The sequence below is a fragment of the Pinus tabuliformis genome, chromosome 4_2 (genome assembly GCF_031772625.1).
Source record: "Pinus tabuliformis cultivar Carrire ecotype Pingquan chromosome 4_2, CPIR1, whole genome shotgun sequence".
In the NCBI taxonomy this organism is placed as follows: Eukaryota; Viridiplantae; Streptophyta; class Pinopsida; order Pinales; family Pinaceae; genus Pinus; species Pinus tabuliformis.
In genome coordinates this window covers 534,632,108-534,704,196 of record NC_142304.1, presented here as the reverse complement: position 1 = coordinate 534,704,196, position 72,089 = coordinate 534,632,108, and the positions used below count along the sequence as shown (strand labels likewise).

General features: G+C 38.1%; 2 protein-coding genes and 1 pseudogene across 2 annotated transcripts; 1 reads left to right on the top strand and 2 right to left on the bottom strand.

The window, feature by feature from the left end:
• Positions 1-38,308: 38,308 nt before the first annotated feature.
• LOC149170404 (disease resistance protein RUN1-like) lies at positions 38,309-39,998 on the bottom strand. The gene is made up of 3 exons (XM_089425563.1): positions 39,266-39,998; positions 38,768-38,821; positions 38,309-38,493 (listed from the first exon to the last, which is right to left on the bottom strand). The coding sequence occupies exons 1-3, from the start codon at positions 39,996-39,998 to the stop codon at positions 38,309-38,311; spliced, it is 972 nt and encodes a 323-aa protein (XP_089281689.1).
• Positions 39,999-40,644: 646 nt separating this feature from the next.
• On the top strand, positions 40,645-41,448 carry LOC149170403 (putative GPI-anchored protein At3g06035 pseudogene; annotated as a pseudogene).
• Positions 41,449-53,445: 11,997 nt separating this feature from the next.
• On the bottom strand, positions 53,446-54,658 carry LOC149170402 (F-box/kelch-repeat protein At3g27150-like). Its single transcript, XM_089427297.1, has one exon. The coding sequence runs from the start codon at positions 54,225-54,227 to the stop codon at positions 53,745-53,747; it is 483 nt and encodes a 160-aa protein (XP_089283423.1). The 5' UTR covers positions 54,228-54,658; the 3' UTR covers positions 53,446-53,744.
• Positions 54,659-72,089: the final 17,431 nt, after the last annotated feature.

Here is a 72,089-nt window from a genome sequence, read left to right as displayed (position 1 = left end):
TCTTGGCGGTTGGGGGGAGGAGGGAGCCAGCCTGCGGGCTAGCCCCCTCCCATGTGAACACAACCTTGAAGACTGGCGGCTATGGTTAATGGTTAACCAAAAACCATGACACTTACCATAACTGTTGGCATTTATACCACCATGTAACCACTACCATTTAAACCACGAGCTAATGGCTTACCATAACCGCGCCATTAAATGTGCTTAATGCGCTAATCCAACTTAGTGATTAATTAAAATGCGCTTATCCACTAATTAAACTGTAGTTTAGTTTGGCAGAAAAATTGGCGAAGCCCCTAAATTAGGCGGTAACTCCAGTTTTAGTGGAGTTAACTGGAGTTCCTCCAGTTTTAGTGGAGTTTTACTAGGAGAAATTGTTTTTGCCATAACTTTTGCAAAATTCGACCAAATTGGGATCAGGAAAAGGCATTCCTAGATGATTTTGATGTTATGAGCACATTGAAGTAGGTTTTAGGAGCATTAGAGCATTGTAAACAATAATTTTTCCATTTTTAACTGATACGGAGGCCCAAGCCATGGAAGCTAGACCAAGAAGATGTAGCCCAAGAGGAGTGTTCATTTTGATGGTTTGTTGTACATTTTTTTTGCTACTGTTCAGCACTTGATTTATAGGTTATTTTTCTCATGAATTTGACATAAAACTTGATAAAAATTTACCTGTTCATTCACAAACACCATAAAGGAAACCTATGCACATGAAGCAAATGATAAGCAATTGTTTTTAATTCTGAAGTTGAAATAAGCACATCAAAACCAAAATTCAACAATAGATCACCTCCCATGACCCCATCCCATAGCAGTGTCTTGCATCTCAAAATTGCGTAGTGTTTTCCAAGCTGTCCAATATGTCTTGCATTTAGAAACTATGTAGATGGGCCTCCGAAGGCCTCATCCTGGCAGCAGTCACTTCCATTTGAAACTGCACAGATCTACCTCTCAGTGACTATAGGAAAATATGACATGCTATATCACTCTCAAGGAGTTGAGTAGAAGGACCAAGAAACCAAGTGATGAAAAAATATCGGGACCGCATGAAAATTTCGTCAGATGCATAATGAACTCAAGGGTAAGTATGGTAAGTAAAGTACATCTCTTAGTGTAGCTTGAAGTACTGCTTATCATTGTTATATCATTCTGTCTTCAATAACATGCATGTTTTCAAGCACTAAAATTCATTCCATGTGTTCCCTCTACGTGTCTTGCTTCCTTTTCACTTGTTGGACCAATTGTCATCTTTTGGCATGTTGATTTCTATATCATGCTTGCGATCTTGTTTTGGCAATTTTGAAGGTTTGGCTTTCTGTGCATGAGTTGTTTTCGCTATGTGAACATCTGTTTGCTTAGGCTATCCTGACCCAAGTTCAGAGTTAGTTGTGCCAACCAACAAATCCCTACACTACTGACCCTTTCAGCAACAACCCCCATAGTGCAGGCTGCAGTCTCACCCGAAGCAGTATGGGGGGATGAAAGAACCAAGTTTCTGCATCCAGAGACTAGCGTGATGTCTTCCAGCGCCTCAGATCTACCTTCGTGCAGATCGATACACTCTTAGGGAACACCACAAAACTTTTTCAAAATGGCCTTCAAACCTTCGCGAAGGTCTACGATCAGTCTTTGTGGACCTTTAACAATCAATCTTACTTATGTGCAGCAGAGAGCAGTTCTAAAGTAGGGTTCGTGGAGATTTACTTAAGTCATTAGTAAACATCAAAGAATTCATCAGAGTCTTCACGAAATTACTTGAACATGCATTACCTACATCATTAATAGTTATTCAACATAATCGTGCAACATTCAATCAATATTTCATAAAACACATCATTCATCGACAACATATAGCATTAACAGAGATAACATAAATACACAAGAATTCTTCGAAAATTTCCTTTATTGATCTTGAATTCAAGGTTACATACTCAAAACTACCTTGCACACACAACTGCAGGGGTCCGCGCACTCGGCTATGGACTCTACCTAGGCCTCTGCACACTCAGCTGTAGAGCCTCTCTTCTATCTTACCCACTTCTCCTCGCTATCACTTCCCTTCCATCCTCAATTACTATCCAAAACTTGCCTTACTCTCTAAGACACACCTATTTATATCCTTTTTCATACAATGCCATGGTCTGCGAACCATGGGTGGATCTCAAAACCGACTCAAACTTTACATAAATTAAGGGGCTAAACCCCTTTGACTCCTACTCATCTACGCGCTCTGTATCCACAAATCATGGATACTTTACATTATTTACAAAAACTGATCAAAACTTGGTTTATCTTAACCCCAAAATTGAGCCAAAGGACCCCATCCCAACAGGTCCCCAACACAAAGATCCTGACTCACCCTCAAGTCACTTGGCTGGCACTATGATCTTACTGCGAAGATCCCCAAGCTCCACCTACATATATACTATGTGGAAGTCAGCCTTGAATGTCACCTAGGTTGACAGCTGCATGAACAAGGTTGGGGACAACCTTGGATGCTGATTGATGGCCATGCGAGGACTCATTTCCATAAGAACTCAAAATATCTTTGTCTCTGTATTCCACGAGGCATCCTTTGTAAACCATAAGGAAGTGAATTGTGCTGCTTCTAGCAATCCTTCCTCGAGTGAAGGAAATTGTCTATCCTCTGGAAATTCCCATGCAATGAGCACAATTGACAGTAATAACCAAGCGTAGTGAAATGGCTTGGATTCGTCCCACGCCTCGTGGAAGTTCGCTAAGAACTCCTAGCACAAGTACCTGGCCCAATTGAATTGTACGCCTTTCATGCACTGCATAGCAAGGGAAACCACTGGCACCAAAACTTCATCTGCGCATAATTTTCTCATCGCCTTCCCTACCAAGATCTGGGCAGCCAATTGTCCTGTCGGGTCTATTATCGACATGAGGGAATACCCTCACTACTTTTTGAGGAGGCCGCAATCCCTCTTCATCATCTCTGCAAGATCTTTTTCCCTTGTCTTTCCTCCAAACTCCTTAGCCGGGTTCGGGCCTTCGTAGGGAAGGTGCGAGATTCTATGAATTAGCATGTATGTAATTGCCCTAGGCCCTCCTAGCCATAAATATCCATCATGCACCAATGTGAGAGGCTAGTGCACACATATCGTATCAATCGGGGTGCGGTGGTAATGTGGTAACCATAGAAAATTGAGCAACCCTGATTTCTCGAGACCACGAACCCATTCCTCCATTTCCAGTGTTGTAACACATGTTTCTTCATAATAAACCCTCCTCATATATTTGTTCATTGCCAAGTGTGGGAACTTAGCGTGATTTGTGAGGTCCCAATCCTCCATTTTTAACAATGGGACCCTTGCGAGCCAAGGGCCTTCAAAAGGGACCTGCTCAGGTAGTAGGGGTGTGGATATTGTAAATTTCTCAGCATCCGGGTCCTTTGTGACCTTTGCTTTTCCCTTCCATGGAGGGATATACTTGGGTAGCCTTGTTATGGGTTCTGCTCCTTTAGCATCAATATCCTCTATCCCTTGGGCTCCTTCCACCTCTAGGTCCACTACTTTTGTTGGCTACTTATCTTTCTTCTACGTCTGTGTCACAGTATGCTTCCTTGGGGATGCGCATACCTACATCAGATTTTTCTGCTTTTCCTTTTTTGTAGGTTGCTTCTCTTTCATGATAGGTTGTTATCTTTTACCATGGTTTGTTTCAGCCTGGGCAACCTCGGTGCTGTTGGCACCGTAGGCGTAGCTTCTACACTTGATACTTATGGTCCTGGAGCGTCAAACACAACTACTTCCGAAGTCAGGGCTTCAGCAGGGTTGGTGGTAGTCATTCTCTCCATAAACAACTTGTGGGCTTTAGGAGAAATGTTTGTGTGTGACAGGAATTCTTCCCAAAACGCTCGGCTCATAGGTGATAGACAGCGAAATTCAGTAACAATTCTGAGAGCACAAAGTGTTCTCTGTTGGATCGACACATGTAATTTATAGGGGGTTTTGAATTCAAATCCGACAGCTCCCCCCAATTTCTGATAATAAATGTTGTTTTGGTGAAATATCTTCAAATGTTTTCGCCTCAAATGCCTCCACCCCGCTCCACTTAACCATCTTCTGGCCGTCAAGTCATGAACAGTGACTTCAACGGTCACTTTCCTATTGTTCTGCATACACCTTCCTCCATGGCGCATATTCCTACGCGCAGTTTTATGGGTTTCATCTTTGTCATTCTCCGCACGGCCTGCCCACTGCGTTGTCCTCCAAACTGAGCAGTGTAGTTTATAGTGTCGCGCTCCCTTGCAACTACTCGTAGCACTAAGACTATCCTGTTTTTATATAGTCACTATGCATGATACCCTGTATACAACTTCAATCTGCTCCCATTCACTCTTCCTGAGAAAGCCTCCCCATTCAGCTTTGTGAGATGAACTGCGCCTCCATCTATAATTTCTTTGATAATATATGGACCTAGCCAATGCATCTGGAATTTACCCGTAAAATTAGTGAATTTACAATCATATAACAAGACAAGATTGTTTACCTTGAAAGTGTGAAGCTTGATATTGCAATCATGCCATGATTTTTAACGTTCCTTCTGTACTTGTTGATAAAATCCTACCAAAAATTGATCCTCTTCGAGCTCCATCAGTTGCACGAGTCATTCCTCCAAGGCCTCGTGATCCACCATACCTGTGAGGGTTGCTATGTGCAGACTAGGCACAATATACTCCATCAGCATTATAGCTTCAACCTCATAGACTAATTGGAACGGTGTTTTCCTTATTGGCTTCTTACAAGTAGTCTTATAATCCCATATAATTGTAGGTACGTGCACATCCCAGTCATTCAACTACGTGTTGAGGATCTTTGTCAGAGCATTCTCCAAAATATTATTAAAGGCTTCAGCAGTTCCATTGGCCTGCAGGTGATATGGTGTACTCTTCTGATGGTAGAACTAGAATTCTTCAATCAACATGCTGATTGTTTCATTCAGAAAGTGAATATCTCTGTCACTCATCAACACTTTCAGGCAGCCAAATCTGGTTAAGACATACTCAAACAAAAACTATGCTGTCGTAGCCCCTATACAATCCTTAATCAGCTATGCTTCCACCCATCTAGTGAGATATTTCGTAGCGGTGATGATATAGCGGGCACCTGTTTTCTTTCCCGAGGGCTGAATTGGCCCAACGAAATCAATCGCCCATTTCTCAAATGGCTGCAAATATACTTGAGGATGTGATGGAAACTCATCCCTTTGCAATGGTCTGCCACTTCTCTAACATGCATCGCATCCTTTACAATACACCTTGGAATCCTTGTGCAAGGTAGGCCACCATAGACCTGCAAAAATCTTCTGCGCAGTTGCCTTGCCTGCATAATGACCTCCCGCAGTTCCCCCATGAGCTTCATCAAGAATATTAACCCGCTCAAAATATGTCACATATCTTCGCAATATTTCATCTGCACCCATCTTATACAAATGTCCCACAATAACTGAAAAACCTATCGTGCACACTACTAATTCCTTCTTTTTTTGACTGGTATATCCCTCTAGTGCCATCCCCGTAGTCAATAAGTGAATAATATCAGCAAAATTATTATCCTCTACATGCATCGTAAAGAGTTGTGCATCTAGCAACCCTTCCTCCGGATTATTGGGCTCCTCGTCTATCTCGATCCTTGACATATGGTTAGGTCCTGCATTTAACCTCCCTGGCTTCACAATGACTTCAAAGTCATACTCCTGGAATAATAGCAACCATTTGCAAGTCTTCCCCCCCCCAAAATAGGCTTATTGACCAGGTATTTCAAAGCAGAATGATCTATGTACATCTTGAAATGCCCTCCTAAATATAATGCCTGAATTTCTGCAACACGTACACCATGCCCAATCCTTCACGCTCAGTCATTGAATAATTCTTCTCAGCCTTCGATAATTTCCTACTGGCAAAGTCTATAGGATGGTCCATTTCTCCTTCACTGGCCTGCATTAACACTGCACCCAACTCAATGCAAGAGGCATCCACATGTACGTGAAACTCCTTTTCCCAATTAGGGAATACCAAGATCGGTGCAATGACCATCTTTTCTTTCAATACCTCTAGTTTGCATTGACATTCGTCATCCCATCCGAATGTTGCATACTTCTTCAGCATTTTCTCCATGGGTGTAGCAATTTGAGCATAAGCTTTGATCAATTTTCTATAATATCCTGTATGTCCCAACGTCGCGCATAACTACTTAACATTCTGTGGGGCCTCCAAATTCACAGTTACTGCAATCTTGGAAGTGTCCACTATCAAGCCTTGCTTGCACACCACGTGACCTAGCAAGATCCCAAAGGGAACACAGAATATGCATTTCTTCAAGTTCAGCGTGATCTGGTATCTGCAACATGTATCCAACATCAAGCACAGGCTTGCTACATGGCGCTTTACTAATCCAAACATCATCCAGTCATCAAAGTATACTTATAAGAACTTATGAATGAAATATTTGAACGTCGTGATGACTACATGAGAAAATATCGCAGGCACATTCTTAAGCCCAAACAACATCACATTGTATTGAAAACAACCCCACTCTGTTGCGAAGGTCGTTTTTCTCCTATTCTCAAACACGATCTTAATCTGATGATACCCAGAGAACCTATCATTGAAGGAATAGGCCTCCTTCCCTCCCACATTTTCTAACACTTCATCTGTAAATGGTGTTAGGAATGGGTCATGGACACATGCATCATTAAGATTCCGTAGATCTACGCAAATTATTATTTCACCCTTTTGTTTCTTCTCCTCAACCACTATCGGGCTCACCCAATCGGATTCTTCAACCGGTTCTATGATGCCTACCTCCAGTATCTTGTCCTGCTCTAGGCGAAACTTTTCCTTGTATTTAGGATTAAGGCGATACGGCCTCTGTCTAATAGGCTTCGCATCCGGCTTCAGAGTGATCTTCATAACACCCAAATCACCAACTATGCCCTTCAAATCCAAGAACTTAGTATGGAAGATATCTTGGTATTCATGGAGTAACTCAGCAACTTTATCCACGGTAGCATCATCCCAATAATCTCCAATTTTTGCGAGCTTTGGTTCTCTTTCAGTACCAATGTTTACATGCTTTGTCTGGTGGTGTCTAGGTTATCTATTTGTGTGCCCTCGATTTCGCGATGCCCTTCTTCCTCTGGAATATTAATGTTTCTCGGATATTCATCTTCCTCTTCAGAGGTCACATTATATGATTTCAATGCATGGCGCCATTGGGTGCTCTAATCTGGTTGGGTCCATTCCCTGGGTTCTATTGTCATTCTAAAGATGAACACCTTAATCTCTTGTAGAGCTTCATCAATGCTTGTGAAGCCATCTTCAAAGATGAAGGTCAATAAGAATCCTTTCGTGGTGCCATGGCGAAGCTCTTTTCCATATACCAGTTCATGGGAACTGTATCCAAAGTATGGCAAAATATGTGTACCCACTCCGGTTATGGTTTTGTCCCACATGCTTTAGTCCATTTTCCTAAGTGATCACACGGATCATCCCTTCTATTATATTTCTCATTCAATCTAATGCCAGGACGCCCAAACCATAACCTCATCATTCTTTTGTAATCTCGTCATCCAGCGAAACTATCCTTATGTGTACCCCACTATCGTGCAGGTGTAGCGCGCAGTGCCAACTCTAACGCTTGGAAGCGGTGATACTTAGGGACTTCATGCTCAAGTTCATCCAAAAACATATCTACATCAGTTAAACCATCATAATAGGGTAGTTTCTTTACCTTCGATGAAACACAGTGCAGCGACTTCGTCATCATATTGCATTGCAGTATAGATACTTCATGCAAGCGATTCTACCAATGCTCTAACTCTTCGTTTGAATCAGAGGTGCGGGAACTCTCTAGGTCCCATGCAATCCATCCATCTATCGTTGGATTGATCCAATTCTAGTCTCGCGTTGTTATTTTGTAGATTTGGTCTAGTTCATCATCACTTTCCTCATAATCGCAAACTGGTTTAGTATAGCATGCCCCTTCTATAGGGTCCAACGGTACTACAACCCAAAGCGATTTCCTTTCAAACGACATTGTCCTCTTCTTCAAATTAATGACCCCATTCATATCAATGGCCCAATCAATTCCCAGGAGCATAGGGTATGGATTACTGTCATTGACGATCTCTATAACCTCAAAGTCGGTCATCGCGCTCGCACCTTCTATATCAACTATTACTCCATATACTCATCCCATCAGGATGATTTTCTACTTGTTCACCATTCTGAGTTGAATCAGAGACCACTACAGCGCAAGTCTCCCTATTCTTTCCCATGTTTGTTTTGGAAAAAAGTTCGCATCGAACCCTAGATCCAAAATGACCCGATCCATTTCATAATCACCTATTTGCGCGGTGAGCCTCATCTCACGCCCTATTCGTGCCTTATATTTTCCAATTTTTCTAACCACCTGATTTCCATCAGGGACCTTCTCCTTGCTGGCGCATTTTTTTATTAACTCCTGCAAGCCTTCCATAGCTTTTCTATCGCACAAAATTTTTATGCATGTCTCCAAAAACGTAGCGAGCAAAAAGGGATCAACCTCTGCAAGTGCGCTGGTTTCTTGCACCTGGCCCTGACTTCCTAAGGCGGAGGCCTCAGCGAAGCTCTTCTTGACTTCCATAAATGTTTCCTTAGCACGATTTAGATCAAAGCCAACTTCCTTCTCTGGGGCCTTTCGGACCCATCCTTCTTCAAGTTGTTTACCTTTATCATCTCCAATCGTTATTCCACTTCTTAGCACTATGTTCATGCTTTGATCCTCCTCGTAGGGCTCATCTCTCATCATCTATAACTTCTGTGTAGGCTACTGAGGCTACGCTTTCTTCTCCTGCATCTTAGCTATCAACACTGAACATTCTTCTATAGTATGGCCAAACTGGCTAAAATAATGACCTGACGGGCATGTCTGATTCTGACATTCTCGTGCGTAGTGCCCTAGTTGTCCGCAGTTGTAGCAGATAATCTCACCACGGCCTCTACCAGGTCCTCCTCCTCTTCGGCCCCATCCACAACCCTGGTAACCTCCGCGCGCTCCTTCAGCACCTTGCTCTAGAGGCCAAGTTTCTGCTTGCATCTGGTATGTAGGTGTTCTCTCCATCATCATCTCATAGCTGAGACAATGGTGCTCATCGTGGCCCACTAATTTCCAAAAGTTACAGAACAACTACTAGGGTTTTTGGACGAAATTTTGAAGTAAATGATAGTTATTCGTCGCATGTTGTCTATTAACTTGACAAATAGTGCAGCCCCCTTGCTCGGCCCTGCTGGGGCTTTTGGATTTAGGGGAATTGGTCCCCCCCTATAATATAACTCGTGTACATGGGATAGTGGTCTTTAGCGTGCCCCTGGATTTTTCACTTCAAATACCAAACTTCCGCATGTACTTCTGGTTTAGTCTCCTTGTCTTTCTTCGAACTCTACAATTCTAGGTGTAGGCTCTGTAACTGAGAGTGGATATGTTGTACCCCGAAGGTCGCATCCTGAATAGGTGATGCATGCAACCTCATCATGATTTCCAAGGCTTTCACCTGTGTTCCTATCTTCTGTTGTGATATAGCAATTCTCGGGTGGGGCAAAAGTGAAGCTATAAACCATTAGTGATGTTGGTTATCTGTGAGCTGCATGTTAGCTTCTCGAATGTGACACTTCAACCTTTGATCCAATTCCCAAGGCATCTCATCGACCCTCATCATGTTTTCCTTGAATCCAATTACCTTACTATGAGTCAGACTTAGGGTTACTAAACTCCTTGTTTAAAGTCGCCTTAGTCTCTGCTAGCAATGCAAGAGGATTATCATAACAATACTTAATATACCAAGTTAGTGCGCAATCCTGTAAAGTGGTAACCAACTATGCCTTTTTTATATTTTCATCAGTAATCTGTTGCACTGTCCAAATAGCATTGACAACAGACTAGAACTGCTCTATATCTTCATTCCCTATGCCCTTGAGAATCGGTAGTTTCATCGTGTTCTCCATGTTGAATGGTGGTGGTGGAGGAGGAGGTGTGGGCGAAGGTGTATGCGGTGGAGGTCGAGGTGGAGGCGGAGTGGATGGATGATGTGTTCATGGAAAGCCCTATGTTATCAGCTGGACAACACTTCGTTGTGAAGCCTGCACCGCTCCTTCATCGTCACTCAAGGGAGGTCCGATTAACGGACTATATTCTGGACCTAATCTCTCTCGATATCTAAAGAGTCTTCCACTTTGCATAGCTCTGAACATCAAGGCAATGGAATCACCTATTTTTCACATAATAGCATTTTAATCCAAGTATTCAATGATCTTAAATACTTACCTCGTGGTCCTTTTAAATATCGTTGCTCTGCTTCGCTATAGTTGATTGAGGTATTGACTACAAATTCTATAACAAATCCTCCCATAAATTGATCAAGCAAATGATCAACAATTCACGCGATCTTATTTTCAGAGGCTTCTAATCGTTGCACTAGTTCTGAAATCCACACTATAGGAATATCGATATTCCACCTTCCTTGATTGTCTGTTAATTTAGCTAACCACTCATACAGTTCAATGGGAAAAGTGAAGAAGTATATATTGTGTATCTCCGTATACAGATACCTGTTAAAACACTCTTCTTTTGACAGGCGCAGATTCCTGTTTTCTTGCATCGTGAACTTGTGAATCTTCTGATCCAACCACTTTTCAATTTATTTGTTGGTCGGGTTCCAATGATGTGACATCACACATCTCTTTCAATCAGATTCTGGTCCCAGCAACGGAACCATTTGTTGGCATAGGGGGTCCTGACCCACATTTAGAGTTAGTTGCACCAACCAACAAATCCCTACACTATTGGCCCTTTTGGAAACACCACACGTAGTGCAGGATACAGTCTCACCTAAAGCAGCATGGGGGGATGCAAGAACCAAGTTTCTGCATCTAAAGACTAGTGAGATGTCTTTGAGTGCCTCAAATATGCCTTCACGTAGATCGATACACTCTTAGGGCACACTGCTGCAACTCTATCAAAATGGCCTTCAGACCTTCACGAAGGTCTATGATCAGTCTTTGCAGACCTTTAACAGTCAATCTATCTATTTATGTGCATCAGAGAGTAGTCCTAAATTAAGGTTCGCGCAGATTTACTTAAGTCATTAGTAAACATCAAAGTCTTCGTGAAATTACTTAAACATGCATTATGTACATCATTAACAGTTATTCAACAGAATCACGCAACATTCAATCAATATTTCATAAAGCACATCATTCATCGACAACATATAGCATTAACAGAGATAACACAAATACACAAGAATTCTTTGGAAACTATCTTTAATGATCTTCAATTCAGGGTTACAGACTCAAAACTACCCTACGCGCACATCTGCAGGGGTCCGTGCACTCAGTTGTGGACTCTACCTAGGCCGCTACGCACTTAGCTGTGGAGCCTCTCTTCTATCTTACCCACTTCTCCTCGCTATCACTTCCTTTCCATCCTCAATTACTATCCAAAACTTGCCTTAGACTCTCTAAGACACACCTATTTATAGCCTTTTTCATACAATTCCATGGTCCACAAACCATGGGTGGATCTCAAAATCGACTCAAAATTTATATAAAATAAGGGGCTAAACCCCTTTGACTCTTACTCATCTACACTCTCCGCAACCACAAATCATGGAGACTCTACATTATTTACAAAAACTGAGCAAAACTTGGGTTATCTTAACCCCAAAACTGACCCAGGGGACCCCATCCCAACAACATCGGTCATACTCACACACAAAGTTGTAAGCACTGTCGCACAAGTGTCATCACAGACGTTTGAAGATCTATCTCAAGTGTCACTCTTAACCTTTAGATAGTCCCACTGAGCACATCTTTGTCTTGTTGATTTGAGGTATCTTGTCATCAAGTCGTGCTAAGTGTGTGATCACAGGGTCATGTATGCACAAGTTCACTTGCACCCACACTTAACCATTTTTCCTAAAAATATGTCAACCAGACAACCCTCCTTCAACCGGACCCTGAGTGAGCTAAACTGCATAGTCTTAGCTCTCAGTGACCCTACTCTGCTGCCCAGAATTGTGCAGAGCTTGAGGTTGTCCTCCGTGGCATCTTGCACTACATAATCCTGGAAGTGAGTAAGTTGATTGTCTCCCAAATTACACAGAAGTTGTCCCCAAGTCTGATCCAATATGTGTTTCTCTCAATATCACTCATCAAGCCTCCCTCTTGTCTTCCAGAAACTCGAACTGCATTGTGACCTCGGGTTGCACTACTCTCCAAAACTACGCAAACATGCCCAGCTATCTACCCGGCACTGCCTCTAGAAACTGCACAAACATGCCTAGCTGCCTACCTGGAACTGCCTCTAGAAACTGCGTAGACATGTTAGTTAGGCCTCTGCTACCTGGCATTGTACTATTCCAAGGAATTGCGCAGATCTCACTAGAAGGCCTCCTTGTTGGCTTTTGTTCCCTGCCTCTGAAAATTGTGAAGTTTTAACCAAAACTATCCCTGTTGCCCCACTCTGTACTAATCGCAGAAACTGCACAATTGTGTCAGGAAGGCCCATGTTGCTTGTCCTGTATTGTCCCTCAAAACTACGTAGTTGTGACCAGTAGCTTCCTACAACCCGATCCTGCCCTGCTCTGGAAAAATGCACAGAATTCCCTGTTGCCCAGTTTGTCCTCCTTAGAGAAACTGTGTAGATTACCAACTAGACCCCGGATGACCTACCTAGTCCTTGTCCTAAAAATTACACATAATTTTCCAGCAGTTCCTGTGGATACCCTCTCTTGTCTTCCTCCTAGGAATTACGCAGTCCTGCCCAGCTAGGTTCCACCTTGCAGCTATCACTACTATCCTGGATTGTGCAAATCTACCTCCCAGTAAACTCTGCGTAGTTTTTCCTTATAGTCCTCTAGAGCCTCTCATCCCAACCTGAGTTGTGCTATGCGCAATTTCAGTGTCTTGTCCTCCCTCCTGATCACCTGAAACTCGAGAATAATGCATCATGCTAGACTAAGAGGTTTTGGATTTGATGTCATCCCATCATGAGTGAATTGCAGGAACAAGTACATTGATGGATCATGGTGCAATGATGAACGGGATGAAGAAGGAGCGCATGATAGAAGACTTTCTCACAGTTGAACGTACACACGAAGCACATAAAACAGAAAGCGAAAGAAACACATGCATGGAACCATCTTATGAAGAACAAGACCATTGAAGACCCTGCAGCACCAAGCTATGTGGAGATGAAGACAAAGTACATTCGAGGACACATCCATCACTTAATAGCACAACAACTTGACATGGACACCACAGTCAGCCAGTACATGTCAATAGTGTCATGTCGAGTTGTGTTATGAGTTGTCTCGGCCACCTCACTACTGTGAGTCGTAACTATTGTAATCCAATATAATGTAAAGTGAAATTCCAAGTGTCATTAGTGGAATTCAAACTGTCATATGTAATGTAAAGAGTTATATGTAATGAACTTCAAGAGTCATGAGGTTAGGCCAAGAGTCAAAGGCGAATGTCAAGGGTCACCCCATCCTTTACTATATATAGAACCTCATAACTCATAGAACAGGCTTTTGGGAGCCAAGATTTTGCTAAGCATTCCTTAGAGAGGACTTGGAGAGTATTGTGATGAGCCTTGGCTTCTCCATAGTGCAGAGCAAGTACAACTCTTTGGAGGGGTAGGCGGTGTTGACTGTAATGTTCCACTATTGGGGCCAGTGGTTGTCAATGTTGTATGTATGGATGGAAATTTCAGTTTATATAATATAACAAATCCAACACGTCTTCATGCATATGTTTTTATTGTAGTTCGACTATTTTGGTTACTTTAGCAATGTATGTTGTTTAACTTACGCATTTGTGTATGAACTATTTCATATACAATTGTATGAATCTTGTTGAAGTCTTGTTGTTGGTTTAATCCATCACTTTAGATTGTCAACTATTCTTCTTTCTAGCTTGTGATGTCATTCAACTCATGTGTTCCTTCAAGTTGCGTACTGTTACAGGCTTCTAAGGGGTTGTTGATGGTGCTAGACCTACCAACATTCAGGGGATCACCCCGGTATGAAGTCCCAACTAGACCTCACACCATTTGGTGTGGGAGTCCCATCCGGTATGATGGCCCAGTTGCAATTGTCTTAAGGATTTTCCTCAACTCTTGCTTGTCAACATAGGAGAGTGGTTCACTTTGTCTTCGAGAAGTTAGGTTCGCGTGCTTGGTGAGTGTAAGTGTGCTTGTGTCAATGGTTCTTTCACTGTGAGGGGAAGAAGATGAAGGCGATTTCCAGGTTGAAAGGGATCAGTCCCAACTTGGCTAGGAACACACAACACAAAAGGACATACATAGCTTCCGGCGGAACAATCCACTCGGATGTAGCAGTCACAACATACAAGGTAAGATAACACGTACATCACTCATGGAACAGTCCAAACGAGTGCAACGGTTGTTACAACAAGGTTCATGTGAAAGGTCTGTCTGATGTCAAGCAGAGCAGTCGACAGGAATAGGACAGCATTAACAGCATATACAACACATTTTCATTAATAGATTATGCATTACAACAAATGAATTAGTTCAGTTGTAGATCACAGGTTAAAGCAACATGCATTACAAGTGTTAAAGATCAGTCTTACAACAAATACAATACTTGTGTGAAAATGTGTTGGCCTATTAACAGGCTTCTGAATTAAGAGAAAGTTCCAAGACACATTGTTACACCATACATCACTAACCCCATCAGTGAGGCATTGGAGCCACAACTTACTCCTCAAAGAAAAGATTACAGACTCTCTTGGCTATGTGGGAGGAGCTGAGGTGAAAAGTCCTTTACATGTACAGATGAGGGGGTATTTATAGCCAAGGGTGAAACTGACCCTTGTGGCTATTTGACTACCCTCATGACCGTTTTACTTCCATGACTCTTTGACTTACCTGACTCTTTGTTCAACAAGTGGGTCTCTTGGACTTCCACTTTACATCACATTGATTGACAACAAGCCCATAATGGAGATGTAGGCGACATGACTCATGACGTGATTCGACATGACTTGACATGACAATGCTGGTACATTCATGCTGCTGCTGGAGTACATGTCGAGCTATAGTGTTGTTGGATGATGGATGTCTTCATGGTGTATCATAGCTTCACCTCCTCATGGAAAAGTGTGCGAAGTCTTAAATGGTCCTTGTTTCACTTGATGAAGCTTTAGCATGTTGTTCCTTGCTTGCATGTTGGAAGTCTTGATAGGCTCATCTGCTCGCGAAGGTGCATGTTTGTCGCATTCGTCCGCTTCATATGCTTCGTTCGTTTGTCCATCGGTGAACCTGTCATTTTGCATGTGCTCTCTTCATTCATCCCATTCATCATCTTTCCATGTTTGTTGGTGTACCTGTACCTACAATCGCTCATGACGAGACGATATCAAATCCAAAACCTCCTAGTCTACCATGACATATGATCATTCGAATGCAAGTGACCGGGAGAGGCAGCAAGGTTGTGATGCAGGATGATGGCTTTGGGAAACTACTGATGAAAACTATGTAAGAGCCACTGAGAGATCGAGACAGACAATCTGATTTGATAGTGACTATCTGCGAGGTTTGGCTCAGCTGGGAAGAAAAATTTTGCAAATTTTGGGAGGAACAAATCGAGTTGTTGGAAGGCAAGGAAGGCATCCTCTGTGCATTTTTTAGAACGAATGGGAAGCAGGGTTGGATAGCTATATTTGCACAATTTTCTAGAGGAATAGGTCAACATGCATGAAGGGTCAGCAGGCAGGGATTGCACAATTTCTCTAGGGAACTTCCCGGGTCACTGGTATCCAGAACTGCGCAATTCCCAGAGGGAACTACTAGTTAGCTGTTGGGGTCATTGGTAGCCAAAACTGCGTAATTTCCAGAGGGAAATTCCAGTTGGCTATTGGCATCACTGGCAACCATAACTACCCAATTTCCAAAGGAAACTTCTAGTTCGTTGTTGGGGTCACTGGAAGCTAGAACTAATCAATTCCCAGAGGGAACTGGCAGTCTGCTACTGGGGGCTGCTGGAAAGGAAAACTTCACTGAGGCCGAGAGGCCAACCTGCTAATCATCTCTACGCAATTTTTGAGCTAAGCTGACTAATGAGAAGCAGAAGGCCTGCTCATGAACACTGCACAATTTCTGAGATGAACACTTGGTCGACTGTCGGGATGACTGACTGGGAAAACTACCAAGTTTCTGAGGGAGATAGGGAAGAGCACTTGGTGTCTGTCCGGCCTATCTGCGCGATTTCCTCAATCAATTGAGTGGATGAGGTCAGTGGCCTCTGCACAATTTTGTAGGGGAGTCAGTCCCAGGGTGAATGTCGGGTCTGACTGTTTGGGTGACCAGCATGAGAGTTGATAGGATTGCTTGCAGGCAACGCAGCTTGAAAAGACTAGCTTGGTACTTCTGTGTTGTTCTGGTTGACAATCGATCGAGTTGATGGCAGGGTGATGGTCCGATTGTCAGAGGAGAGTCAGGTCATCAGAACCTTCAACAAAAATAGCTAAGTGTGTGAACAATCGAAATATGCATAGGTGATCATACAACACACACTCGCATGACTTAACGACGGAATAACTAAACCATCCAGACACGTATGTTCAGCAAGACTGATCGACGATGTAAGAGACAAGCATGACACTCATGATTTCTTGTTCATTGATCGAGACAACTCTTGCGCAACAATGAATGTGACTCCATGTGTGAGTGCAATAGATTCTTTCACAGCGAATACAACAAGCACATATGAAGTGAAGACTTTAGGCATAACTAGAACATGGTCACAAGCATGACTTAGACATCAGCATGCAAAGACTTGAATGAAATAAGCAAGCAAGGTGGACGTAAGGACTCATGCGAGCTCACGGAGTGAACCCAAGTGTGTGCAGTCATCAAGTGAAATCTTCAAGGGAGGCTACGAAATTGGTGCAGGCCAAAATTTTGGAGGGTGGTTGTAGCTGCTACAAGAGGGGCACACTTCCTTTTCCCCTTCATGTGTTAGAACCTCCCCATGCATCTCTCTTGAATTTCTACAAGGTCACACACTTACTTCCGTCAAGGATATCTTGCTTACCTATGTGCACTATCGCAATCAATGCATAGCTTTACTACCCATTTCTAGGACTCTTACTCCAAACGGTTTGAGGTCTAGTTGGGGGTTCTTACCGAGGAGATCCCCTGACATGTTGGTGGGTACAGCACCATCAACACGGTGATAAGAAGCAATGAAGACACACTTCGATAAACTTTTTTAGATGATACTTACAAAAAAAATCACAACACCACCAATTGCGACAAAAATAACCAAGAGAAGAAAGAAATTGTTGGCATTATGATACAAGTATTGTCCTTGATGGCAAATCTACAGGTCAACTCAGTTTTGATAAGAGGCTAACAGGAATATTCAAAGGTAATAGGGCAGTGGTACAGAGGATCAGGAAGATGGAACTAAGGTCTATTGATCATAATAAAGAAGTTGAAGGAAGAAGATGATGTAAGAGTAGTTTAAGAGATACACGCAGGTTCACTTAGTCCAAGCAGCATATACACGCAGGTACTCAGAACAGAAATAGCGTATAACGTACACACACACTCCCACAGAAGGCAAAGCGCGTACATGTTGAAAACCATGGTTTTGGTCCGAGGTATTTGGTCCAAGGTATCTTTGGACCATGATATTAACCCTAGGTATTTAGTCTAAGGTATTCGATCCATGGTATTTGATCCAAGGTATTGGTCCTAAGTGGATTCAGTCCATGGTATTGAGAAAGGCCAAAAACTATATAAAGAAGAGAGGATCATAAGGCCATATGTGCAAGTGAATAAGATTCTAAGGAATACTTCTATCTGAAGTATATTTTATGTTGCAGGGTTATGTTTGGGACTAGATCTGAAATATTTATGTGCACCTTGAGTTCAATATTGGATCAAGATCATGAGACCTGAAATGACTTATTCTTGAATGATCTGATATTGGTTGAGGCTAGATCTGATGTTTTGCGTTTGTTTTATTCGTTATCTATCATGATCTGGGTTTTTCTGAAGTCTGGAATTGCAGCAAAGTTCTGAGTCAATATTTGCAGATCTGTACGCAGGTTTGTCTCGGCAAAAGAGCGTATACACGCAAGTTCTGTTCTTTCAAGTAGCGTATAAAAAAGAAAGGATTGATGTTTAGAGATGACTAATCTATTAGTTCAGTATTGTTGATTTATTGTTGTTGCTATTTTACTATTGTCTGTCAATGAAGTCTTCTTAGATCTAAATGTAAATCTAAATGCATAAGGAGGTTGATATTTGATTGATTTTATAAGTGAGAATAAGTGTTTTTATTGCATGCCTGTGTAAAGTTCTGTAAGTTGATAGTAGATGTTCAATACACTGCTGGTTGGTACAGATTGTGATTCAGAGATTTTATGATTCAGAATCTTTAGAGGTATATGTAGGTTAGGCTGAAGGAAGTAGCGTATACATGCAGATTTTCTTCATTGAAGTAGCGTATACAGTTTGACACATGAATTTTTGAGGTTTCAGTTGGTTCTGAATGTTGATACAAGTTTCTGGGTTCAGCACAGTGTTCTGATGACAGTGATCTAATTGTTTCAGATTAACTGCATGTTGGTTGATGAAGGTTGAGTTTCTAAATTTCTGATGGGTTATTAATGACTCAAAGGTCTTCATATGTCTTGATATGTGCCAGGAGCATCCAATCTGAAAATTCATGAAACGTGGTCCCTAGTGGAAGAGTGGAGTTTTATGTAGGCTGGAACCTACGTACTAGTAAACATATTGGCTAGTACAAGAGCTAGGGGGTTGTAGCTCCCTTCCAGTAGAAGCTGGAGAACGAGAGAAGGTTGTAACCTTCTGCAGGTAGAAGCCTGTGTACTGGTATGAGTCTGCACTAGTACAAGATTGTAAACATATTTTCTTATTATTAAAAGAAGACAGAGATGACAGCAGCAGGTGGTTTTCACCCACATTGGGTTTCCACCTTAAATCTTGGTGTTCATGTGTGTTGCTTATGTGTGATGGTTTATTCTGTTATTACTGCACATGGTTACTATTTAATGTTTAATAAAGTATTGATGCACTAATTAAAGATCAACATATGATGAATTAACTAAATCATAAGTTCACTGGATATACGCTGGTTGCCTCAAGAACAGTTGCATGCACACGCGAGTTCCCTTCACTGAAGTAGTGTATATAAATCTGATTATGGAAATGGAAAAATTATTGATTTGTAAATATTGATTCACCCCCCCCTCTTAGTATTATTTCCAACAGAAATCACTTGAAAACAAGTGACAAAACCACACAAAGGCCAAAAATACCAAGAGTAGGATATGAAATAGGTCTAATCAGTCGTTGAAAGCAGCCAAACAGATCTAAAGATGAGAACACAAATCTCAACCAAAGAAAAAAATGATCTTGAATAAAACATTACAAGATAAGAGTGATGGAAGACCCCAAATAAGCTGATGCTGATGGATCAAATCAGATAGATCTCAACAGCTAAGCAACAACAAAAATCATAGATTCAACAAATCTTCAATAGGCCAGAAAAAGATAAGAGGATCGAAGCTTATAACAAGCCAAAAACTTGTCTCAAACAAAGTGAATCCAATTCCATTAAATCAAACACCAGAAGACAGATCTGGGCCAGAACCAATAAGCAGACAAGAAACCAACACAGACCCAAAGGAGAGACAAAAATTTGCAAAGGATAAATTTCAGTTTTCAAGGCTAGAAGTCTAGTCACACGGATTAGCTATGCAGCCAAAGATTGGTCACTCGTATGAAAGCGAAAGCTAGCAACCAGAAAGTTTCATTCGCATGGATGAACCACTCTGCATGCGACTAGAGGAAAAAAATTCAGCTAGCTAACATCAATCGGCCATAAAATCCTCATACAAAGTTTGTTTTAGTGGGTTTTTTTTTTAAAAAAAACCTGAGAGGAATCCAAATATGTGGTCAATTCAATCAAATTAAGTATATAAAATTCCATAATTTTATTTTAAACGAATGATCAGTTATTCTCTCATATAAAATCAAAAAAAAAAAAAAAAAAAAAAATTGTGGATCTAAGATCAGCCCATATATGAAGCAAGTAAAACTAATGGGGATAAAAAAATAATTCAAAAATCCACATAGAAATCAATAGAATACCATAAAAAATCATATCCAAAGCAAAAGAGAAGAGATCTCAAAACAAACAGGGTAAAAGAGATAATCTCTCATTGAAAGCACCATTTTTGTTATCAAGCTATTGAAAATTCACACACGAGGATTATTGCTCGATAACCTTATGGCCCTAGAAAGGTTACCAGATAGTAAAATAAATGGCCAATTCAATTACATATATAAATCCCAATCTAAACTCCCAAGTAGTCAATCATGCATGTAGCCCCTACACTAAGGTTTGAACTCTGACCTGTATCCCTCGTAGATCAGTGAAGGGTGTTTGGTTTAATGTAGAAATTATATGCTCCAGAAAAGAGATCTTACTTCCTACAATAGATCTACTACCTGCACACATGCATCACCAAACAAAGACCACAAATAGCCTTCCACAAAATATCGTTAGCTAAAATAAACATTAACATGTATAATCAACCATAAGCATAGATTTACAGGAAGGAACATGTAATTTCATTAATCGTGAATCAAATGGTATAATTATAGCTTCAACAAATTAGATCATTTCCTCAATCTTGTAGCATATTCTCCTCCCCCTATACAGCAGAGCTCTCACGCTATAGTGTGGATACTAGATCTAACCCCCTTTCCTCTTGGTGATATTATATAGGCTCATTCTATCCTTTGGGAGAATGTATCTAGACACCTAGGGGCTTGAGAAGTTAGGAAACTTCTACAATAATAGACCCCTAGCCAACTCATACACAAGTGAGTCAATTTTATCTCCTTGGGAATGAAAAACTCTAGAAACCTTTTTCACAATTGTGAGTTTTTTCTCAATTATCTCCATTATGAAATAATCATTATCTCATTATTTCAATATTTTGGAAAATTAATTATGATAAATAACTCAATCATGTAATTCCACCCTTTTATCATGGAATAAATCTCACATAAGTAAAGAAAAGGTGAAAAGGGGATGCATTTTATCCAAGCAACTGAGGTAAGTTGATATTGGGTTTCTCTCACTATAATGGAGTGGCAAATAGGGTTACCACAAAATGAAGGGAAAATAATATTCATTCAAGCAAGGATAGGATTTATCCCACCCCTTTCATCTTTCCCTCCCTAGTCAAGTTTTCCCCCTCCCCAATGCATCATGATCTACTGGTTGTTCCCTTTCTTCAACTCTATAATTTTTATTAATAAAATATAACAGTACATCGCATAATAAAGTTTAGTACATAATATAAATGTTAGCAACACAACATTACATGTATTTAACTACATCACAAATTTTATGGAAATGAAAACTAGGTGGCACACCATTCTAGAACTTAATTATATGCTAAGCGAATAAAAGGGAAGTGATGATGAAGTGGTTGACTGATATTAATATGAATTCTGGTTAAATTGATTTTTACCTGAGTATTAAAAGAGAATGGTATAGTGTATTATATCTAGGTTATTTTATTACATACAATACTCATGTTTATGAGTGTTGTAAGGTAATTGGTATAAGTGATGTATGAAATGAAATAATTAAAAGAAGCATGTTAAGCCTAGATCATCATATACATTTACAATCTTCATTTCTATACGCACATGTTATTTGTCTATGAAAGGAATGTTATGGAAGTTATAAATTAAATTTAAAAAGAAAATGGAAGGATATTCAAACTTGTAGCAGCCTCAGAATGTTTTTGAAAGATAGAATGAGGGATTGAACCCTTAATATGGAACTTACATACCCTGTCATACATTAACTTTACATATACCATTTCCTATAGAGAAATAAGATTATATTAAATCTTATTTCTTACTTGAAGATTATACCAAATAATAATTCATGTTACAAAAGAGTCATATGTATAGCTCATTCTTTCACTTTCCATTTTCGTAAATTTGATATCCCTTATCCTAACCATTGTTGAATATTGTTCACATTGTTTATTGAAGGATATATAAGATATTAATGTAATCTATTTTTGTTATGAAAACAATAATAAATGAACAATTGGAATTTGGTGTTATGATGTTTGATGATATATCTAGTGATAACAACAACAAAATTGGATGCAAACAAATTTATTTGAGTTGTTCATTTTATCCATACAATTTTCCTTTTTCATATTCCATTAATGTTTTGTATTATTTATTATGATATAATCCTTGTTTAATACATTTAACAAAGTTTAGTGAACATTGTTTTATTGTATTTATTATTATTCCATTCCAACATAATGATTGAGTTGGTGGATGTTATGTATGAGATTTTTTAGTAAAGGCAAAATGGTAAAACATAACTTGGCAAGACAATAGAAACGGAAAAAAGATATTCTCCATCCACTTGATGCCAACTCTGAAGAATTCAACCAAAGTATACAAATTGGATGTATTGATCTTAGATTCCAACTTGTCTTATCTCTTCCCTTCGCCCAATTACATGACCATTTACAACCACATCCTAGTATCCTGGATATTCTTCAGCCTCCTCCATAGCCCATGTAGGATGGGTGGGATAAAAACCTTGTGAAACCTCCTTTTGGTATTCCATTGACCCAACAATCCTACAAATTCTCTTGTTGCACCTATTTCTGATCATATTATTCCTTCTACTACTTCATTTTCCATATCTCTATTTAAAGTTGATAAACAACCTCCACTTGTATTCCTAGAGGAAAAAAGTAAAAATACCATTGAGGATTGAAATTATAAATCATTTTATTCAACATTTGCACAATAAAAAGGAACTCTAGTTGAAACAAGGGATGAAGGCAAGAGGGAGATCTCTTTCAAAGATATGCATCTTGAGTTAATTTAATTTTAATGTTGCTTACTTGATGGACATTTGAGGCATAATTTTGTATTGTAGGGGTTACAAGGTTGAGATATATATAATTAATGAAATTGTCAGAGAGTATAGTAGGACCCCACTTAATTTTAGTCAATTATCATTTAGTACATTCGTGGTCATTTCCCTTAAAACATTTTCAGTCTTGCATAAAACATTATATTGAATAATTATTAAAGGTAGTTTAACTACTCAACTATTTTCTTCAAAGATAAAAAGGAGGGAAGTCATGAATCAAAGGAGGAAATTTTTTGTGAAGGTATGCACAAGTTAGAAAGTGGGTTTTCATTATTATTCATTTCCTTTCTAACTTTTTATAGATCTAAGGTGTCCTATTGATAGAAGGGATATCTTGAAAGCTTGTAAAGAAAAATTGAGTGACATTTTTCTATATTATTCTTCAAGGTTACTTATTTTCTTTGAATTTTTTTTACATTTTAGAAGTTCTTAATTAGTTCAATATTGATTAGTGTACCTTGTATAGAGTTTGATGATGTTTCAGATATCTTGAAGTCATTTAGAACATATTTTTTGTTTTCTACGTCTCTCTTTCAACACTTAGTTGCATCTATATGACTTTATTTACATCTTTGGCTTCTAAGGATTTTCTTTGGTCTTGATCCTCTAGTGAGTTGCCAAGAAAATTTATGTTGTAGTTTATATTGGTATTTAATAAAAACATGTTATTGATTGTTTTTTAATCTTCTTGATCTAATGAAGCATTTCTAATGAGAATTTCTATTGATGTTTAATTTATTGTATTTCAACATATTTTAAGAAAACATTATTTGTGAATTTATATAACAGTGTTTTATTCATTTATTCTTTAGTGGATGATGTAATTTAAAAGTTATAAAAGTTATATAAATTCGAAATGAGATTTCGGGTTTTGAAATTTAGTTTTTGAGATCTAGTTGTAAAAATATCAGGGCTATAAATCCAGGGTAACATTCTTGATTGTCTTATTTAGCCTGGTGAGATTCAAAATGTTCTTGTGAGAAAAATGAAAATTTCTCCATCAATATTATTTTGGTGACTCTGCTGGGTAATCATATTTTCTGTTTTTTTTTTTGGGTTTTTTCCTTTTCATTACTCTTTTTTTTTTTTTTTTACTGAATCTTCCTAACCCGTAGTAATTTAACATTAGGTTTTGTTTACCTGTTAAAAGAAGTATTACTTTGGGATTATATTATTTTATTTTATTCTTGAAATTGTTGTGTCTCATGAATAGCTCAAACAATATTGCAACATTATTGCTAAAGATATTGAGATCCAAGAGAGAAGAGAAGCCCTTGAAAGGAAAGCTTGCAATCATCATGAGTAGGGTGGCTTATGTTTGCACAATATAATAAGAGATAAGAGATAATTCTCTTCAGTTTGATCATTTTGTTGAAATTAAAATAAGTTTTTTTTCTTTTTTCTTTTTTTTTTAAGTTTTCAAATACTTAACTGATTCTATTATTATTTAGAAATCGAAGTCACAAGTATATCAAAAACTCTTTCTCTTTAAAAAGTCATCGTGACTTCTTCTACTAGTTCAAGCATAGCCTCTACTTCTCAACCTTCATATTCCTCATTAATTGGAAGCATGTACCTTCTCCTTTAAATTTAGCTCCATCTACTAATTCCCTTTCCAAGTTTAAAGATCATATGCTCAAATTATTTTGCAATAGAACTATTTATGTCAATGAGCATTTAGTTTCTTTTTCAAACACATATCATAACATCGGTCCAAATGAAAATGTTACATGCATGAGAGTGTTTGTTAATTCATTGGAAGGAAAAGTTGTAGCTAGCTTTTTTGAACTACCTCCTAAGTTTTTTCCAACTTTGGAAGAACTATGTTATTAGTTTAAATCCAATTATGGAAAACCACAAAGTCCAACTAATTTGTTAATAGAATATAATTATCTTGCTTATATCAAGGGTGAAACAATAAAATCATTTAATATACTTTTCACCAAATTGTACAATCAAATTTCTAAGGTTATGGGACCTCAAATCCAAGCTTTAATAATGCATTATTATAAGGCATTAAATTCTTCCTATAAACATCTATTGGAAGAGAAAAATGATAATATTTTAGATCCATCTATGTAGACATGTTTGGAATATGAAGAAAAGTTGACAAGAACTGGCCTTCCCATAGAAAATTTGAATAAGCAGACTGGCACATTTACATTTTTACAACTTGTACAAGACATGAATAATAAGATTATAGTTTTTTAAAGGAAGAGTGTTGTTTCAACCTCCTCAAAAATTTCCATGCGAGATTCACAAGAAATCATAATCAAAATTTTCTCCCCATAACCATACTTTCTAGAGAATAGTGCAATTTTTGTGAGGGTAACCCTCATGAAAACATAAGTGAGAAAGAATACTATAGAATGTATTTTTGGAAATAATTATGACTCCATGATTCCCACTTTATATTGTGCTCCTAAATATGATATAATGTTAATTGATACATGAAACAAGTCGTATTATAGTAAGGCAAAGATGGTCCTCAAAAAACCAATTTTTCTCAATATTCATCTTCTTGACATGATGATTCTCAAAATGCTTCAAATACAAGTAGTCAAATTTTTATGGGTACTCAACAACTTGAGGTAAACCAAACCTCCTATTATTCATCTCTATCAAAACATAATATATTGAAACAAATGACAACTAATAAAGTTGATGATTCATTATGGTATGGATATTATTCCGAAACAACAAAATCATCTTAAGAAGTTTATGGAAGGTGAAACATCCACTATTTTTAGTTTGAATGAATATATAGATGAAAAAAGATATGTATGTAAATAAATTAGGTGTATATAATTCAAGAAATCCAGTTTAAAATCCTCATTTCTATGTTTCTAAGAAAATCATGAATAAAATTACGCATTTTGTCTCATTGATGGTGGCTCTAGGCCTAATGTAATTTCATATATTATTATGGAAGAACTAGGTATTTCTTGCACCAATGAAAACTGTAAAAGTGTGTTAGCAAATAAAAATCAACAAACATCTGCTTTTGGTGGAATTAAGGATGTAACCTCAGTATTACGTGCACACCTTGAGATTATAACCACCTACAAATATTCAAGTCATAGATATGCCATTGAGAAATTATTTTATCATTTTAGGAAGAGATTTGAAAGCTTTTACTAGTGGTTACATGTCTATGGCTAGAACCCACATGTCTCTCCTAATAGATGGAAGAAATATTATTGTGTTGTATGAAGGATGAATCTCATCATATATTGAAAGTGTGCCTCAAGTGCATGTAATTTATGTAAAATAAGATACCAATGTAGTAGAAAATCTGTATGTAGGTTAACCCAATAATTCAATATAAATCAAAGCAGAATACTATAACCTACTTCTACTATCAATTTGTGGAAGCTTAAATATTGAGTTGAACAATATAAGCAGAAGAAGAAGAATCAATCACACAATAAACATGAAAATACTTTGGGGAAAGCCTCAAATAAAAACCCCACTATCTATATTATCATACAAGGTGGAAATACATAGGAATAATACAAAGCTTTAGCTCTCACAGCGAGCTAGCTCTTAGTACAATCCTCACATATGCTCATAGGAAATCTAGGCTTCTCTCCAGCCTTCCTCTCTGCCCTCCAAGCTCCTATTTCCTTGCACTATTCCTCTAGGATGATTCTCCTTCAACCAAGTGGAAAACTCATTCACCAAGTGGATGATCACCTGATCTCACACATTGTTAGAACTGCGCAATCCTCAAGGAATGATCCCTTGACTACATGCATGAGTTTTCTTTATAAGAAAACACATGCAACTGATAGTACATTGTCCTTGTCTTCAATCTCAAATGGGTCTTTCTCAAAATAAACATGCATGAGTTTCTGATGAGGGAATCTTCAGTTAACTAGAGTACACTAGTTGAGTGCATGCATGCATCAACTGACTATTAACTCTCTATTAGCTCCTCAAATATTTTGGAACTAATTTAACTGAACTTAACTCAGTAAACTGAGTTAACTAATTACAACTCAAATATAACTCAATCTTATCTCCTTACTTTTAGGGATAACTCTTGCATGACTTCAAAAAGACTTCTAACTTGAATTTCTCTAACTAATTAATTCAAAATGAATTAATTAATTATTTCCAAGTAGTTGTTAAGACTAAATTCGATTTCAATTCACAATTTAATTCAAGGACAAATTAAATTGGAATATTATTGTTGCCACATTTCAACACTCCCTCTCAACAAGAAAGGGATTATCTACCACCCCGATCCTATCTCTATGGAACTCGAATTTACACTTTGACAATACCTTTGTCAAAATGTCAACATCTTTCTCCTCTATCGAAATATATTGCAGCAACATGATCCTCTCGACCTGTGAAAAGCCATGGGAAACAAATACTACCTTATGCTTCTCCACACTACCATCAGCAGCTTTCTTTACCTTGTAAAGCCAACGGGAACTCACAACTAATGTGTTCTCCGGTCTCGGAACCACGTCCCAAACATTGTTACGAACTATGGAGTCATACTCCTCCGCCATAACATCAACCCAAATCGGCTATTGCACTACTTCCTCAAAGGAAGATGGCTCAGTCTCAACACATTCCCCAGCAAGGGCCATGTATCCAATGTACATCTCAGGTGACTTCCTCTGTCTGCACTGAGAACATGGTGCTCCCACATTCTCTCTTACATCCTACAACAATTTGTCAGCTTCTCTTGTGTGCTTCCGTCCATCTCTAGAAGACTCTGCTTGAGTGGATGTCTCCACTCCTGGAACCTCTGCCTGTGACTACTCCGCATCAGTTTGAGGCTCCTCCTCCTTAGGAACCAATAGTTCCTCGCCTGTAGTTGGAGATCCCTCTGAAGGGGAAATCACATGGCCTTCTGCTTATCAAACTTGAGATCTCTGCGAACCACTGTCCTCCGACTAGTAGGCAAGTACACCCGATAGTTATGAGGTGTATCAATGTACCCCACAAGTATCCCCAACTATGTTGTTAGCTCAAGCTTCTTCCATCCATCCCTTTTCATATGGCAATATATTGATGAGCCAAAGATCCTGAAGTGACCCACATCTGGTATCTTACCGGAGAAAGCTTCCTCTGGTGTCTTCATCCCAAGTATGTGGTGCGGGCTTCTATTCTGCAAATAGAACGTTGTGTTGCATGCCTCAGCCCACAAATGAAGCGATAGGCCTTGATCATGCAGCATTGCCCGTGCTTCCCCTACAATAGTTCTGTTTTTCCTCTTGGCCACACCATTTTGTTGTGGGTTATGAGTTGTTGTCAACTCTCGTTTAATGCCTATCACTACACAGAAGTCCTTAAACTCTTGAGAGACATATTCTCCACCGTTTTCGCTTCTCAAGGCCTTGATCTTTTTCCCTGACTCTTTCTCGATCAAAGCTTTGAACTCACAAAACTTTGTGAAGGTTTGGTCCTTCTTCTGCATGAAATAAATCCAGCATTTACAGAATAGTCATCAATGAAAATCACAAAATACCTTTGCTTCACTGTGGATGCTATCGAGAATGGTCCACACACATCAGTATGAACTCGCTGTAAGATAGCCTTTGCTCGACTGTCTCACTCATGAAAGGAAGACTTGGTGTACTTTCCCAAGGTAAAACCTTTGCATGTGTCAACTTGCTTAAGTTTACCTTTGGGTAATCCTATAGATATCTGTTGCATTATCTTCAAAGCCCCATGATGCAAATGGCCCAACCACATGTGCCAAAACTCACCAATGTCTTGGCTTTGCACCAATTCTGCTTTCGTACCCAATGTTGCACAATCATCTACCTCTAGTTTATAGAGATTCTTCACCCAAATCCCTATCCTCTTGGTATGACCCGTGGCTATGTGTCTTAGGAACGCCTTTCCTTTACTAAAGACAACATTGTGACCTTTGTCCTCCAACATCATGACCGATACCAAGTTCTTCTTCGGTCCAGGCACATACTTCACATCTGTCAAGGTGATAGGAGCTCCATTCTCCCTCTAAAAAGCAACCGTGCCCATTCCTGAAACAATATACCTTCCATCGTCACCCATCTCTATGCGCATCTTGAGGTCTTTCTCCTCCAAGGCACTGAATAAATTTTTATCACCAGTCATGTGGAATGAGGCTCCACTGTCAAGATACTAGACACAACCCATCATCGATGACACCATGCATGCGATGAGGGTAAAGTCCATTTCGAACTGAGAGGCTAATGCCTCACCTTCCGATCCTTCCAAGGATCCCTTCTTGGACTTCTTCGATGGGCATTTAGTTGCATAATATCCCATCTCATTACAATTAAAGCATCTTACTTTAGACATGTCACCCTTCTTCCCTCCATGAGAAGAATTCGATTTGGAATGGGAAGCCTTTCTTTTCCCTTTCCTTGCCTTACTTGCTAAGGCCAGATTTTTTTCATCATCATCCTTGGATGAAGAACCATCTCGTGTGCTCCTCCTGATCTCCTCCTGCATAAGATCTACCCACAGTCGTTCCCAATCCGGCAGTTTCTCCCTTCCATTCACAAAGTCCTAGTAGCTATTCCAACTCTTTGGAAGGCCAAGGAGAGCGAGGCTCACGATATCATCATCAGCAATAGTTATTCCCACACTACTAAGCTCATCTCTGCAAGTGGTGAGCTTTTTCAGATATGTGGAAATAGTATCACCCTTCTCCATCTTGATTCTTCGAAGCTTATCCTTGAGCACCAATTTCCTTTGGTCGCTACTATTCTGGTAAAGGTCCTTCAATGTCTTCCACATTGAAAATGGAGTATCCTTCCCATGGAGACTCGAGACAATATGGTCTCAAACTCCCTCAAGGATGATCTGTCTCGCCTTCGCCACACACTTCTTCCACTCAACCAACTCTTGTGCATTAGTTGAAGTTGGCTTTGGGATTTCTTGATTAATGAATTCCTTCAAGCCATTTTCTTCTAACACAGCCTTCATTCTATCTTTCCATGCTATGTAATTCGAGCAACCTTCCAAGGCATACTCAAGTCTCAAGCCATAGAATGCCATTGGCCAATCTTGAAGTATGATATGAATTCAATTTGCACCTGCAACCCCAAACTTCAAACTTCGAATTCTCTTCTCAGTATATTGTTCACAGCTTCGATACCATGTAGATAATTTCTACAAATCTCGCTCTAATACCATGTAGAAAATCTATATATAGGTTAACCCGATAATGAAATATAAATCAAAGCAGAATACTATAACCTACTTCTACTATCAATTTGCGAAAGCTTAAAGATCGAGTTGAACAATATAAGAAGAAGAAGAAGAATCAATCGCACAATACACACGAAAATACTTTGGGGAAAGCCTCAGCTAAAAACCCCATTATCTATATTATCATACAAGGTGGAAATACATAGGAATTATATGAAGCCTTAGCCGTCACAGCTAACCAGCTCTCAGTACAACCCTCACAGATGCTCACAGGCAATCTAGGCTTCTTTCCAGCCTTCCTCTCTGCCCTCCAAGCTCCTATTTCCTTGCGTTGTTCCTCTGGGATGATTCTCCTTCAACCAAGTGGAAAACTCATTCACCAAGTGGATGATCACCCGATCTCACACACTATCAAAACTGCGCAATCCTCAAGGAATGATCCCTTTACTGCATGCATGAGTTTTCTTTATAAGAAAAAACATGCAACTGATAGTACATTGTCCTTGTCTTCAATCTCAACTGGGTCTTTCTCAGAATAGACATGCATGAGTTTCTGATGAGGGAATCTTCAGTTAACTGGAGTACACTAGTTGAGTGCATGCATGCATCAACTAACTGTTAACTCTTTATTAGTTCCTCAAACATTTTGGAACTAATTTAACTGGACTTAACTCAGTAAACTGAGTTAACTAATTACAACTCAAATATAGCTCAACCTTATCTTCTTAATTTTAGGGATAACTCTTGCATGACTTCAGAAATACTTCTAACTTGAATTTCTCCAACTAATTAATTCAAAATGAATTAATTAATTATTTCCAAGTAGTTGTTAAGACTAAATTCGATTTTAATTCACAATTTAATTCAAGGACAAATTAAATTTTCTTATTGCCACATTTCAACAATGTATACTCCATATTTTTTGAAGAAGATGATAATCCCATGACACCATCTTTTGATCCTAATGATGTTATATGTCATATGATGGTGCATGTTCTAATGAAGGAAATGGGTTTGGTATGGTAATGGGGTTGGATTAAAAATATATAATTATTCTTATAGGATTGAGTTTGATTCTACTAATATTGTGACAGAGTTTGAGGCCCTTATGCCTAGAATATAAAATTCCTTTATTCTAGGTTGTTATTAGCTTTTTGCATTCGAGGATTCTTAGTTTATTATCAATTTGGTAAAAATAATTTACACCAAATCAAATAAGCTTTTTAAAAAGTACACACAATCAAATTTGGAACTGATATCAAATCTCTTATCTTTTAACATTACTCACATTCACAGGGAGTTGAATTCATTGGCATATAGATTTGTTATTTGTTATTTTTGTAGCTATTCCTATAAGGAAATCACTCCCTAAATTACCTAATATAAATTTTAAGTATTTGTATCATCTTACTTCCCTAACAAAATTTAATCCTAGCAAGTTTTTTTAGATGATGAAAGCATTTGTGATTTCTTATAGAATAAGCACCTGAAAAAAATAGAATTTATTTCTTTGGAAGACAATAGTTTCCCTAAAGGACTAACTCCTTTGGAAAACTCATTCTCATAAAGTGATGAAAGCAATCAAAGAAGAATTATTAAGGATGATTTCAAGAGGAAAATGGGTATTCCTTTGAACATTGGGACTAGGGAAGTTCCAAATATTTTGAAGATTGGAACCTAATGATAAAAACAAGAAAAAAAAAGTTTATGCACTTGTTTCATGAATTTTGAGATGTATTTTCATCATCCTAATCAGATTTTCATGGTTTTTACTAAAGTATTATTCAACACACAATGCCTATCAAAGAGGATATGAGGCTAGTAAGGCAAAGCCAAAGACCATTTAATCATGTGCTCAAGGAAACAATAAGGAAGGAACTTGATAAATTGTTAGTTGCTCATATGCCCTTATCTATCAAATATTAATAATGGGTAGAAAACCTCATTTTAGTACCAAAAAAGAATAGAGACATTATGTGTCGATTTTCATGCCTTGAATAAGTTGAGTGCAAAAGATATTTTTCCACCTCCTAACATGGAATTAATTTTGTAGTAGGAGAGTCTCGAGAGAACAACTCAATTGGTGATCGAACTAATGTGAAATATATGAAAATTGAGAGATCAAAGGTTCAAATCCCCTTGGTTGTGACCTGGTTTATGGAGAGGATGACAGGTCCTAGACCCCCAGAGATTTACTAGTAGTTACGTGTCAAGCGAGTTATAGGATTCCTCTAGGATACAAAAAAATTTATTGTAGCAGGAGAAAGGATCTTAGATGAATTCACTTCTTGATGATTTTTTAGGATACAAATAGATAAGTGTTAAAGAAAATGAAAAATGTAAAACAATGTTAACCACTCTTTGGGGTACCTTTGCCTATGAACTAATTCCTTTTGGCCTAATCAATGCAAGTGCCACATTTTAGAGAGCTATGCAAATAGATTTTGATGATCTTACAAGTAAACTAATTATTATTTAACTATATACTTTAGAATATGAGAAGGTCATTCTAGTTAACTTAGATAGGTTTTCCTTCATTGTAGAAAATTTGGTATGTCATTGAATCCTTTGAAATATATTTTCGATGTTATTGGAGGAAAATTTCTTGGCCATATTATATTTTATTTTGATATCATCATTGATCGAGAAAGAGTTATTTCCATCCAGAATCTCCCAACTTTTAACTTCAAAGAAGGATATCTACTCATTTATGGGTAATAACAATTTCATGAGGAGATTCATATCTTAATTTACTACAATGGTTAAACATATTCATAATTTATTAAAAAAAAAACAAGTGTTTTCCTAGAATGATACTATTGAAAAGGATTTTATAGATATAAAAAATTCATTATGTTCTAGACCTATCTTAGAAAAATATTTTACCAAAGATTTCATTATATATAATAATGCCACTTAAGAAGCTAGTTCTGCATTTTTTCTTCGGAAAGATGGTCTTAGCAATGAACCTCCAATATATTACATGAGCCAGAGCTTATCTGATGATGAATTAAAATATTCTTTTATTGTAAAACATATATTCACTCTTTTCAAACCTATTGAAAATTTTTGACATTTCATTTTGGTTAAGCACATTGAAGTAAACACCCCTTTACTAGTAGTCAAATTTTTAATTTCGCAAATGCATTTATTTGGAAAACTTGCACATTAGCTTTCCAAAATAAAAGAACATAGTTTCATGATTTATATTTCCGATATAATCAGGGGACATGACTTAGAATTGCACTTAGATCAACATCCCAAACCAAATTTCTATTTTAAAAATAATTATGCTACTTTGTCTTCATTATTTTTTATCAAATAAAAAAATATTGATCTAGAAGGTCATCCTTGGTATCACATTATAATTTATTATCTACAATATGAAATATGCCTTGATAATATTGAACATCACAAATGAAAGCATCTTCACCTTGAAGCTTCTAACTCTTTGATTTTAAATACTTCACTCTTACATAGATCTATCAATGGATTGTTACTAAGATGTGTTGATGATGTGGTAGTACAAATTATTTTGGAAATTATTCATAGATTAGAAGAATCTGATAATCATATCGGTCGGAATTTTTTTGCAAAAACCATTGCACATCAAAATTCTAAGGACCGGCTAATATTGGCCTTCTATTTTCTAGGATTCATACAAGTATGTGCAATCTGAATTTCAAATATCAACTAGTAGACAGAAATTTTCTAACATGCTTTTACAACCAATAATACCATACTATCTTTTTTCAAAATTGAGAATAGATTTCATCGGACCTAAGAATCTTCCTTCATCTGTTACCCATGTATTTATTTTAACTACTACTAACTACTTCACTAAGTGGGAAAAAATTATTCCTCTCAAGCATGCTAAAAATGAGTAGGTTATCCCTTTCTTGGAATCTAATATCTTTTCTAAATTCACTTTACTAGAATTAATTTATAATAACATACCAACATTTATGTCTAGTAAGTTAACTCAATTTTTATAACAATTATGGAGTGAAAAAAATTACTTCATCGACTTAATACCCTCTAGGGAATGGACAAGATGAGTCCAAAAATAAGAATTTTAAAAATTTTAAAGAAAATAATTAACGATAAGCCTTAATAGTCGCATTCTTTGTTAATATTTGCCTTATGATAGACCATATTACCACAAAAACAAACATAGGTCTAACTCCTTTTCCGTTAGTCTATGGAAAGGAAGTTATCATGCCTACTAAGCTTGAGCTCATCTCTTTATGATTATTTTTACAACTAGAAGAGTTAAATTAAACAGTAATTCATCAAAGAGTTCATGCCCTCTTATCTCTAGAAGAGTACAAAAGTTTTTCTTTGAAAAATATGAAGCGTAAATAGCAAACTGTTAAAAATACTTTGATAAAAAGTCAAAAACATTTCTATTTAAAGTCGGTCAAAGGGAATTTGTTAGGTCCCTATACTACTAGTGTAACCTCTCATTGTTATTAGTGCAAACCCCTTATTATATTTTTGTGCCCATGTAATCCCCATATTGTTATTATTGTGCCCCATAGAAGCCCACTATTGTTATTATTGTGCCCTTACATTATTATTTTTATGTCGACTCTGATTATATTTTGACCCCTTAGACTCCTATATATAGAAAGGAGGTCTTGTCATTTGTATCATCCAAGAATTGTTCATTTGTGTAATGTAAAGGAGGTTCCCCCCTCAAAGAGGCTAATTTCTAAGTCCTTGATCTATCTTATCTATCTTTTTGTGAGATGGTTTCATAACATTTGGTATCAGAGCTTTGGATTCTAGGGTTTCGCTGACGTTTTAGAAGCTAAAACAAAAATCCCATTTGTGACTAAATCTTGCTGAACGTCGGTTCTGAATTTCAGATCTTGTCTCTCTATATTTTCGAAGATCTGATCTGGGGAAGTTAGGGTTTTTGCAAGATCCAGAATTCCATCTCAAATAGGTCATCGTGGAATTTTCGCTATAATTGTTTTTCTACAAGGTTTCAGACTTTGAAATTAAAACCCATTTGATCCAAAAACTTGTTGAAGCTCAGACCCAAATTTCAGATCTTGTTTCTCTATATTTTTGGAGATACAGTCCACGCAATCTACGGTTTCTGCAGGCTCCCGGCTTACATCCCAAACAGGTGACCTTGGAAAAATCATCATAACTTCCTCTCTAAGTATCAGATTGAAATTTCGTTAGGAATTATAGAAAGAGTGCAGACTTTACTTCGATGTATATCATTTTCAGGTCTTAAGGTCGAAACAGTGACACGTGGAACTTCGTACAAGTTTGCTCTACTGAAAAAGGATATAATCAAGTCATCTTGGGAGATTGGGCATAACTCTTTCTTGGAGAATCCAATTTCGATCAGACTTGTGGCATTGGAAGGAGGATACAGAGGGCTACCACAGGTTTCAATTCCAGACCTTGGAGATCTAAACTTTCAGAGATACAACAGATTGAAGATCGAGATCCTAAAATCAAGAAAAAGAATGATTCGAATTAAGAAAATAGAAACACCGAGTAATCAAAATTGGATGGATGATTTGAAGAATGCGATCGAAGCTAAGATAAATAGTTTTATCTATGCCATGGAAGCTGATATTGATGGTATGAAATCATATTGGAAGAAAGGCATGGAATATTTGAAGAAAGACATGGAAGGTTTGAAGGAAGGTGGGACAAAACTACTACAAGAAAGGCCTCCTAATGGCGAAAAGGTAGTAGAGGAAACTCATGATGAGAAAGAAATTAATGTTAATCATGATTTCATAGAATCTAATGTTGGATTGAAGACCCAACATATTCTCAAGATAGAAGGACATATCAAGAAGAAGAAGGTTCAAGCAGTGAAATATCAAGAAGAAAATGATCAACAAACGTCAAAAGAAAAGGATACTCACCATGAACCAACCCCAGAGAAAGAAGAAATGAATCTGACCATATCTTGTAAAGCATTGGCAAGAATTACCACTCCTCAAACTCTCAAGATAGAAGGACATATGAAGAAGAAAAGGGTTCAAGAAGTGAAAGATCACATCGAGCATCAAGAAATGAATCCGACCATATCTTGTAATGTATTGGCAAGAATTACCACTCCTCAAACTCCCAAGATAGAAGGACATATCAAGAAGAAAAAGGTTCAAGCAGTGAAATATCACATCGAGCATCAACAACAAGTTCTCCAACTTTTAAAGGATAACCCCACTTTGGTGTAGAATCGAATGAAACAACAGGCAGATCAACATCGCAGTGAAAGAAGTTTTGATGTAGGCAATTGGGTATTTTTATGAATACAACCATACAAAAAAATGTCTCTCAAGAAAGCTAAGAAGGATAATAAATTATCACCAAAGTATTATGGTCCTTACAAGGTGCTGCAAAATATTGGTACTATGGCATACAAATTGGAGCTTCCTGCATCTTCCCGAGTGCCCCCAGTTTTCCATGTTTCATGCTTAAAGAAGGTTATAGGTGACAAGCTCCCAGTTCAAACAATATTGTCAAAACTTGACGAGGAAGGAAAAATCATATTAGAGCCTGATGCAATCACGGAAACAAGAACCTAATATCTATTAAATCGATCAATTTCAGAGTATCTCATCAAGTGGAAGAACTTACCTGCTGAATATTCCACATGGGAGGACGAAAATTTTATACAGAAGCATCCATAACTACTCAAGCATTAAGGACAACACTTTTTGAAGGAGAGGGGAATGTTAGGTCCCTATGCTACTAGTGTAACCCCTCATTGTTATTAGTGCAACCCCCTTATTATATTTTTGTGCCCATGTAGTCCCCATATTGTTATTATTTTGCCCCATAGAAGCCCACTATTGTTAATGTTGTGCCCTTACATTATTATTGTTATGTTAGCTCTGATTATATTATGACCCCTTAGACCCCTATATATAGAAAGGAGGTATTTTCATTTGTATCATCCAAGAATTGTTTATTCGTGTAATGTAAAGGAGGTTGTCCCCTCGAAGAGGCTGAATTCTAAGGCATTTATCTTTCTTTTCTATCTTTTTGTGAGCTGGTTTCATAACAGAATTTATATGGGATGCTTCTCATGCAGATAACTTTAATCATTCTAAATTCCATAAATTAAGGTTAGGAACTTTCAATGTTACATCAATTATCAATAACAATTCTTATCTTCTTAAGGATGAAGACAACAAATTGTTTTCACACACCACTAGTGGTTTGCATCTAAAACACTATGTGGAATCAAAAATGAGTTAAAAGGATACATATTGAGTATTTATGTACATGTTCTCTTTTAGTTTTATTTCACTTGAGTTTCATTATTTTTTCTTTACCTACTTTTATTTCCAAATATTTTGTCTTTATTTTTTGCCTTAGATTTGAGTTTTAGTACATTTTCATTAGAATTTTGTATATGGATCAATAAAGTTTTATTACTTTATATATCTCATGCAAACTTTATTACTAATTTTACCTGACTATTGATGAACGTGAACAAAAAAATCAAATACAACCACCTATTGTGCTCATAATGTTATTAGTCCCTGCCATCTGGCATTCGGCAGGGACTATAGTAATCGTTCGCGACGGATATAGCATTAGTTCTTAGTCGCTGCCCGGTGTTATTCGGTGGTTATCATAAGGTTTGGAAATGCTGTGTGCGGGGATGTGCCGAGCTAACCTAAGTTTCATTTCCACCTGAGGCTTTGCCATCTTATTTGGCCTCTTCCCGAGGTGGAAGAGGCTCGAGCATAGCTTAAATTGCTTTTACGCCCGGTGCATTATCGCTAACCGTCAGCGGTCTGGTTTTAATGTTAACATTAATTCGATTCGTATTATCTGCAGGGGTATGCTAAGGTTTGGTAAGGTTTCGTGTTCCCTGTTACAAGGTTGTGCATTGGCAGCTGGTGCATGCCATGGTTGCCATCTGTTTACTTTGACACTGCCATCTGTTTACTTTGTAGCACCTCGGTGGCTATATCTACTATGCAGACTCAAAGCTATATGTAGATGCCGAGACAGAAAAGGAAGAACCTATCTCTATGCAGACTATGCGAGATCTACTATGCAGATGCAGACTATGCAAGATCTACTATGCAGACTCAAAGCAGATGCCCAGACAGAGACAAAGATACTGGTTGATGAAGGTGTGAGCACCCAGTGCCGGCCGAACGCAAGAAGAAGCCTTTGGTCCCAGAGGATCCTCCAAGTCGGTGCTGTCTATATCGCGGTCGCTGTCTTCTTCCCACTGTGCTGGTTGTGCTTCTGAAGCCGTCGCTGGAAATTCAAGCCACATATATTGTTAAAATGTTATGAATTTCTCTATTTTTTTATCCTAGTATTGAATTTGAATTTTTGCATTACAAGATACTATTAACTTGAATTTGAATATACTATTAACTTGAATTTGAATTTTTGAGCTCGAGTTAATTACATACATGATCTAGCTGGACAGGTTCAATGGCCACTGTAGGTGCTCTGCGAAGAAAAAAAAGAAGCCAAACTGGTCGAACCTATTATGCGAGAACTGGGCAGTTGCTTTTTCTCGCACCTTCCAAGCTTTTGTTCTCCGGCATGGCGTCCCCAGGAATCTGATTCAATGCCACTGCAAACACATAGGTAAAGCCATGGTTTAGAATTCTGTACGTCTTTTTATTTTATTTTTTTTGGAATGCTAAGTTTGAGCACTGTAATCTGAGGAATTTGAGTGCTTACGAGTGTAGGAGTTTTAAGAGTACTAAAATTCATTTATAAAAACACATTTTAAAGTATGAAAATTCCTGATATCCCTAAAATTTTCACTCTGATCATTAGACTGCTCCTTAAAAAAGCGATTAATTTGCCATGGCAAAGGGCATTGATTGCAAAGGGCATTGATTAAAAGAAGCGGTAATACCAATTGAGTCAGCTTGACTGCTCCTAAAAAAGAGTGATTGATTTGCCCTGGCAAAGGGTTATTGATTGGGAAAGGGCAATGATTAAAAGAAAGGAGTAATACCAGTTAATTCAGCTTAAAAATCAAAAGGGGCGAATGTTGTAAAGATTTCACATACTGAATTTTCTGTGAGTGCTTTGATAATGTCAGTGGGACGCCAAAGGCGACTTCGACGCCCAGGAAAATGCTTGGACTCTTGATCGATTATGTCCTTCCCAATGTCGCGCAGATGATCGTGCATTCTTATCCGGTTCTTGACATCCACCTGAATCAAGCATTTTTGTTCGAGAGTCTCAAACCCTAACCAGCCACTCCACCCGGACGCATCCCATATACGTATAGCTGTATCTTTGCCTTCCCCCGCCAAATAGCAAGCAGCGTCCAGGAACATTGATTTCTCTTCTTCATCAAGTGCTTCAACTGTGATTTTCAGCCTTTCTTTGATATTCCAAGGCAGAATTCTAGAAATCTTGCCCAATATAGCTTCCCATACTTTTCTATCAGCTTTGCCATATAGATGACTCCCAAATGTTTCCAAAGAGAGCGGCAATCCGTCTAAGATCTCTACAAATTTTATGACCAAATCATCAAAACCAAGCTTAGGCCGGGCACTGAGAAACGCATGGCGGCAAAAGAGCTCTATTGCCTGATCTTCGTTGAGTCCTGTAGCTTCATATATCATAGAAATTTGCGCGAGCTCCAGTATTCTCTTATCTCGAGTCGTGACTAACACTCTGCAACTTGGCCCAAGAACTTTGGTAACCATTAAAGCATCTAATTGATCAAAATTATCGACATTGTCCAGAACAATAAGAATGTTCTTCGCTTTATTCAGACGCCTCCTCATGAAGACTTTGCCTTCGTCTATGCTCTGAATTTTACAGTCGAAACGCAGTAGATCCGCCGGTTAAACCATCCTCTGCATGGGTCAGGCTGCAGAGGGCTCAGCATATGGCAAACTGCACTTCCATAAATAATCCTATGCCAGACTGCACCTCCATAAATGGCCATATGGAAGGCCAGCTATATTACACGTCCTAGCATGATTACACGTAGCTCTAGCTATATGGAATGCTACCTATATTACATGTCCTAAGATTATTACACGTAGCTCCATAGCATTACAGGTCCTAGCATGATTACACGTAGACCCATAGCATGTTACAGGTAGATCCATAGCATGATTGCACGCAGCTCCTTGTGGGGCATGATGTCCCCATGTCTATTTTCTATTTCCCTATTTCAAATCCAACATATTATATTTATATCCAGCAAAAAAATTAAAAATTTAATAACATACATGTTTATTAATTGACATCTTTTCATAACAGGCATGGGCATAATTTTACAAATATGAGTGGCTGAATTCAGGAATTTATTGTCGCTGCCAAGAAACATTGTACGCACTGCGCAGGAGTCAGACCAATTGTTAACAGATTTAAAATCTGGGTGTAGGAGGCATTCAGGAATAATTTAATTGCTTTCATATATCGATGGTACTCACTGATTATGAATTAACGGTGTTTATGTTTGTGAACTGCAATTGTGATGGTCTAATGGTCACCATAAAGATCAGGTTCTCCAGTCTATCCACTGCCGAGACAAATAGCATTGTGCATTTTTTGGACCTATGAGCTTCAGTTAGTCAATTCCATTTTCAAGCCAGTGAGATCTAAAGCATTGAATGTGAAGTGACTTCGTGGTTAATGAATGTTGGATGGTGTCTACTATTGTCTATTTTCTATTTTTTGTTGTAGCAGGAACCTAATGCATCTCCAGTGGAATCAAATATTTTAGTCAGTGCAGTATGATTGCATATGAATGTTTATTGACTTTGATATAATCTGAACTGCAGTGGCTGTAAACACTTTAGACAAGAAAGGAAGCTGCCAGTTCTCACAGAAAATGAAAATGCTGCTTGTTTGGCTGAGCAAATTGCAGAACGGTTCAAAGGTCAATCTTGTAATAATGCTACTGGTGAAGATACTGTTCCTGGCAATGAACCTCAATTTTCAAACTATCCGCAGTTACTGGATAACTGCCATCTTAACATATCTAATACCAAGGATGGAGTTATCCTTCATGATTGTGTTCCTGATTCAAATCCGGCAATAGCATACAACAATTACATGGTTGTAACATCTCAATATTTCCAATACGTGAATGATACCAAATTTGTATCAGCAGGTGTAGCTTTAGAAGACAATTGGTTTGTGTTGGTTCTTGCTACAAACACAACTGGTGGCAGTTTCCAAACATACAACGAAAGGACAGCTGGTGAAACAGGTATCTGGTAAAGACTGTGAGTATGGCGCATGTTTCCTCGGCCCCTCTAAAAACAGCAAATGCAAGGCATAAGAAATGCTTATATGCAACTGAGTGTTGGTGGGCATGTTTCTGCCTCTGAAAAAATGTTCTCTCAGAATTATACTTCTCTAATTCTTCATGCTGTTTTGAATCTGGTTCTTGGAAATGTGCCTAGGACATGCTTTTTGTTTCTTGCTTGTGAATAAAATGTGACTGTAACATGCTCTTAATATCCACTTGAAACATATTTTTACTACTGTTTGATCTGAATGACTATGCTGACTGCTTTTTATCAAATACCACCATATTGGCTTAAACATACATTCCTATTAATTTAGATACTAGCGAATCACCTGGCACTTTTTGATACTAAACCAGATTGTTGGTTCACTGGACATTGTGGGATCAGTGAAAACTCCGCCAACAAAGATTTCTGATGAATTCAGGTGACCTATTAAAGTATGGTCCTCTATCTTACCATAACTAATTAACAACCTTAATTACTCATATCTATGTATCTATGCTTACAGCTATCCAACATTCAATATTGCTGTAGGTGATACACCCATTGCAAGATTTGAATTTAAATTGCTTTCCAATATACCACCTCCCTTCAATGTCGTTTAGCTGAGTGAATAAACATGACCAGGCTTATTTACGAGGTTATTGAGCTATTAATACGCGGGATAATATATGTTATATGTTTATGGTTGGATACTGTTTCGATTCAACAGTGCCCATATATTGCTTTAATTTCTTTAATATAAGTTCAATAGACTTGGAAGTATTGCTCCAATTTATTTATGGCTCAATAGACTTGGAACTATTGAAATATTGCTTGCCAATAAACATGAGCTGAAGTTGCAACTGTCTCTCCACATGGATTCAACCCTATCCTCTGCTTAACGTACGATGCACACGAGCTTCTGTACAGTTTGTCAGGTATGCATTAAAGGCCTAATTGACTGAGTCACTTCTCATTCCATTGAAAGAAGCTATTCCCATTTCATTTATAGAAGCTAAGGCAACGTTTAAAAAGTTGTGAAACAGACCTCTGGCCATTAAAACATACATGTTTCAGGTTGCAACAACGTCTTATTTTGCCTACTGTCTGTGTAACCCTAGGCCTTTGTACAACATAGGATGCACACATGCATGTTGTGCACTTTTTCTGTACCTTTACTTAGGCTTCGGAGGGACTCACTATACAGGATTGGCAGAACTAGTAGATCTTTAGCCCTAGACCTTAAATGTTAACTTCATGCAGGGACTCGCTGCCTCGCAGCTTCCCTTGTTTTATTTAGTAATTGTCAATTGATTGAGTTACTTTGTTGAAACTTGATTGTTACAATTCTTCCTAGTTTTCTTTCTTCCCTTACTTCATTCCTTGAGTGTTTTTTATGGCATACATTTAAAATTTTGATCCAAAAAGTTTTTCTTCAACAAAAATGAATAATTAGTAATCTAAAAGACCAATCTATTTACAATTGTGAAACCAAAGATCTTGAGTTCTAGTCTATCGGAAGTAGACTAGCCTAAGGAGTTGCCACTTGTTGACTTGTACATTTCACACTTACTATAACACTCGTAAAGTATTGTAAAGCCTATATCTCTATGTTGAGAAGCGAAACTAAATTGGGTTATGTCCCCTGTGAAAATTTCATCAATTATTTTATATGGCATTCCCAATGAGCATGAAAGTTAGTGGTTTCTTGATTTGATCGATGCATCTCTACTCATGTTCAATACTTTTGTTGTTCATAATGAAAATGATTTTCCATACATAACTATACATAGTATTTATGTTGGCACAAAATTTAATATGGAAGACCAAAGTTTGGTACACTAGGTGCCAACAAATATTTTTTTCTTAGTATAGTTATTCGTCGGCATTTTCACTTCTCAAAGAGAGAGAAGCGTCTCACCCGAGGCGTGTCGAGACCGAAAATAAGATAAGGGATCATTGGACAGGGCCAAAGGATGTCTTAACACTTAAATGAATCTGAGCATAAATATTACATCCATATTTACAGTGATATCCAACATCATTCAATGATTAAAATATAAACATTATATGGGCGAAAACATCGCAAGGTAAATATAGGTGAATAGAATTATACTCTTAAAAATTTTAAAAGGTTTATTAATTTGCATCCATTCAGACACGTAACACCGAATTATTCCCTGTAACACTTGATTATATTATCAACCATCTCATTATTTTACAGTACATCTCTTCGGGAGGACACGAGGTCCTCTGTAACTTATAAATGATAGATCATAAACATAAAACATAAATACAATGTATAAACTACAATTAGCTCAGAACTTCATGCCAGCAACATATTGGCATACACTAGAAATTTTTTGTCTCTGACTTCTTTCCTTTATAATTTTAAAGATTTTCTTCCTTGGTCCCATTCGCTTGATCTGGTCCACTTTGAAAAAATCTCAGTGTTTTGATCCTTATCATTTTTTATCCTTTCAAAATCCAACACGCATGTCCTCCTTTCATGGCTTCCGTAAGTTCCAAGATAACTGCTTCTAACTTATTTTTTTCGCTTCTTCCTTTATGTTCTCAACTTCTGGATGGTTTGATCACTTGTCTTTCCATTTCTGATGATCTTCTCTACGACTATTTTCCAACCAAAACTTAGTCAAAATTTTCCAAAACCATTACCAAAACAAAGGACAGAGCAGGCCTTGACTAGAATCCATTGACTCGTCCTTGAGTCAATCTTCTATCAGTGCATCTGATTCTACTTATGGTTGTGTTTCTTCTTCTATTGTATTTCTTTCCTATTTTGTTGGTTCACCTTCAAATGAAGGACCCAACTGAGGTACCATTTGTAGTGGCCCAACTTTGAAGGTAGCATAAGCATCCATTACAGTTTTCGAGGTATCTAGAATAGCAATAACCTAGGAAATAAACTGGGTGTACCATTCAGCATGGACAAGATTTAATCACAGTTTGCCACTAAGCATAAACTTTGGAATTAATTTGGCACAATTGTATAAAGTGTCTCTAACAAGGTGGACGAAGATCCCGCAACATAGTTTTAGTTACAAGATTCATGAATACTTCAGGATTTAAAGCAGGAAAGAAGAAAGGGTTGGCCAAATAATTATCAACCAAAGAAGATTTTTCATATTTACCTAAGGTATCTTCCATGGGTTCAATAGAAGGATTTAAAAAACCAGGTGAAACTACAGGCTCAGAAAAATAAGCCACAGTAGGAGATTGGAGACTTTAAACAATATAGATAGGGGGACGAAATTGATTTTGGTAATTAGGGGGACTCTATGCAGAAGCCATGGAAGATACTTGGAATGGACACATAGACACAATGAAAATTATTACGATTTCATGCAACCTATATAGAAAACTTCAATAAGATGCATAATGATTAGGCATAATGATTAGATTGTTAGTTAATAAATAAGGTAACTTACCAAAATCAATTTGAATCCAGATAATAATGATGACTAGGATGTGAACACCGGAATGATGATGTTTACATAAAAGACTCAAAAATAGAATCATCATTATGAAAAAGTAGTGGCCAATGATTAAAAGTGGTTTAGTGGGAAATCAAATCAGTCAGGAAAAGTATTATAGGAAATATTAGCATAATGGCTTAAAAGACCTTTATTAATGATTACAGACTAAAAGAAAGGACACCTGAAAAGTGCTCCCATGACCACAATCAGTTGCATCAGGTCACAAATATAACATACTAATGGGGCTGACACAACTATACTGATAGACTAAATATCTCAACAAATTGAAAAATTAACTGACTAACACAATTGACTCGGTCCTAGACCTAATTAATGCATCCTTTCAAAGAGAAAGAATTACTAAAAAATTGTATCATCCATAGTTGAGCTTTAGGCATGCGTCATTCACCAACTAGGAAAAATAACTCCATCAATCTGAGAAATATGTATAGCTTCTGAATCCCTTTAACTCCACAACAAAGAAAGGACCCAACCATTTCATATGGGGATGCTTCAGATATTTATTGTCATAGAGAAATACTCGATATCCAATAGAAAAAGATGTATTCTTGATATGTCGATCATGCCAAGCCTTTTGTCATTCTTTCTCAACAATTTGATGGAAATCTACTAAAAAACACTCTTCATCCAACTCCCATAGTTCTTGTAATAGTTTCCAAATAGATTCATCATCTGACATCTTAGTAGTTGCATAATAAAAATATTTGGAACAAAAAACTTAGTTGGAACTACAACTTCTTGGTCGTACATTAGCTTAAATGGAGTGTATTTATGTAGCAATTTTCATTCATACAGTAAGCCCATAAAGTAGTTGGAACTCGTTCATCCCAATCTTCAATGTTTTCATAGCAGACTTTAGTAAGCCCTTTCTCCCAAATTTTATTAAAGGTTTCAATTATTCCATTCTCCTATGGACGATATGGACTTCTCTTATGACATTGAATCATGAAGTTTCGTAGCAGTGTGTCGATAGTCTCATTAGTGAAATGTGTACCTTAATCACTTGTAAGATTCTTCGGACACCCAAATCTAGTGATAATATTTTCAAAGATAAACCATGTAGTAGTGTTAGCAGTACAATCCTTAATAGTCACAACTTTAGCACAACACGTTAAATAATCGATGGTGATGATAATATAATGAGCATGAGAATGTCATACAAGGGGGTTGATGGGCCCCACAAAATCAATATCCCACTTTTTGAAGGCTTTAAGAGCTCGAACTAGACGCAATGGAAGCTCATCATGTTGAGAGGTTCAACCTACTCATTGAAAATCATCACACTTATTAGCATATTTTGTTGCATCCTTAAACAGATTAGGCCACCAAATTCCATCTTGCAACACATTTCTCATAGTCGTGTTTCCTCCCACATGACCTCCTGTGACACCAAAAAGACATTCCCACAAAACATATTCTTTCACATGATCTAAAACACATTTGTACAAAATGTGATCAAGCCCCATTTTGTATAGTTGGTCCGCAATAAGTTGATAAAATGTAGCATGCACCAACATATGCCTTTTTTGAGTTGTAGTATAGTCAATAGGGCACTTTCCAATTGCTAAAAGCATTGTTATATCCTCTAAATAGTCAGGTATTACTTCAATCTGGAACAAATCTGCATTAGGAAACCAATCATCAACTGAACCTCCCACTTCACCAGACTCCATCTGAGAAACATGATCAGGTCCCACACTAGATCAACCCATTTTTACAATAACCTCAATCTTAAATTCTTGAAATAACAAAATCCATGTGCATATCCTTCCCTTTAAAAAGGGATTATTAACCAAATATTTCAAAGCAGAATAGTTAGCAAAGAATCTAAAAGGGCCCCCAAGAAGATAGTGCTTGAATTTTTGAAGAAAATACACCATAGTGAGAGCCTCCCTCTCAGTAATCGTGTAATGTTTTTCAATAGTTGAGAGTTTTCTACTAGCAAAGTAAATGCGATTATCCAAGTTATATTCTCTTGGATGTGCCAAGATAGCACCCGAGGAAATCCCATATGCGTCTATACGAACATGGAATTCCTTATTCCAATCTGGATACACAAAAATTGGAGCACTCGTGAGCTTTTCCTTTAATTTATCAAATGCAGTATCACATTCGGTCATTCATACAAAATTCTATGATTTCTTCAATAGCCTCTCCAATGGTGCAGTGATCAAAGCATAGTTGCAGATAAATCGGCAATAATAGATTGTATGCCCCAAAGTCAACCACAATTGTTTAACATTGGTTGGTGGTGGCATGTTCAAAATAATTGCAACTTTAGCAAGATCCACACAAACTCCTTATTTATAACAAGGTGGCCAAGTAATGTACCGAAAGGAACAACAAAAATAAATTTCTTTAGATTGAAATAAATTTTCAACCACTGAAAGTGGTCGAGCATTGCCCACAATAAGCTAGAATTTTTTTTAGAAGGATATATCCCTTCCAACCATACATATATACTTCCAGGAATTTATGAATATAATCTCTAAAAGAAACAATAACAATCCTTGAAAATATAGTTGGATCATCCTTGAGACCAAATGGTATAACAAGGTAGGCATATGAACACCATTTGGTGGTAAATGTAGCCTTTCGCTTATCTTCTTCTGCAATATGCACTTGATGATACCCAGAAAATCCATTAGTGAGAGAATATGCTTCATTACCAGTAATATTGTCCAGTACCTCATCAATGAAAGGAGTAGGAAATGGATCATGGACATAAGAATTACTAAGACTACTGTAATCTACACAAACACTGATGTGTTAATTTGGAAGCTTAGTGACAAATTCCAATCATTGGACTCGATTCCTCATTCCGAGAGGACCAAAATTAACCTTTGAATCACTAGATTTGGATAAGGGAAAGTGTATTTTTGAAGTAAAACCCACATTGGCACATTTGTTTAAGTCGACCTAGAGGGAAAATTTTCCACCCTCCAATTCCTACAAATACAAGTCAAGTGAGCCTCATTTGGACATCATCATCAAGCATTTTCTTCTTCTCTCTTCTTTATTTTGGTTCGCACAAGTTTGAAGTTGGTTTGGAGATATTGGTTTGTATATGTCTAAAATTGCAGGGTCTAAAACTTGCATGTGTGTATTAGGGTTTTGGTTTGTAGCTGCACGGTTGTCACAAGAATTTTTTGGTTGTAGACGCACGCATACAAGCCTATTCATGTGACTGAAACGCTTCAGCATCACGCATGAAACTTTCTGTATGCAGTTGATACTTAGGGTTTCTGGTGACAGTTGACCATAGATATGAATAGTTGACTATGGGATTGAATGTTACTTTGATCATAATTATTGCTAGGATCATATCTTGTATATTGTTTGGTTAATTTTGATGGATAGTTTTATATTGGCTCATTGTATTCTCTGCTAAACCTTTTATGACAATATAATAGAAGAAAATTTTGAAAGGATTTTCCCCCTTGTGGGGTTTTTCCCTGGTCATTCACCAATTCAATGTCTCTTTTTGATGTGTTGATTGTCTCCTATTGTTGTTGCATTTATTGTTCTATCTTAAATTATTGTTGATGATTATAAATATTAATTATTATTGAAAGATTACTAATTGAATGATTGAATTGGGCTAAAGTAATTGAAACAACATAGAACAGTGGTATAATTAACATGGTATCAGAGCTAAGGTGAAGGAAAATCCCAAAGGAGACTACAGTTTAAGCAATCATCTTTGGAAAACTAGAAGGAGCCTATCTAATAACATCAAAATGTCTACCTCTTACTTCAAGGAAAATGAGAAGCTAGGTGACTCATCTAACTTTGTTGCGTGGAAGATCAGGTTGGAAATTATAGCTGATGAAAATGATGTATGGGAATACATAAAAGGAAAAGTACATGAGCCTCCAGAGAATGCTTCTTTTGCTGCCAAGAACAAGTACAAGAAATGTGAGTTAAAAGCAAAGAAAATTATAGTTGATGGTTTACAAGATCACTTACTTGCATATTTTGGAAATTTGAAAAAGTATAAGGGTATGTATGATAAGCTAGATGGCATGTGTGAAGTCAACAATTTTAATGAAATTGTCTCTTTGAAATATAAACTCAAAGATATGAAGATGAATAAAGGAGAAAGTGTACAATCCTACATCATGAGGATATCTCATCTTAGAGATCAATTACAGAGAAATGGGGAAATTGTGCCTGATACCGAATTGGTTGTGGTAACCTTAAAGGTCTCCCTCCTATTTGGGAAACCTTCATTACCACTATAATCAATGACAATTTTTTCCCATCATTTGATGAGCTCATTGGAAAACTCACCCAAGAAGAATCTAGGATGATTTCAAGAAGGAGAATTCAAAAACATGGAGAAGAAGAGCCCACTACATTTGTTACTTAAGACAAGAATAAAAAGGGAATAGGAATACCATATGGTTCAAATAGGCCCTCTCCTAAGTCAAAGGATTCTAATAAAAGATCAAGGGATATTGAATGTTACAATTTTCGCAAGAATAGTCATTATGCTCGAGACTGTCTGAGAAATATAGATGCTCCAAGATCTAATCAAAGCTACAACAACAATAGGTACAATGATAGAAGAATAAATGATGATGGAAGGAGTGATGATAGAATAAGAAGTGATGATAGAAGAAGTCAGGATGTTAGAAGAGGGAGATACGATCGAAGAAGAAGAGATACTTTGGATGATCGTGAAGAAAGTCCTCATCCTCAAAACAGGTCAAGGAACTCTAGGTATGAAAGTAACATAGCTAATAGTAAATATGAATACATTATTATTTCATCCCTTTCTAGTTCGTCTCCCCCATATTTGTATAATAGTTGTCTAGTAGATAGTGGGGATTATAGACACCTCTCCAGGTATAAGTAAGTCCTCTCAAATCTAGTTGAGAGGAGACGAGTTTAAATATTATTCTTGGGGACAAAATTTCACATCCAATGAAGGGAATTGGCACTGTTAAATTTTATTTGGAATATGGAGAATTTGTTATTCTTCATGAATTGATGTATGTTCCAAATCTAAAGAAGATCCTGATATCTATTTTTTTATTGGAAGACAAAGGAATGAGAATGGCCTTCATCAATGGAGAGGTCCTCTCTTGGCCAAAGGAATCCTGGATGAGAAATGTATTTACATTGGGATCTAGAGTTGAATGGCTATCGATTCAATGGAAAACCTCTTCTAGCAATGGTCCATGACAATAACCATTAGAGATATGGCACCAAAATCAAGAGAAGTTCAGGGGACCACTCCCCTCTAGCAAGATCAAGATTGATGATAATACCAAACAGAATGAAGTGATTATGAGAGAATATGTTTGGAAGGATGTTATGGCTGAATAATTGATTATGAAAAAAGATGTATGGGATGTTGTTTCGAGACCTAAATGAAACCTTGATGCATGGCTATACAAGATAAAGTGTAATGCCCCACTTAAATCTTATCCTACAAATTTTGTTAATGTGTACATTATCTGAAAATATTGAGAAATTTTGGTCTAATATAAAATTCATGATTTCCATTATTCAAATTCCCCACTTACCTTCTCAAATTGAATATTAGGTAGGATATGGTCTCCTTCCAATATTTCAAAATATATGTATTCATCTCACATTCCCCAATGTACCCTCACATTTACTTGGGAGAAGACATAGTCCTCTCCATCTCACTATCAATATATATATATTCATTTCACATTACCAATGTACCCTCACATTTACTTGGGAGAATACATAGTCCTCTCCATCTCATTATCAATATATAATTCATTTCACATTACCCAATGTACCCTCACATTTACTTGGGAGAAGACATAGTCCTCTCCATCTCATTGTCAATATATATATTCATTTCACATTACTCAATGTACCCTCACATTTACTAAGGAGAAGACATGGTCCTCTCCATGTAATTACATCTCACATTCCCCTTTGTACCCTCACATTTACTTAGGAGAAGACATAGTCCTCTCCATTTAACTATTAATATATATATATTCACCTCAGATTCCCAAATGTACTTTTCAGATTTACTTGGGAGAAGACATGGTCCTTTCCCATTAAATTCCCAATTTTATATTCATGTCACATTTCCAAATGTACTCCCAGCTTACTTAGGAGAAGAGAAGTCAACTGTAAGGATAGATGAGAAGTTAATGACATTAATGAGAGGTGGTTGAGATGGAGAAGGGAAGGAGGGTATAAAAAAGGAAGGGGGAAGGAAGAAAATGGGAGGTTGGGGTCTTGCTTATGATTGTGGGGGTTGGTTGTGATTGTTTAGGCTTGTTGTGTTTTTTGGAGACCTTAGGAACCTGTGGAGGTTTCTTAGGTTGTTGAGAGGAGGGAAGTATTGTTATCTTGGTTTGGATCTTTCATTTGGACACACACACTACATCTGGTTGGACTTGGGCTCGGAGGGCTAGGGAACCTGTGGAGGTTTCCTGGGCTAGGGATTATTTCCTAGTTGGCTAGGAGGTAAATCCAGTTGGGTATGTAAAGAGGAGAGTTCAGCAAGAGCAATAGGACAGAGGTATCTCCTTCAGCCACCGGTACAGGTATTCCTCCATTGACTACTCTTGTAAAAGTAATTATGAAATATTCACCTTAATTTATGTTGATTATAATGTAAATGTTAAAATTTTATTTGTTTAAAAGTTGTGTAAGTAGGTAAGTTAAAGCCTCTTATCACATTTAATTTCAGAAGAAATTAGATCTATTAACAGACCCTAGGGAGGTCTCTTACATATGGTATTAGAGCCTTGGTTCAAAATCTGGACCCAAGGCCCTCTAAACCTACAATTTATACTTTCAACAAGTCTCCACAGCTCATTTCTGGTCATGAATGCCCTGAGAATCAAACATGGGCTAGTCGTAGTGGATTCCACCTGCCTATAGCTAAAGCAGCCCATATGAGAAAGCCCATTTTGTATGCATATAATTTAGTACTTAGCTAGTGGTGAAAATCCTACATGTTTTCAAAAACTAACTCCCTTCATTTCACTCACATTGAAAACAATAAGCATAATTTAGTAACTCTTCACTGAAAGTATCTCAGCGGTCATAAGATATCCAAGCTTCCCTAAATATCCAACTAAAATTCCAATGGCATTACCATCTTTCGGTATCAGCCAAACCAACAATTTGTCCCATCATTTTCTAGCCCTGTCTTGTGCAGCTTGAGACATCTTTATCAAAATCAGGTATAAATATCCGTCTCTTGCTTTCATTATATTGAATATCAAAAAATATTTAACAATAGGCTTAATCAAAAGAGTTGCACCTCAGACCTTACAGGGCCAAGGTCATTCCTTGTCCTCTCCTTTTAGATTTTTGGGCTTTCTGCTATCGCACCTCTAGCGGGTTTCCTACTGCATACATCGCAGATTTGGCATTTCAATTCGCATCAAAGAAGTCGATCTGATGAGTCCATGACCTCAGAAAGTTCCATTAATATCTTATCTTCTACCTCTGGATGCTTGCTCAAAAGCCAGAAGAACCAGCAAAGTGCTCCAAGATAAAGCCTAGAAGCAAAGATTATGCCCAGGAATAAGTTCTGCAACGAGTTATCAGAACTAAAACGCCCTTCCTCTCCCTCAAGTTTGGTTAATCTGGAAAAAATATCAGTACCCACTTCGTTTTCTGCAGTGCTGTTATTAGAGAGCTCACTCCTTCTAGACTTCACCCATCATATTTCTTAAAAACACATACTGATTGCAATTTTCAACTCTAGGGATCTGAACAACTGCACCTTCTTGTCTTCTGCTTTGACTCTGCTCACTTATCTGCTCAAGCTGTTCATCTTGATACGGTAATTTTGTGTCTATGGTTGTCCTTTCCCAGTAGGCTCAGAACTTTCAGCAGCTTCTTGCTCAAGCAAAGTTACCACCTCTTTGATAAATATTCTAAGAAAGATCTGAGAGCTTATCTGCCGGAAGAACCATCTCCTGACTTATGTTCTGTACCTTTCCCCATAACTGTCGCATATCTGAAGTAAAAAGCTCTGGTGAGTTTCCATAAGTTCCAGCATTCATCCTCAAATCAAGAAGATGAAAATCAAACACCTCATGCATCCTTGGCCCAGCAAAGTTCCCGTGGATCAAGTTACAAAGTACCGCAAAAAAAAAAAAAATCTGATGAAATAGTTTTGAGAAAGGCATCAGAACAGCATTCAGTCATCACATTGGAAGAAATCACCGTTTAACTCCCAGACTCCTTCATAGAAGTGTCTTTCTCTATCTTAGTGATCTCCAGAATAATCTTGTTTTTTTTTCACAAAAGAAGGTCTTTCAGCCTTCCCATAACTTGTCTTTTCACCACCATACATTGCAAAGCATTGATGAAACAACTTCCTTCATGGGAAAAATTCCACTGTTTGCAACCGCTATAAGAGGTGGAGCCTGAGAGACTGCATCTCTAGGCCCAGATGGTTTCATATTTTCTATAATTTCTCTTATCAGTATCATAGACTTCACCACAGGTGAGATCCCCATTATCTCATGTCCCTCCAATAACATAGAACTTACCATCCATGTAGCATCCAGAGCAGAGTTTTCTCTTCTTATTCATATTAGGCAGTCGTTCCCATCTTTGATTAGTAGGATCGTACCTCTGCATATTTTAAAAGATCTCCTTTTGCACTGATTCCTCCAACCACAAAGGCAAGATCGCCACAGCTCGCAGACGCTTAGAGACATGTAGGAGTGAGCATAGATGGTCCTTTGTACCATTCGTTGGCTACAAGATCATACCTCCAGATCACAAGCCCTTCAATCTCTCATCTTAAGACAAGGAGGTGAGTACCAGCACAAAGACATTCCTTGTCACTTGCAGCAAAACATGTATCAGATGGCAGATTTGGGAGTCTTCTCCATTTCCCTGAAAGGGGATCAAATGCACACCACTCATACTGGCCACTTGCAAGCATGTAAACCCATTGCTCAGCTATTTTCTCTTTTCTCTTGATCTTATATAACTCTTCACTCTTAGCCAAGGCAAAGTATCTTGTGTTTATAGAGAAAAGTTTCCCGTACTCTGCTCTCGATGTATGAGCAAGACAAAGAAGAGCAAGTTCGTCATTGAGCCCAGGCAAATATGAGTAATCTGCATCCTGAGATTGATCGTTTGTGCCTCCAGCCTGAGATCGATCATTTGTGCCTCCAACCTGAGAATGATCATTCATGCCACTAACTTTACCATCGTTTTGAGGGCCACAATTTTCCACAGACTCCTGGATCCCTGTAACCGGATCAACTGCCATGCTGGTTTATTTGTCAGTAGTGTAGGCCATACTACCATCGTTAATCTCCAATTTCTCCTTAATATTCCCATTCTCATGAACACAATTTAGTCTATTCCGTGACTTTTCCGCGAAGATCCACAAACTTTTTTTTCTGTTGATATGGTATCAGCTATCTTACCTTTAAACCGTGTAGATCGACTATTAGCTCGGTTCTCGGATTTGGCCACCCCATTCCTGTGCCTCAAATTATATCTCCCTTGGTTCCTTCTATTGGGCAAGTGCGAATCGGAAAAGCCATTTTCCTGCGAGTGTCATAGTTTATGTTTCACTTCCTGATCTTGGCATTCCATGGCGGTTGAGAGAAATTTTCCAAACCTCTCTACCATGGCCAAGAACAAAACACTCTCAAAAGTGCCCAACCAACCCCACCTCCGGATCTGGAAGTGTACTAAAAAAGACAGAGACCAGAGCATGGGTTATAAGCCAAAATAATAAATCAAGCCATTTGTACTCATGCAAGTAAGGAATAAGAGGCCTTGCTAGGGCGGGAGCACAGAAATGACCAAAAACCCCATCATCGATCCAAGTGCGCAAAGCCAAAAAAATATATAATAAATAAATTATAATTAAAAGGAATTATTTTTAGACGTTGGGTCAGGACTTTAAGCAATCAGTTAGCGTGCATCTTCTGTAAGTTCTGTTGGCGTGCAGCGATTTTGGCAAACACTTTGCGCGCATCCTCCAAACTCCCATATTTTGAATACATATCAACCATAGCATTTTCTATGATCACATCAAAACCACACCTAGCTATAATTATATCTTCATGAATCTCCATTTCCCTCTTCCAGAGCCTCCAATTTTGCACAGGCTGAAATTGTGCCCGCAAAAGTGAACTTGTTGGGTTGAATTCTTGATCGTTGCATTTGACGAAACAGCGCCAAACCCCTAGAGCATTCCCATTCTTGGCATTTGCCGCAAAATATGTATTTATAGTGAAATAACATATTGACACTAAAAGAAGAGGAGTCACCATGTGTCGCCTTCCTAGTGACTCTATTTGATATAATTCATGATAGCTGGTAATTGTTAGAAAATGTAACAAAGATAGAGATATTTCAGATTTTTTTTTCATTATAAAAAAAATGAAAAATATGGAGTATAATATTATTTAATTTAAAAATAAATAAACTTAAAATAAACAATTAATTGGATTGATATTTAAGTGATTTATTAGTTAGATGCAATAATATATAGTTAAAGGATATTATGGATATTTAGTGAAGAAATATATTTTATTTATTCATCTCAAACAATTTAGATATAGTATCACTATATGTTCACATTTAAATGGAAAATATTAATGATATTTGATATTATTATTTTATATAGATATATATATAATTGCTTATGTCTATCTTTTGGGAATACACAAATGGAATGCTGATATTATATAATTTGAAATTAGTGTTGTATAAATTGAAATAAAATAATAAATACATCAATTTATATAGTATTGATTGTTTTGATGTAAAATGTAAGTTATTTATTAAAGAAAGGTACTATGTATTAAAAAAAAAAAAGAGTAAGAATAATTTATACAAGTTGGATATATATATAAATAAAGGGGGGAGTGTATGCTCAAAGAGCCAAAGAACTATAATCAAAGGATTGTCCAATTAAAAACTCAACAACTATTGGAGTTGGTTTCCCAACTTGGTTTCAAAGGTAAATATTGTGTTCATTGTGCCTTGAATGGTTTTGATACTTCTATGTCTAAGAAAGAAATATGTGTTTGAGAGTTTTTCCTTATATGTAAACTACTACTTGAAATAGGATTAATGGTTTATTGGTGAGTACACAAGAATGGTTCAAAATTTCATTTTATATGAGTATTTTGAAAGCCACCAAGAGCGAACTAATATTTGAGTATATTAAACCAACTCATTAAAATAAAAATGTGTAGGTTGTATAAGAAATCACACATGAGAGGATTTAATCGATCCTTGGGAATCTTCTCAGTACTAATAATGCTTGTTTACAAGCATAGTAAACGAAAAACTTATGACTATCATGTATGTGAGTCAGCTAAGAGGGACAAGTCCTAGGATGGATTAATAAGTCTTAGATATCGTGCAGATTTTGAACAAATCAAAATGGTGAGGACGTGAAGGAATCAAGGGCCTGGAGAGTCTTCACAAGGACCTCCTTCAAATAACCCATTACCTTCACTAGAATTGACTCTCATCCTGCGTTCCCTAGAAGCAATTAATGAAACCTTAAGAGGGCGCCAAACAAATGAAATGGAAGGGGAACACCCTTCATCAGGGTTAGGGAACCCCAAGGGATCTAGAGACTATGATAGAAGACCTCCAGTTGAGGACATTACTAGGGAGCTCCAGAAGATTAAGCTCCCAGAGTTTGCAGGAGGTCGTGCCAGTGAGCGTGCAGAAGCCTGGTTAGAGGGGATGGGAAGGTGTTTTGCACTAAGGGATTACAATTCCAATTCCAAAGCCAAAATAGCAATATTCCAACTCAGAGATAGTGCTCTGAATTGGTGGGGTAACTTGGAGCGTCAACTACACCTCACTCCAGACAAAGTTACTTGGGAATTATTTGACGAGAGGTTCAAGAAGAAGTACCTACCAGCGTATTATGAAGAACAGCAGGTAGGAGCCTTCCATGCCCTGATACAGGGAGGTCGTACTGTAGAAGAATATGAAATTCAATTTATGGAATTGATCAAGTATGTCTCTTACATGGATACTGACCAGTGCCAAGTGGATCATTTTATGTATGGATTGAGACCTAAGATTAGGGAAATGGTGCATATGTGGAAACCATCCTTAGTTGCAGAAGCTTTAGAACAGGCTCGTTATGTCGAAGAACACCTAGACTTAAAGGGTGAAGGCAGAGCCATCTTTCCATGTCAAACAGGGTTTATGGGGAAGGCCCCTCGTACCTTCCCAATGGGAGGAAGTCAGAGGCCCCAACCATATGGAAACAGGGTTATACCTAGAACTCCGATAGTAGGGATTTCAATGGTTTCTAGTGCAGCGTCACCCACAACTTCAAGGGCGCGTACAAATCAAAGTCATATGCGAGGAGCAGCAAGTAGGGGCGGGGGTTCCAAGAGAAGAAACTCTTTCCAAAGAACTCCACAACATTCGGTTCAAGGTCCACCACGCATCACTTGTTGGGGATGCGGAGGACCTCATTACCAACAGGACTGCCCTGAGTTTCGATCCAGTAACAACAGAAGAGAGGGAAAAGAACCAATGGGGAGAGCAGGTAGCCACCACCGAATCTATGCAGCAGTTGATAATCAGCAAGTTGATCACCAGTCTGCTGTGGTGGAAACCTCAGGTATGATAAACAAAGTAAAATTTAAAATTTTGTTTGACTCTGGTGCTACATATAGTTTCATTTCACCAGTTGCATTAGAAAAATGTGGGTTGGCAGCCTATGAGCATGATGACTTTAAACAAGTTGAGATGGCTTCTAGAATAAAACAAGTAGTAGGGCCTAGTGTTGACCAATGTCAGGTAAACCTCGGGGTGTGTATGACTAAGTTGAAGGCATACGTCACATAATTGGGAACGTATGATGTAATTGTTGGAATGGACTAGCTAGAAGCTCATCGAGCTTTGGTAGACTATTTCAAGAAGAAGGTGATCTGTTTAGATGATGAAGGTAGGCCAATTGAGATTTGTGGAATCACGAGGGGACTGTCCCTACGATTCATATCCATGATGAAGGTAAAACATTGTCTCAGACAAGGTTGCAAACTGTATTTGGTCAAGACTGTAAGTGACCAGAAGGGACCTTCCCTGGATTAACATCCAATTTTAGCAGAATTCAAGGATGTTTTTCTGGAGGAATTGCCTGGATTACCTCCTATAAGAGAGATTGATTTCACCATTGGTCTGAAACCAGGTGCAGAACCAATATCTAAGACACCCTATAGGATGACAACTCCAGAGCTTTGTGAGTTACAGATGCAATTAAAGGAACTCTTAGACTTGGGATTGATCAGACCTAGTATTTCCCCTTGGGGTGCACCAGTAATTTTCGTCAAGAAGAAGGATGGTTCCTTGCGACTATGCATAGATTATAGAGACTTAAACAGAGCCACGATAAAGAATAGGTACCCAATACCTCGAATAGATGACTTATTTGATCAAATGAAGGGGGCAACGGTCTTCTCAAAGATCGATCTACGATCTGGGTACCACTAATTGAGGATAAAGGAGGAAGACATCTCAAAAACTGCATTTCGAACTCGGTTTGGGCACTATGAGTTCGTAGTTGTTACATTCAGTTTAACCAATGCACCAGCAGTATTCATGAGCCTCATGAATGGTGTTTTCAGGAAGTATTTGGACCAATTCATGCAAGTCTTCCTTGATGACATTTTATATATTCCAAGAATGAAAAGGAGCATGAAAAGCACCTAAGGGTAGTATTGACTTGTTTAAGGGAAAATCAATTGTATGGGAAATTGTCAAAGTGTTCCTTCTTTCAGAAGAAAGTCCATTACCTTGGGCACATCATTTCAGGAGAAGGGATTTCAGTTGACCCGGAAAAGGTGAAGGCCATAATGGATTGGCCAGTACCAAAAAATGCCCATGAGGCACATAGTTTTATGGGGCTAGCTGGGTATTATCGCAGGTTTGTGGAAGGGTTTTCAAGGATTGCAAAACCCATCACCACATTACAGCGAAAGGGGGTTAGGTATGAATGGACAAATGAATGTGGCACTGCATTCACAGAGCTGAAGAGGTTACTAACTAGTGCACCGATCCTTCAAGTACCAAACATGAGAAAAGACTTCACTGTCTACACTGATGCTTCGGCACAGGGATTGGGTGCAGTATTGATGCAAGAAGGCAGAGTAATAGCTTACACTTCTAGAAAATTGAAGAAGCATGAAGAGTTATATGCTACCCACGACTTAGAATTGGCAGCAATGATGTTAGCCTTGAAGCTATGGAGACACTATCTCATTGGGAGAAGATTTGAGTTAAGAACAGATCATCAAAGCCTAAAGCATCTCTTCACTCAAAGGGATTTGAACGCCAGACAAAGTCGATGGAGTGAATTCATGCATGAGTATGATTTTGAAATCTCATACATCAAGGGAAAGGAGAACGTAGTGGTGGATGCACTAAGCAGGAGGCCACAAACCTTCTCCCTAGTAGCCTTAAAGGTAAATTTAAAGGAGTGGATATTGGAGAAACTCCCTGAAGATAGTTGGTATCTAAAGGTCATCTCAGCTATCCAAAATGGGAAACAGATAGAACTAAGGTTTGAATGATATGTCCTTGAACCAGATGGGCTATTGAGATTCCAAGGGAGAATGTATGTACCTAAGGAAGGGGGTATAAGAGAAACCATCCTCGGAGAGTCTCATAGAGCACTCTATTATGCACATCCTGGGGTAAAGAAGATGTACGCAAACACAAGGAAACTCTTCTTTTGGGTAGGCATGAAGCATGACATAGTTCAGTTTGTCGCTAAATGTCTTGAATGTCAGCGAGTGAAGGCTGATCATCGCCATCCAGCAGGACTCCTACAACCTCATGACATCCCTACATCTAAATTGGAAGTAATTTCCATGGATTTAGTGGTGGGTTTGCCACTCAATTCCCAAAGGCACAATGATATATTGGTTATAGTTGATAAATTGACCAAAAGTGCCCATTTCATCCCAGTAAGGGACACTTACGATGTTACGAATGTGGTGCGAGTGTTTGTCAATGAAGTTATCCGACTGCACGGATTGCCCACAAAAATCATTTCTGATAGAGACTCCCAATTTACATCTAGGTTTTGGACAAGTTTGCAGTCAGCACTGGGAACTCAGTTAAACCTAAGCACTGCATGTCATCCAGAAATAGATGGGCAGACTAAAAGAGTAAATCAGGTTCTGGAGGACATGCTTAGGATGTACGTCATCGATAATCAAACTCAGTGGGAAAGGTACTTACCATTGGCAGAGTTTACCTATAATAACAGTTATCACAGTTCAATCGAGATGCCTCCTTATCAAGCTCTATATGGAAGACCTTGTAGGATGCCGTTGAGTTGGGAAAAGTTGGAGGACCGAGTGATAGTTGGCCCGGAATTAGTTCAAGAAATGGAGGAACAGGTAAAGCAGGTTCGGCAAAGGTTAAAGGAAGCACAGGATAGACAGAAGAGTTATGCTGATTCACATAGGATTGATCATAGTTATGAAGTAGGGGACCGAGTTTTTATTCGTATCTGGCCCAACAAAAGCACCATCCGGTTTGGGAAGGGCACGAAATTGTCACCTCGGTTCGTAGGACCTTTTAGGATCAAAGAGAAGATTAGACTAGTTGCCTATTGTCTTGTATTGCCGCCCCATTTGCATAAAACTCATGATGTTTTTCATGTATCTGTTTTACGACATTAGGTTTCTGATGAATCTCACAAACTGGATTGGCAGGACTTGCAGGACTCGGACATGGGAACCATTACGCATATTGGACCATAGGGTTCGATAGCTCAGACGTCGCACAATGGACCAAGTTAAGGTCCAGTGGGACAAGTATAGCCTAGGATCTGCTACCTGGGAGGATGCAGAGACTATGCATCGTGACTACCCCTCACTTTTTGAGCATCTGTGATGCCTATTTTGACTTAGATAGCTACCTATGTTAAGATCCTATTTCCATGTTTATTTATTTATGAATATTATGTAATATTGATGCATTTGGTTGACACATAAAACTACTTATATGAATCAGTTGATAGATTTGATATTAATGATAGAAATGGTTTATGTATGGACTACATGTATGACTCACTTAGTGATGGATTATCTAGTGCGTAACTTATCAGAATTATTTTGGTTCATATATAGCTCAAGTGGATATGATTTATTTAAATGAATGACTTAGCGATAATTCCTAGATTGACACATGGATACTAGACTTAGTAATGTGATGATTATATGTCTTGTTGTTATATAAATGCATGAATGAGAGCTAACCCGCAGGGGAAAAGAACTATGTGATAGCCAAGAGGGAAGGATGAGACATCTCATGAGGAAGGTGGCAAGACGACCTGACTGGATTATTCGATGACAAGTCCAACCAGCTCTGTAGTGTGGTCTATATTAGGGTATTGACCCTAGTTATGCAGGAGTGGTGGAGGCATTTCCCGCCGTGTATCCTCCGAAACCTGGAATCGTGGGAGGGCAGTGGTGGACATGCTCCCCTAAACGTGTGATGACGATTTCTAGTTGCCTGCTGGGGAAGTTAGGTTGAGGTATTCAACGCTTCCACCATATCGGTTTTATCAGTGGTTAGTATGGCCGTTGCCACTGATAAAGTAGCAGAGGACGGATAGGGTGGGGACAGAAGTAGGCCAGGGTGGATAGGAGGATATAGATCAGTTGGAGACTCTTGATTGGAAGAAATGTGATTGTCGGACTTATCAGATTTTATTGCTATAACTCTCTCTGGTTGCTATGCATTCAAACTCCTTGCATCTTTTCATTCTAACTTCGGGATGAAGTTTTCTAAAGGAGGGGTGTATGTAATGCCCCACTTAAATATTATCCTACAAATTTTGTTAATGTGTACATTATCTGAAAATATTGAGAAATATTGGTCTAATATAAAATTCATGATTTCCATTATTCAAATTCCCCACTTAACTTCTCAAATTGAATATTAGGTAGCATATGGTCTCCTTCCAATATTTCAAAATATATGTATTCATCTCACATTCCCCAATGTACCCTCACATTTACTTGGGAGAAGACATAGTCCTCTCCATCTCACTATCAATATATATATTCATTTCACATTACCCAATGTACCCTCACATTTACTTGGGAGAAGGCATAGTCCTCTCCATCTCATTATCAATATATATATATATTCATTTCACATTACCCAATGTACCCTCACATTTACTTGGGAGAAGACATAGTCCTGTCCATCTCATTGTCAATATATATATATATTCATTTCACATTACCCAATGTACCCTCACATTTACTAAGGAGAAGACATGGTCCTCTCCATGTAATTACATCTCACATTCTCCAATGTACCCTCACATTTACTTAGGAGAAGACATAGTCCTCTCCATTTAACTATTAATATATATATATTCACCTCACATTCCCAAATGTACTTTTCAGATTTATTTGGGAGAAGACATGGTCCTTTCCCATTAAATTCCCAATTTTATATTCATGTCACATTTCCAAATGTACTTCCAGCTTACTTGGGAGAAGAGAAGTCAACTGTAAGGATGGATGAGAAGTTAATGACATTAATGAGAGGTGGTTGAGATGGAGAAGGGAATGAGGGTATAAAAAGGGAAGGGGGAAGGAATAAAAGGGGAGGTTTGGGTCTTGCTTATGATTGTGGGGGTTGGTTGTGATTGTTTGGGCTTGTTGTATTTTTTGGAGACCTTAGGAACCTGTGGAGGTTTCTTGGGTTGTTGAGAGGAGGGAAGTATTGTTATCTTGGTTTGGATCTTTCATTTGGACACACACACTACATCTAGTTGGACTTGGGCTCGGAGGGCTAGGGAACTGTTGTGGCCAGCAACAACCCCCCTAGTTCATTTAAATATCGACCAAGATACTAAACGAATGGGGACCCTTAGTTAAATTTTTAGGAAAAGAAAAAGTTCTTTTTGAGGTTACAATCATATGCTTAGGTAAAGCCTCTTGGATATTTTTAGCCTAAGTTTATGATGAGGAGAAAATCTTTAAAGTCGCGTTGCAAAAGGATAGGAAATACCTTCATTTCTCTTTTAAAAAAAATCGATATGCGCACGACCCTCGTGTTAACAATAACATCGCATCGCAACAAAGTAGTGCCCATAAAGAAAAACTTAAAGATTCACCGATCTGCGATAACGCCGATCGCTAGATCGCATATCGCAGAAATGAGTCGGCAAGATTTGGCAAACATCAAATTTCTGCCATTTGCGATGTTGCGATCGCTGCGATGCTACATCCTTGCGATTAGCGATCGCGCGATATGCAAGGTTACGTCAGCAAATCATAAATCACTTCAGTACGAATCCTCTGGGCACGCCATTCAAAGAAAAGCCACTTACCATAATCTGACCCGAAATCATGCGCTTTTAATGATAGTAAATGAATTAGTTGTCGGTTATTAAATGGATTAAAGACGCGTGCCTTGGTAGAGATTTACTTCACGTAAGGTGGCATATTTGATTTATCTGCTGCATTTAAAACTCTCCCATCACCTTTCTGGATCAGTCATTTCCATTTCACTCGTAATCTGCAGGAACGAAGAACTAAGACGACTCAGACACAAACACAGAGAGAAACGGGAAAGAAAAATAAAGCTCAAAGCTCCGAAGCAAAGGAGAAGACTAAGGAGATGGCGCCTCTGTATACAGACACAGCCTGTAACAGAGATGCAGGGATATCAACATGGGAAAGCATGTACAGGCTGCTAGAAGAGGAAAAACCTAGAATAATGAAGGTTGTTGCTGTCGCGGATGCACCGCGCTCTTCTGAGGCATCCTTAGAGGACCTAGCATGTTCATTTCTTCACAGAATAGCGGCAAGACCCAAAATTCTACCATATACGGATATGATCAAGTGGATACTGGATGATGCAGACTTAAACAACAGACATTTCAAAGTTCAAGGATACGGGCTCGTCGGATCGTTTGCTGCGCAAGATTTGAAGCTTATGTATCATCTTCCTGAACCACAAGCGACCTATAATGCACAATTTGTTAAGAAGTTCGCAGCTGAGAACCCAGATCTATCAGACACCACCAAAGAATGGTCTAGAAAAGAAGAGCCGCTCAAAAAGGTTAAAAATGGTATGTACAGCACTGGTTCCCTCACCTCTCCATATTGTTTTGCTGCGGCCATGCTCTATAGGTTATTTGGGATGCCGGATATCAAAAAGTTTTCGTCCGAATGGCTACCATTAATTGATGCTGCCACAAACGCTGACATTATAGATTGGGCCAAAATTCTTTCTGATAATCTATACACAGCTGTTATCGATTACTGGTCTAAAAGATCCTTGTCTCAAAGGGTCTATCCTCCTTTTTATCTGTCTGCATATATTATGGATTCTGTTTGTCTTGTATCTAAATTCCCTACTATGGGTTGGAAATGGACTACCCAAGACCCATTGCCCATCCATGTTTATCATAAGGTATTATGGGATTCCCAGTTTGCCCCTCACTTCTACCAGATTTTCCATGGGCTTATTTTGCCCCTATATAAAATAATCTATGACAAAGACCCCCCGAGGTGCTCTCCCGAGGCACAAATTGACATCATCCCCATCGCGAGATGGTTCGGGGAAGAATGGTTTACTTACATTAGAGTTTTTGGAAGCACCGTACCTCCACATTTCCTACCCCTAAATGTCCCTGATAAGCTTTTGGCTCGGGAAATCGCGTATCAGACCTGTTCTGAAGGCGGCCTGACCAAAGACCTAAAGGACAAGAAGAAGGCCATATGGCCTCAATTCCCTATAGATTGTGGGGTCTTCTCTTTGTTCGATGTGGGACACGCTTTCGGCGAAGTGGAGAATGTGACGTGTCTTCAATTATTTAAATTCCCAGCAAGGCCATTCGACCCAAATGATGTTGCCCAAGAGTTCACAACGAACGTCAAAATAAGAGTGTTCTCTGGGAAGAAAGATTTGTTTGATGATCTGTTTCAGAATAAGAGTTCGCTCCAAGAAATTTTGCGGGAAGCTCGGTCGAGGTTGTCTCCAGATGACCTCCAAAGATTCATGTTATACAGAGAAAGAAGGCTGGCCAGTATTCCTTTAGAGAAGCTGCGATTGCCTGCTAGAGAACCGACTCCGAGCATTAGCCTCAGCGAAAACTCTAGCACTTCCAGATCTAAGTCCAACGCCTCGCAAGGAGTACCTGAGCATCCTAAAGAGTCTGTATACGACCAAGAAAAAAACGAAGAAACAGCCAAAGATACAGCTCAGTCAAGTGCAATGTCTCAACAGCACGTTGTCGCCTCCCCACCAAGAGATGTCCCCCCTCCTGTCATCGAAGCACCACTCGGCACAACAGAGCTAGACAAAGAATGGGAAACCTTCAACGAATTGATCAATCTTGAAGGCCAAGCCCCGAAAACACCCGTGAACAACACACAGGTGGTGCAAGAAGTGGTTTCGACCATAGTCAGCAGTGTCGCAGAAGCAGAACACGTTCATATCGCCCCACTTTCTGAGCTTCTACTTAATGTAGAAGAAATTCCCCCACTGGATGTATTCTATAGTCCCCAACACAAAGCAGTTGTAAGGAGACAGAGGAAGAAGAGAAAACTAGAAAGTACACTGTCACAAGATGCTGAACATTTGGACGTCTTATGGAAAGACCCCAATAATAATCCGACCGAAAATCTCACGAAGCTGTCTCAGATCGCAGGAGCATATGCTTCTGCAACTATTGACAAGGCATCGGAAGTTCAGCAACTATTGAAAGAACAAGAAAATCATATACAGCTGCTACAACAACAGTTGCAACAAGCCAACGCTAACACTGAAGCTTCCAGACAGCTCAAGAAACTACAGGAAGACTTTCAACAAATGCAGATAGGCTATCAAAGAAGTCTCGAAGAGAAAGAAAAACAATTGCAGACTTTACAAGAAATGCATAAAGATGAGCCTAAGCTAGCAGAATTTATTTCAGAATCTATTGGCTTGAACGAGCAACTATTGCAGCAACAGGAAGAGTTGGGACGAAAAATATCACAGTGGAGTCACTATTGCGAGCTGAGCGATAAAATCACCAGTCAAGTGGTGGACTTGCGGAGTGACTATGATCAGAATGACAAGAGGGTGACAGAATATTTGACTTGGCAGGATGATGATGAAGGAAAAAGAGCAGGTGCACCCAGGATAAACGAAAATCATAAAGAGTTGCTCTTTAATAAATGGGACGATCAAATCAGGCAGGCGGAGCAAGCAGCAGAGACAGCGGCAACTCAGGCAAGTATTCTTATCGACTGTGTAAATGATAATTTACACAGGGCCAATTTAATTGCGGAGACCACCCCGAGATACCTACCAAATAAGTCACAGCTGGAAATAGAATGGAGGCAGAAAACACAGGCAAAAGGGAAAGCAATCCAAGCATTGGCCAGGTTGAATTGGGAATGTTACTGGACGTACTTGGTTAAACCACACAGCCAATGGATGACGGTAAAATGCATTACAAATGCGGCCGAAAAAGTAGCACCAGCTCTCGTAGATTCCGTTTTCGCAGCCCAGCTCAGCGCAGAAATCAATCAACCGACTCTCCTCAAGCCCATGCTGAACACTTGCAACTTTAAGGACCAAGTTCATAAGTGACTTTATTTAGAATGTTGTTTTTTCTTTCAACTAGATTAGAAAAAGGACGGTCATTTGAAAACCGCATCCTAAATTTTGTAATAATACTATTATTAGAATTAGGAAGTAGTATTTTAACCCTTCTCATTGCATTTGGAGAAGGGTCCAGAAATTTGTCAAAAACTTGTCCTCAGAACATGCACTTCTGCACCCTCAGAGGAGGTTTTGATGAATGAATGGATCGAGGTTTATTAATGTTTGCATTTTAATGTCTACTACTGATGTTGCACTTCTGTACACTTAGTAGATGTTAGAACAAGTAGAGATAAATCGTTATTGCTTGAAGTTTATGAGTGAAATCAGTCATAAATGGTACTTTTATCTCTTGACCAATTTCTGCTTATATTCGTAGAGTGATATGCAGTTTCAGTTGTTTATATGTTAATGTATGAATGTGTGGGTTACCATTTGGCACTTCTGTACGGTGGAGTCATTTATTTGTGCTTGACATATGAATAACTTATTATGCGATATGATGTTCACGACTGTTTTGCCTAACTTTTTATGCAGAATGGTTTATCTTAATTGATTTCTATTCTTATGATAGCTTAATGATCTTTATTACCAGTTATTGTTCGAAATCTCTTTAGATCGCATAATAGAAGAAATACACCCAGGGTTAGCATAGATTAGATGTGTTGTATTTATTAGATTACAATAGCATAGAGTCAGTTTAGGAGTTAGAATTAAATTAGCTCTAAAATACTTCTAGATCAGCATCATCCAACTCTACACACACTCCCACCCCTTAGATTGGGAAACTGGTCCCATTATCCCCAGTCGGACCCGCTATACCAAACGGACAAGGAGCTGCCAACCAAGTTCCGGACCGGGTGGGTATCCCCCTTGTTGTCGACCCGATTTTCGGGGCTTCAACATATTTGGCGCTAGAAGGAGGGCCTGAAACATAGTGTCTGTTGGAACGATTTTCAATTGTAAAATTGGAATCAGGATGGCTGCTCATAAAATTCCCATTTGGAGTTGCATCCAAGTTCCTACCTTTTCCAACACTCCATCTGAAGTGGTAAGACTCTTGTCTCAGGTAAAATTCAATGGTAAGAATAACTCTTCTGCTTTTAATCATGCCCTTCAGTTTATTCAAAAAGTTTCAAGTCCTGATATTCAGAGAATTGATGAAGGCGTCTTGTGCAGGATTTTTACTCTTACATTCACAGCGGAAGCTAGAAAATGGTGCAGAACCCTCCCAGTTGCATCAATTCACAGCTGGGACCAATTCGTCAAGACTTTCATTTTGGAATTTGATTGTTATGACTACGACCAGGTATATGATGAAATTGATTATCTACGGAAACAAGATGAATCCGTAAAAGATTTTAATATGCGATTTCATCTTAATTGTCTAAAGTATGATCTTGAAAGTGAGCTCACGGATGAAGAATCTTCGGATTATGCTGAGTATTCCCTACCTCCTATGTCTGATCAAGCAGAAATTAGTTCAACCTTTGTTGCATTTTCTTCTAATGTAAATAAGGATTCCAAGTTGAATACACAAATCATACATGATGAAGAAAATCTACAAAGCCTAGGAGTCATGCATGCTCTAATGCAAGAAGACAAAAACGAGAATGCTGAAGGAGAAACTACCTTGGAACCAGGAGATGACTCTGATACAAGGTCAGACAATATCATTACAAATCAACAAATGCAGATGCCAAGGTTAGAACAGCAAACTATTTCTCTTTCAAAAAGTGTCAGCACACAAAGGTATGATCTAAAACCCGATGTCTATGATGAATCTGATGAACAAAGTTTTTTCCATGATGTTTTCAAATGCATTGTTCCAGATTCGCATTTTTCTCTTTATCCCGATGTTTTTAGTGATGATAATTTCTCCCCTCTCAATATTAAAGATATCTCAAAAAACACAGAGGGTTATTCAAATGACTCATCGTTAGATTTTCAAAATAAAGAGACAACTATAAAACGTCCTTTGACCAATTTCAAACAAGAGCCGCTTGACCTCCCTTGTCTGAAAATATATAATGAAAAAGAGAAACCTAGGGAAATCTGTAAAATCATTTGTGATAGTTACTTTGACAACGATGATGTTGTTGAGTTACCCCAAGTAACTCAACTAAGTTCAGATAATGAGAAACATCCTAATTCAGAAATCATATCAGTCGACCCTCATTTCAAAGAAAAAGATCATTTGCATGATTTTATTATCCAAGACAATGCCCCGATCTATGATTCATATTATGAGGAGACCTCCATGCCTGTTCACGATCATAGCTTATCTTCTGATTCACAAGACCTGGCCAGTTCTTGTGAAAAGCAAGATGTTACAAGTAAATCCCAGTTGTGCTGTAACACTATTTGTACAAATAGTCATTCCTTTCTTTCTCACTTGCACTCATTTTGTAAAAAATCGGATTTCGTTTTAAATTTTCAAACTTTTGATAGACTATGTTTTAGCGATTTATATATGGGAACTTTCATTTCAAACGAAATCGCTAAAAGCTCAGCGTTAACAAACATTGGGTTACAAGCCATTGAAACTAAAAAATCATATTCACAACCTGGCCTGTTATCCTTCCTATTACAAGATCATCAATGCATAACAGAAATTCATCCTAATTTTTATGATCCAATAGGTATCCAATTGGAAAAAAGCTTCCATGAGAAAAGAAGATCAGACAGAATTCCAACTAAGGTTATATATTCTTATTCCACATCTAATATTCACGGTCCAAGGAAGATTTGGTTCTTAATACTGATGTTTGGAAGATACAAACTACTAGGAATAAAAATGAAGAGATGGTTCCATTGGAAATATCATTTCACCTAGCTATTTTTCTGTATATAGTTAGAATAGGAGTAGGAGTAATTTAGCTAGGTTATAAGGTTTGTTTTTCATAATTGATAGGCAAAATAAGAAAAGAAATTATACTTATTCTGTACATAACCCTAGAAAATGTCTACCTCCCATTTCTTTAAATATTCTTCTCCATAATAACATTTGCTATGGTTAAACGGCATTTGACATTTACTAAGGACAACTTTTCTCTGTCAAAGATTTTGAACTTCTGCTTCTATGAACAGCAAATCTTTTGGGAAACTTGATCTTTATTATCAATAGAACTTTAACTCAGATATGATACTAGTTTCAACTCCAAGAAATTTGAAGAAAGCTATCTTAGTGAAGAAATTGTCTTAGGTCAGTACAATGAAAGGTATCAATAATAAAATAAAGATTCTCTGTAGAAACAGCCATAACCAAACAACTCTATCATTGTCGTCCAGATCTTTCTTAAGGAAAGAAAATTTGACTTCCTCCCTGCTAAAGGAAAACGCAGCATTCAGAGGAACAATCCAAAAAGACTCTATATCTCAAAGAATAAGAGGTCTCATCACGAGCCGGCTTATCATGATCACAGATATTATAACTTGCTGACTTTGCCAAAACTGTCTATCAAAACAGGGCAATGACTCAAGATTGTTGCAATCAAAAGACAAGGGGTCTCATCACGAGCCAGCTTGTTCAGCAAAAGTGTAAATCAAGTGAATGACTGTGTCATAATTTGGCCACCAAACCAAGACATTGTTCTTTAGAGAATAAAAAAGGAAAAAGTGTCAAAAAGGGTTTTTCTCTGAAAAAGTTGTAAATAACCTTAAGCAGGATAAAGGATCATTGCTGGATAATAGGTAACCCTGTCGAGGCTATGGATGCCTGCTGGCAGCAGAGGCTCTACCTGCAACAAAGGAGCATATTTAAAAGGTTGTTACATAGGGAAGGCTTTATTTTATGTTTTACAAGACCAAGTAATGACTGATTTAAATGCAAGGAAAAACTGAGGATGCAAGTAATTGAAATAGAAAGAGGTTGAAACAAAACGTCATTGACAGTTTGAAGTGCCATTTGCTTTATCTTTTTATAATGAAGTTCAAGTTTTCTGAGAAAAAAATTTTCAGGAGTTTGAAAGCGTCAATAGAAAATCAGAGATAACTGGTTCTCCCAAGTGAATCGCCAATTGTTGTGGCCAGCAACACCCCCCCTAGTTCATTTAAATATTGACCAAGATACTAAACGAATGGGGACCCTTAGTTAAATTTTTAGGAAAAGAAAAAGTTCTTTTTGAGGTTACAATCATATGCTTAGGTAAAGCCTCTTGGATATTTTTAGCCTAAGTTTATGATGAGGAGAAAATCTTTAAAGTCGCGTTGCAAAAGGATAGGAAATACCTTCATTTCTCTTTTAAAAAAAATCGATATGCGCATGACCCTCGTGTTAACAATAACATCGCATCGCAACAAGGTAGTGCCCATAAAGAAAAACTTAAAGATTCACCAATCTGCGATAACGCCGATCGCTAGATCGCATATCGCAGAAATGAGTCGGCAAGATTTGGCAAACATCAAATTTCTGCGATCTGCGATGTTGCGATCGCTGCGATGCTACATCCTTGCGATTTGCGATGATGCGATTAGCGATCGCGCGATATGCAAGGTTACGTCAGCAAAGAAAAGCCACTGACCATAATCTGACCCGAAATCATGCGCTTTTAATGATAGTAAATGAATTAGTTGTCGGTTATTAAATGGATTAAAGACGCGTGCCTTGGTATAGATTTACTTCACGTAAGGTGGCATATTTGATTTATCTGCTGCATTTAAAACTCTCCCATCACCTTTCTGGATCAGTCATTTCCATTTCACTCGTAATCTGCAGGAACGAAGAACTAAGACGACTCAGACACAAACGCAGAGAGAAATGGGAAAGAAAAATAAAGCTCAAAGCTCCGAAGCAAAGGAGAAGACTAAGGAGATGGCACCTCTGTATACAGACACAGCCTGTAACAGAGATGCAAGGATATCAACATGGGAAAGCATTACAAGCTGCTAGAAGAGGAAAAACCTAGAATAATGAAGGTTGCTGCTGTCGCGGATGCACCGCGCTCTTCTGAGGCATCCTTAGAGGACCTAGCATGTTCATTTCTTCACAGAATAGCGGCAAGACCCAAAATTCTACCATATACGGATATGATCAAGTGGATACTGGATGATGCAGACTTAAACAACAAACATTTCAAAGTTCAAGGATACGGGCTCGTCGGATCGTTTGTTGCGCAAGATTTGAAGCTTATGTATCATCTTCCTGAACCACAAGCGACCTATAACGCACAATTTGTTAAGAAGTTCGCAGCTGAGAACCCAGATCTATCAGACACCACCAAAGAATGGTCTAGAAAAGAGGAGCCGCTCAAAAAGGATAAAAACGGTATGTACAGCACTGGTTCCCTCACCTCTCCATATTGTTTTGCTGCGGCCATGCTCTGTAGGTTATTTGGGATGCTAGATATCAACAAGTTTTCGTCCGAATGGCTACCATTAATTGATGCTACCACAAACGCCGACATTATAGATTGGGCCAAAATTCTTTCTGATAATCTATACACAGCTGTTATCGATTACCGGTCTAAAAGATCCTTGTCTCAAAGGGTCTATCCTCCTTTTTATC

Excerpts from the sequence above, each read along its gene's own strand:
- LOC149170404 (XM_089425563.1), bottom strand. The coding sequence starts at position 39,998 with ATGAGGAGGCGTCTGAATAAAGCGAAGAACATTCTTATTGTTCTGGAC. Across the intron at positions 38,822-39,265 it reads ACTCACAGAAAATTCAGTAT|TGGCATTGAATCAGATTCCT; the intron begins GTGAAATCTTTA and ends ATGTGTTTGCAG. Across the intron at positions 38,494-38,767 it reads GGAGAACAAAAGCTTGGAAG|CGACGGCTTCAGAAGCACAA; the intron begins GTGCGAGAAAAA and ends TTGAATTTCCAG.
- LOC149170402 (XM_089427297.1), bottom strand. The coding sequence starts at position 54,227 with ATGGCAGTTGATCCGGTTACAGGGATCCAGGAGTCTGTGGAAAATTGT.